Genomic DNA, 72,089 nt, shown 5'->3' with positions numbered 1-72,089 from the left:
TCAGCTCGGGCTCTTCTTCGGACTCCTGATATGCCTCTATCTCTATAGCACTCGTTTTCTTCCTCGAGTAGAAGATCTATGGGAATAGTTCCGGCTATCACGTAGACTGCTTCTGACGAAATTGTACGGTACGCACTGCATACTCGCATGGCCATCAACCTGAACGTACTGTTCAGCCGAGATCTGTTCCTCCTTATCTGTAGTGCCGTCACCCACACAGGCGCTGCGTATCGGAGCACCGATGTGGACACACTTGCCAGTAGTCGCTTCTTGCTACTGCTGATCGCTGAGTTGTTGGGCATGATCCGAGATAGTGCCGAAATCACCTTTGCAGCCCTTTCACACGCGTAGTCGACGTGACTATTAAAGTTTAGCCTATCGTCTAACATAACTCCCAGGTGTCTCACATTCCGCTTCGATTCGATGATGCACTCTCCGACCGAAATTCTCGCCTGTTGTACCGCCTTTCGGTTGCTTATCAAAACCATCTCGGTCTTGTGATGAGCTAGGGCCAGCTTTTTCCCCCGCATCCAGTTTTCGACAACATCTATCGCCTCCGTGGCGAGCACTTCTACTTCCTCCAATGATTCACCGATCACTAGGAGCGCCACGTCGTCCGCGAAACCGATAATCTTCACGTCCCTGGGGAGGCGCAGCTTCAGTACTTCGTCATACATAGCATTCCAGAGGGTCGGACCGAGAATGGATCCCTGGGGAACTCCCGCTGTTATGGTTTTACTTCTTCTCCCGTTGTCAGTATCGTAGATCAATGTCCGATTCTGAAAATAGCTGCTCATAATGCTACAGAGGTACTCGGGAACTCTCAGTTTGTGCAGCGCATCGGCGATTGCAACCCAACTAGCACTGTTGAACGCATTTTTCACGTCCAGCGTGATCACTCCGCAGTAGCGGTTACCTCTTCTCTTTTGATTTTGCGCCGTCTGCATTGCTTCCACGACCGTTCGGATGGCATCGACAGTGGATCTACCCCTCCGGAAGCCAAATTGCATATCGGACAGGCCGTGCTCTCCTTCCGTGTATTTTGTGAGCCTGTTGAGGATCACTCTTTCCAGCACTGAGGTGATGTCTGTGTGTGTGTGTGTGTGTGTGTGTGTGTGTGTGTGTGTGTGTGTGTGTGTGTGTGTGTGTGTGTGTGTGTGTGTGTGTGTGTGTGTGTGTGTGTGTGTGTGTGTGTGTGTGTGTGTGTGTGTGTGTGTGTGTGTGTGTGTGTGTGTGTGTGTGTGTGTGTGTGTGTGTGTGTGTGTGTGTGTGTGTGTGTGTGTGTGTGTGTGTGTGTGTGTGTGTGTGTGTGTGTGTGTGTGTGTGTGTGTGTGTGTGTGTGTGTGTGTGTGTGTGTGTGTGTGTGTGTGTGTGTGTGTGTGTGTGTGTGTGTGTGTGTGTGTGTGTGTGTGTGTGTGTGTGTGTGTGTGTGTGTGTGTGTGTGTGTGTGTGTGTGTGTGTGTGTGTGTGTGTGTGTGTGTGTGTGTGTGTGTGTGTGTGTGTGTGTGTGTGTGTGTGTGTGTGTGTGTGTGTGTGTGTGTGTGTGTGTGTATGTAGTCAATATTAACTCACATCACTTTTTTGAACTAAACCTGAACCGATTTTAATGACCGACGGTTCATTTGACGCGGAATCTGGTCCCATTGTTTCCTATTGAAAATGGTTCGGATCGGTCCAGCCGTTCCGGAGTTATGGCCATTTAGGTGTTCCGGACCGGTACCCCAGGAAGGGGCCAGATATGGAAACGCTACAAACCCATCCATGCGGCATATTAAACTACGGCATTTTCGATAACTTGATGAATGGTAAGCAGAAAAATAGTCTCAGACCATATCTGAACCGGTAGTGTCCCGGAACCGGTTCCGGGTGTCCCGCCGGAAGTGACTAAACATAACAGTGAACTAAACCCATGCATGTGATATATCAAATCGCGGCTTTTTCGATAACGTGATGAACGGTAAACAGGAAAACATTCTCAGATCATATCGGAACCAGTAGTGTTCCGGAACCGGTTCCAAATGTCCCGCTGGAGGTGGCCAAGTATAAAAGTTAATCATACCCATGCATGTGTCATATCAAATAGTGGCTTTTTTGATATCCTGATGCACAGTTAGCAGGGAAATATTCTCAGACCATATCTGAACCGGTTGTGTTCCGGAACCGATTACGGTTGCCCCATCGGAAGTTGTCAAATGTAAAGGAGAACAAAACCATACATTCGACATATTAAATGACATTTCAGGTAACCTGATTAACGGTTAACAAGAAAAAAAAATCATAGACCATACTTTGGAAAACCAATAGTGTGCCGAAACCGGTTCCAGGTGCCCCGACGGAAGTGGTCAAATGTAGAACGGAAAATAACGGCACATAAAATAACGGCTTCTTCGATAACGCAAAGAATGGCCAGCAAGAAAATAGTGCCAGGCTACATTTACCGGTAGTGTTCCGGAACCAGTTTCGAGTGCCGCGCCGGAACTGGCGAAATGCACCAATTAACGAAACCCATGCATGCATTACACCAATTTGCGACTTTTTGGGAAAACTAATTAATAATTTGCATGAAACTAGTCTAAGGCCATATCAGGGACAATCGGTAAGTGGTAAAATGTGAACCGAAAGTGGTAAAATGTGAAATTGAACCAAACCCATGCGTGTGGTACCATAAAACCACGCTAATTCGACAATGATTGCTGTCAAATTATCTGGATAAACTTTAAATTCGATGAACTAACTCTATTTTAGTTTTGTTTAGATTGTAGGATTTGTTTTTGAACACAAATTTTACAGATATTGTGGTGGTACGAATTGATAGCTTGTTCATTTTACGATTGTTGGCTTCCGAAGTTCACTGCGGTTGATCACCAAACGGATCAGGTGTTGGAAAGCACCAAATTTGAACTTCTGGAAGTAGCAGCTGCACGAGGAGCCGCTGCGGGGGGGGGGCAGTAACATCACAATATCGGTTCATTCGTATTTACAGTGTATTACACTGTGACATTTGATCATTGTTTAATTCGACAAATGTCGAATGAGCGGGGTACGAATTAAAAAGTGTCGTATTAAAGAGTGATGAATACGCAGGGTTTGACAGTACATCAGATAGCAGCTTTTTTGATAACTTCTTCTTCACTACTTACGTTCGTGTTTTCAACGGTCAATAAAATATAACCAAAAATGTGCAGAAAAAAAACTTTGTCGAAGACCGCAAAGTGATCTGTGATTGTGTAAAAAGTTATATCTTAGCTTGTCAGTATCGTCTTGATATTGGTCAGCCTCCAGTGTTAGTGAAGGTGCTCAAGCAGTTGACCGAGACTTCTGATATTATTCAGCTCTGCATATACGTTGAACATAACGCCGGACTATGTGCCATCAATAAGTTTTAAGGATCTGTTCCAATTGGAGAATCGAAATTAATTTTCACTTAAGTTCGATATATATTTCGTTATGAGAACTGTCAAGTTTAAGTGTCGAACTGTCAAATTTAAGTAAAAATTAATTTTAATTTACCAATTGGAACAAAAAAAGTCAATTCAATGATGGCTTTGATAAAATGCTTGCTTTTCCTAACCCTTATGTGGCCGACAGGGTACCCGGGTACCCAGCGCCCATTTAAAAAGCACGGTGTAGAAAAAAGCAAAAAATTTGCCGGACACATAACGGTTAAAAAAAATATCAGGATTCAGGAACACTTTGACATACATCGACGAAAGATCGCGAAAACATATACGACGAGAAAGGCACTATCACCACTAGGTGGATTAATTTGGGTTTTTATTTTGACATTGCCTAATGGCAAAGAATAACACCGCTAGCCATCATGGTTTCCCATAGCGGAAATCATCATGGTTACAGGTCGCAAGCCCTGGCAAAGTGTGGAACGTTTTGATGGCTGTGATCCCTGACCATCATGTAATCAAAATCCCAGGGATACTCAAGTGACCATACTGTTGGGTTGTAGGGGTTGCGTGTGTGGGGTGCATATATTGACAAGCATTGCTATGGATCGTTAGGGCTGAGTAGGAGCGGGGAATGGATCTACGATTGCTTAATTGCGATTATACCTACTGGTATAGCCGTTGTTCAACAGTGGTGGCGCCGCTTTTTGCTTGTGATCGGCCTAGGTGGTTTGTTTAGGCGGTGCGGGTAGGTCTGTATGTACTTCGTACGTGCAGTGCGAACGGCTTCAGCATTGTGGTACTTGGGTAGTGTAGGATAATTAGGTTTGGGACTGAGGGGGTCGTCATTGATTCTGCCGACACCATTGAGTGCTCATTGTTGGCGGTTGTGTTGGTGACGATTTCTTCAGCTTTATAATCTCATTTATACCACGCACAAACTTTGGGAAGAGGTACTGCTTTGTAATGCAAGAGAGGGATTTAAACTCTGCGTTACGGGTTGGGTGAGGTCATGCAGATAGGAGCAACCCAGGTGACCGTGCGGCTCGGGTCGTGATGGATGCATGAGTGCAGTGTGTGTGGGGTGCGCTACCCTGTGGATGCAGTTGAGTCCGGGTTGGAGTGGAAAGAGACCCTTCTCTACTCTAGATCGGTTTCGGTTGTACGGGCGGGGTAGTGTTTGTCTTATGTGTGACGTGTTGTTCGTGATTTGCGGCCTGAGCTGCGTGGTTATTTGGGAAGTACAGTAAAACCTCCATGAGTCGATATTGAAGGGACCATCGACTCAAGGAAATATCGAGAAGGGGAACAAAAATCCTTTGGGAAGCTTTTTGAAGGGACCATCATAGTAACCCAGAAATTATTTTTCAGTATGGAACAATTTACCTCCATGAGTCGATATCGAGTCAAGGAACATCGACTCATGGAGGTTCGACTGTATTGTGCTCTGCAATCTACATTTTGGTTTTAAGGTGAAGCTATGGCTGGGCTGTGCCTCGGATCTGTTGGGCGCAGGTCGGAAGAGCTGGTGGTGGTTTGTGCTGGAGGGTTTGCTCGATTGGTTATTCACTGGTGATGGCTAGTCGATCGACTGTTCGCGCAGCCTGTTATTTGGTTCTTGGGGTTTGTGCTCTCGAGGTCCAGGCGTTGCTTCATTGCATCTTCACTTTAATACTAATATTCCTTGTTTGATTAATTGACTATTATGTACAGGCGCTTAACTCATTCTATTTCATAGATTGCCAGATTTAAGGGTAATGGTTCAATAGGGTGATAGCAATCAGAGTGGATTAGAACGAGTTGGCCCCTACAATACACCAACACTAACACACATACACCAATACTTACACGCACACATGCACCTACAACTAGCTGTAAAAGACCAGTGGGCGGGACAATGGTGCCTACCCAACAGGTACCGTCGTGCGGGGCTACTTTTGAAATGCGGGGCTACTTTGGACACTTTTGAACATGGATTTTTTGAATTAAAAATATGGTTCATTTCTGTTTGATGTCTTAGGGACTATTATGAAGCAATAGTTTTCCCTTCATTTGGTTAAAATTATTTTTCAAACAGACCGTTTATTGCTTGTCAGGACGCAAAAAAAATCGAATAAACCAAAACAATATATATAACGTATCAGAACATTTGGTTTGTAAACATTGTTTCTACAGTTCATAAATTTCAAAGGGTTGATCAATTCATTCAAAATGTATCAACGTTGCATATACAATCGAATATTTGTATCCTTATACGTTATAAATGACCGTTTGACCCAAATTAAAGATTGATGGACCCTTTTTCCAGGCTATCTATATAGCAATATCACGCTGCTCATAATACCAAAGGTAGCACAAAACCATCATAAAACGCATATTTTTATTGAAATTATGTATGATATAGTATACTACAGCATTGGTACAACGTAGTTTTCTAAATAACCCTGGAATTTTAAATGCAGTTTTGTTATAGATAAAAATGTCCAAAGTAGCCCCATCCGGCTCTATATGAGATGTGTCCGATTGGTGTATGAACAACTTTTTTGTTTATTGATGGATTAAGCTTAAATTTTGCATACATCCTACATACATACTCACAATTATTGTGTATAAAAATTGCGGAAATTCATTCACTAGTCTCGGAGTTATAATGTCATAAAATTGAAAAACCATGAAAAAGTGTATAAAGAAGCCCCGCACGACGGTAGGTGGGGTGTTTGGCTTAGCTACATGACTTGGTCCGGCAAGCCCATAAACATCAATTGGTAGACGTATTGCCTAGTGAAAAGACAACGCAGATGGGCGAAAGCCAGGGGATGCGTTGATAATAGCAGAATAGAATAGCAGAATAGCAGAATAGACATTGCCTAATGGCAAAGAATAAAAATAGAAAGAATGCCCTCTCTTGCCTTTTTCTATGTAAACGTCAAGCGACAAGACAAGTGGCGCTCTCTAAGCGTATCAAGGTGAAAGCTCTCTGTAACAGTGTCCGTGGTTTGTCAAAAAAGAAGGTGGTGCGCGTATGTTGAACTTTCATCCGCAGATAGCGCTGTAGTAGTGTCCCCCGAGCATTAGCGGAGTGGGCATTCTTGATAAGGGTATGCGGTATGGGATTTTTTCAAAGCGATACGAAACGAAACGGTATGAAATTTTTTTGCGATACGAAACGAAACGAAATTTAAAAAAAGTTTCGTTAGTTCGATACGAAATTCGGATTCATTCGGTATTTTTCGAAACGAAACGAAATTTCCGTAAAAATTTCGCGGAATATTGTAGGTGTAATCTTTTTTTTTTTTGAAAATTGGTACTGTGTGCTTACATTTTTCTTTACCGTAAGATTGATGCTTTCTAAAGCATGATTGATTACAGAAAAGGAGCAATATGGTATTCATGGAGCAATTACTTTTATATCTTTTTATTCATGAATTTTAACTGAAGCGAATTCTCCATACTTCATGGAGCAAAGTGTACTCAGCTGTGTTATATAGCCATTCCTTTTGGTATCACTCGTTAATCTACCGTCATCTCACTGTAGCCTATAACTGACCGACTTTTTAACCTACTTTACGATCAACTTACGATTCCAGTAGGTTTGTCGACGTTTGCCATTTAATCTTACTAAAATACACATAAAATATTCCTGAAAGTCCACTGAACATTTTTTTTTGGCATTTGGTTCGAGCTTCCTGTCAAAATATACACTATAACCTCTTTTTATGCACTTTTGATTTATGCACCTTTTTTATGCCCTGGGGAAAGCTACTCAGAAACAATATAATTATTGTTTGTGCATAGGAATATTTAATAATGACGGGAACTATTGCAAAGGTTACTATGGGGTGTTTTTGGGGAAGAGCAAAGGAAGGTTACAGGGGCGTTTCAAGGGGCCCAAGGGGTTTCAACGAACTACCAGGAGTTTTCAGTTGCGTATTTAGGGGTCTGAAGGGGGTTTTCGAAAGAATTGCAGAGAGTTTCAGACGGGTTTTGTATGCGTTATTGGTTTAGAGGGTTTCCGAAGGTCTCGCGTGCGTTACATCCCGAACAGGAGAAAATAGCCGAAGAATAACTAACTCAGGTATGGAAAACCGAATACCTACAACCTGAATGAGGTATTAAATAGCCCTGCGTAAGAGGTAAAATAGGTACCTAAAATAATAACTGGTGTGCATTCTGTGCATAACGCGTGAATAATGACATCAGGTATGGCAATACCCAAATAATAATCGGCGATTTTTCCATACAAATAACGATTTTTCCATAATTGAATAATATCTCAAGCAGTCTTCAACACCAAACCAATAACTCGTTGAGGTATTTCAGCAATACCTACAAAATACCTAAATAAGTTATTTTCAATACCTGGGTAACCGACCAATACCTTGTCTTGGTATGATACCTGACTTTGGTATACTCCTGTTATTTGGCAGCTATTCATTCCTGCTCGGGATGGGGTCCGAGTGGGTCTTAAGGGGGTTTCGGTGGCATTTCAAGAAGTCTCAGATCATTTTAGGCTGGTTTCAGAGGCGTTGCGAAGGCGTTTTTGGGGGTTTCGGAGCCTCTCAGGTGCGTCACATGGAGCCCATGGGGGTCCGAGTTGGTTTCACGGGAATTTTAGAGGCATTTTACGATGTTTCAGAGCATTTTCAGCTCCTGTGTCCAAAAAAAATCGTTAAATTCGCAAAAAAAAAAATGTACGGCAATCTAGCTAGGCTTACTAATGACCTTGGGAAACAGAAAAAATATCAAGATTTCGCATCTAGACGAGTGTACAAGTTGTTTTTGAGAATGTGTAAGTGTTACACATTTTTGTGTGGTCTGGAAATTATGCACTTATGAGTAGGGCTTACACATTTTAGTGCTGAGCGGTTTTACTGTGAGGGGGTTTCAAGGGGATCTTGGAGGTATTTCAGGAAATTTTTTAGGACCCCATCTCAAAATCTTTTGAAACGCCCCTGAAATACCCTTTGATTTAAAGGTGTTCTTGAAACCCCCCTAACTCTGACCTTAAATGCATCGAAACGCCCCTGAAATGCAATCAAACCTCTAATAACGACCTTAAAATTATCCTGAAACACCCTGAAACTCTCTTAAATGACTCTGAAATACCTTGAAGCGCCCCTCAAACCCCTTGCTGCGCCCTTTGAAGGCTCCTGAGATCCCTTGAATTGCCCTTTAAGCCCCTTAATTATATTCCCCATAATCCCATTAAAACGCTAACAAATCTTGACAGAACGCCCTTAAAAGGCTACTCAAATCCTCTAAAATGATCCCTTAAAACGTTACTGAAACCGCTTGGGACCCACATTTTCGGACTCTCAGGGAACTTTCTGGAAACTCCCTTAGCCCCACCTCAAATTCCCAGGAGTAAGACCTGTTCTCGCGAACTTGATTCCCTCTTATGCCCATACTTAATTTATGCATAAATTTCCCTCTTTCATGCCTTTTTCAATTTATGCAGCCCCCCATGTGTAAAAAAGAGATTCCAGTGTACCTTAAATCGTCCTACATTTCCAGTGCCCGTTGAAGTCAAATACGTTAATTGCTTGTTTGTGCCGAAATTGACTGAAAAAAATCTGTTCTGGTGGAGTCTTCGTCAAAACAATAGCCATCATTATCATCGTTGTTATTTGCATCGGACTTTGTATGTGTAAATAGTTGCTACACGCCATCTACCATTGAATAGCGAAGTCTCGTTCAGAAATAGGGTGCGACAGAATGGAACCGAAATGCTGTGAATGCCGAAACGTTTTATCTGCTGGAGATATCTTGGTTGTGTGCGAAGGCTTCTGCGAAAGTATCCGTCGATTTCATGCAAAATGTGTCGGACTATCGGAAAGTGAAGCTGATTCATGCCTGAATAGAAGCATTATGTGGATGTGCGAAGACTGCCAAACCTTGATGGAAAATATGCGTTTCCGATCTACCGTTAATGCAGCGAGGGCGTTGGAGACTCCAGATGCTAAAGTGATTGATAGCATTCGAAGTGAAATTGCAAACTTGAGTGAAATGGTAAATCAGTTGAATGGAACGATCGGTACATTGAAAACTTCATTTCATGTTCCATCGAATGCTGCCTCGTGTGATGCATTATTATCACCTCCGAAAGATGTTTCACCACTATCATCGACGAAAATTGCACCCGATGTGTCAATGTCTACGGCTGATCGTATCGAGGATCGTGTTGAGGTTCCTGATGGACGTAACGAAACATTCAAACTCTACCTTTCGAACATTGCGGTTGACGTTAGCGAGGATGAAGTAAAACGAATGGTCAGCGATGCTCTTTGTGTGAATGAAATCTATGCGATCAACTGCCTCAAACCTACCTGGAAAGATGCTTCTTCACTGGACTTTATATCTTTTAAAGTTGAAATCGATAAAAGGTGTCGAGATAAAGCTTTGAACTCATTTAGGGGCATCTGGGGTAATACGCACTGTCGAGGCAAAACGCACCCCCTTTGTTTTTCAGGGATTATCGGTATTAGAGCTTTGAAACCTTATCAGTCTAATAGAACGTCTTAATAAATGAGCATCTGGAAAAATTTACATATCTGCGTTACGTAATTAGTGAGAAAAATGAATAAAATTGAAAAGCACGATTCTGATGTAATTTTTCCGATCGTTTGTCGAATGATTTGATGGTGAAAACCGACCAAACATCCAAGGCTGTTGTGTTTATTCAGTTAATTGAGGGCGATGCTCAGCATAGGAAGAATAACTTAAACAGTAATCTACGTAAATTATATGTTTTAAACTATTTTATTTTTTGCTATTGATTGGGGCAATATGCACTCCATTGGTTGGGGCAAAACGCACCTATAGAAAACAAGCTGTAATAATATCTATCAGTGCTCTGTAAATAATCGCAAACAAAATTGAGCTATTGTTTGTCTTAAAGCCTTATAAAACATGCATTTTGTCTAAGAAGTAAAAAGATTTCTAAACTCGACGGTGCATCTTGCCTCAATGTTGTGGTGCGTCTTGCCCCTTTGGTTGAGTGCATCCTGCCCCATTGTTGTAGTGCATTTTACCCCGAGCAAGGGTGCATACTGCCCCGCATAAACATACGAAGCCGTAATGTTAGTCTTTACAAAAAACGTTATTTTCAAGAGCTGAACTGTATTAAGGCAGAAATTTTGTTTGTTTTCTCTTAGAATGAAAGTATATGCAATGAATGCATGCATTAAACCAATAAATTATTGCCTTTTTATATGCATTTGGACGCATCTTCCTTAAGTGGTGCGTATTACCCCAGAATCCCCTACCTGGCCAAAAGGAATACGCTGCCGTGAGTTCAAAGAGCACACCGAAACAACATGGCGTCCGGACCGTTCTATTCGATCTGGTTAAAATGATTTTGAACGATTTTAATTTCCAATTTAAAATACGGCTTTCCACTTGTTTGAAATTGTGAATTGTATTGTGTTTGTACTATTTTGTTATAATGTTTTGTCAGTTATATTGAAATGTTGAATAATATGTAGCGTTCAGTGGAGATTACAAGCGATAGTAATCAATTTAGATAAAGCATTGTCCAGTTAGAATCCGGACGCAGATAATCACTTATATCTCAGAGGTGGAATAACAAACAGAAAAGGTGAAGCCCTCAAAACAAAGATAATTTACTGTAGTTTCATGGAAAAATATCATTAAAATTATTTAATTTAATTTTTAATACATTTTCTCATTTTTTCCGTGATTACTTCTTTAAAAATCTGCACAATGGTAGTAAATTTTAACATCAACCCCTTCGGCGGATTTGTTTAACAATCAGGTCATCTCTGTAGTGTCCTGAGACCCTCTACCAATCTGATCAGGATTCCAAAGAAACTTTGCCAAATATTTCTCTTCTTGCGAAATTAAGGGCTATTCAGTGGATTCCAAAGAAGCGAAATTTGAGTGTTTTTTCGTTAATAAACACTATCCAACAGTGATGACACCACTACACATCTCAGGCTGTCGTGATAGCTCACCAAATTAGATCAAACCTCTACAGACCCCTTGTGTGCATTTTTGAAAAGCAGCACGCGATTCCTGAGGTTATCATCTTTGTACACATTTGGTGTCAAAATCGTGATGTGAGAAAACGATGTCCAGAGCTCGAACTTCCTGGCAAATCTTGGAATTCCAAGCAGACTTATCCATGAACATAAACTTCAATCTTCCTTGGGCACTTCCTCATGGCATGGTTAACAACATCTGTGCACATCACACATAATGGTTATGGAGACATTAACATTTTTCGCGACTGTTGTACCTGACCACGCTTAATTTTCAGCGTGTTTGTGCAAGATTTTTTTCCTTCACTTGTCTTCAATCTGAAATAACTTTTCACTCGTAGCAAGAAAATCGATGAAATTTTCACCATCAATAGAGGACTTGTTTATGATCAGACTGCTGTAAAAAAAATATGATTATGATCATTGAGAGCGTCACAATTAATTATCCTTTGCGTCCGGATTCTAACTGGACAATGCTTTAGTAAGTAGGTATATTAATCAGTCTGTACAGTATCCTTACTGAAGATGTAGATAAATAAATAATAAATAATAATAATTCACCCAAATCTTCTTTTTGGTGGCAGCGGTAGCCTACTTAATCCATTAAAACCTTGGACGACCAGTGGGCACCTTCGGGAATAGTTGCCCTTGCTTTTTCGGTCTAAGACCGTTTTACAGTCCACCTAAACACCCCTGAAATGTCTTTTTTATCATTTGTGCGTGGACTATTCCCGACTACCGCTGCCACCTCTTCATGGTGAAGAGTGTAGAATTAGCATAAGTTAAAATACACAAAAATAAAAACGAAAAAAAAAAATCATGGTGCAAACTTTAAACTTAGGAAATCGGATTATTTTTACCCGCAACTTACTATGATATAAGTTAGAGCTTACGTACATTGTAGCCTTTGCTCCATGGTAAACATGAAACGAAAATCGATTAAATCAAAGGATCACCATCCAAACTGATCTAATCCAAAACACGCCTTAAAGTAGACCGACTTAAACACATAATTTGCCGACATTGTCGGATTCAAGCGTTATTCATTAACTCAATCGGCCCTGAAAACTATCTCCGAAGGTCAAGTTTCATTCGGAATCTTCGGAGAAAGTAGAGAGAGAAATGGTTGCGATCGAACGCGAAACCTAAGCGATCGGCCAGGGTATTCTTTTAGATTACCGAACTGTTTCGAAAAAGATCGCGGGACAATTCGAGTATCCGCTGGACTCGGCCGAGGTCACTTTCCCTGATCTGAGGGTCACGGCTTCAATTCAATTTCGTCCGAACCGTCAACCAGAGTAGAAGTCTCGCGATTGTGCGTGTGTCGTGTCCTTGACCTTGTAAGATAGATTGTGAAAAACGTGGTGATCGTTTCTTATCTTTAATTTTATTGTCCTAGTTCCTAGTTAAGAGATGAAGTCGTAGGCTGTGCGTAGTGAGTTTGTGCGTTTTCTCACCAGGAATACAGGTATGTGCTCAGTGTGTCCCGTCTCGTCTTATAATTTTGTGAAATGTGCTAATTAACTGTTGAAACAGTGAACGACCTCGTGGACTATGGCAGCGACCCTCTGAACTCCACCATCGTGACGAAGCTCCCGACCCACGTAACCTAGTCGGAAGGAAGCGATTCGTCACCACATCGCTTCAGGCTCAACACGGTTACCAAGTGCCGTCTCTAGAAGACCAGAGTCATCCCCAACGCCACTGCAGACCACCCACCACGTGGATCCGCGATCCCACGTTCCAAATTCGCGATCTACTACCGTGGAGTCTCAACTGGGCAAATTAAACTTGTCGTGCGGTCTCCTGACGGAGTGGCGCTTAAGCCGCATGATTTCGTCCCGGATCGGCCAGTGACGGCTACAACATGCGAAGAAAACCAAGACATTGTGTGTGCAGGTGATATGGGAACCTTATTTGTACCATGGTGCAAACATTATCACGCATACGGTACGTGGGATAAGAAGTGGGATATTCGTAACACTTTCGTGACCAATTTTCTAATTCTTCCAATAAAACTAATTCATACATCAAAACCTCCTCATAACCATTAGATAAAGTTCAAGTATGAACTTAAATTAAAAAATTAATTCTCATAACCTCTTTAAGAGCACATTCTGACTTAATGGACCACCACGGAAAACTTTGTAAACGCACAGAAACAGACGAAAAAAACAGAAAAATTCTAACTAGTTCGAAAAATTAGTAAAGTTTCTCAATTTACTCAGTGAAAAATACCTTTTTTTAATGAAAGGTAAGTCTAACAAATGTAATTATACATTATTCCTACAACTAGTTTGTATTCGTTTATACACTTATATACTAGTTTTTCCGTTTTTTTTTCGTTCACACAAGTAATGCAATGAATCATCAAAAATTAAATGTTCGAGAAAGATTGTGATTGAAGTCTGCATTGTTTTCATTAACATTTACATAAAAACATAAACACAAAATATCTCAATTATTTTTAGATGTCTCAAAGTGTTGTTTAAGCACTGGTTTCAAGTTGACTCAGTTGTATCAGAAATGTTAGCACTGTGTAGGCAATGTTCAAAATGCGGAGAAAGGCGAATGTCGAAATGTCAAATAGCCCTACGCAGCTCATGGACAGTCCATGGCGGGTATTAATCCATGCTATCATTAAATCAGTTTTAAATCCCTGGTACTGTGAGTGATGCGATTTGTTGTAGGGCAAAAGGGCACAAATTTCGAAAATGTGATCACCGATACAGTCCGCCTGTGGGAGAATATTTAATTAGGTAACATAAAAGAAAACGAAATGTTTAGACTTACAACATCCTGAAGCGAATCAACGAAGTGGCAAAACAAATAGTATTCCAACATAAACATTGCCATCGTTGCAATAATTACGAAGGCTAAAAAGTTTACTCCTATTCCGTGACAGACGTAGCACAGAGCACCTATGCTGAGGACAGAGAAGAAATGGACTAGAAAAAAGCTTATTCCGACCAAGTTCTTCAATACTTTCAGATGTCTGCAAAAGAGGCGTGGTCAGAATACTTTTAAAGACACATTTTCAATATTACCGCCAAAACTCCACATGTTGAGCTAGTGTTTCTTTCAATTCGCGATCCATCTTCCTCCAATCAGTTCCATCGATCACAAATGGTTGCTTTAGGGTCGAGCGGTATCGATGAGCCAGCATTGTAAATTTGCTTCGCATCCCCATCAGCAGCGTCCCAATGGTTGCCATACAGCAGAAAAATTTCGGCACAAAGTCCAACGGCAAAAGGCTTATGAAAAAGAGCCGAAAAGCAAAACTTATGTACGGATTGGTGGGTTGTAAATGAGATGGCAGTCGGAAAACCATTTCCGTAGCGGGATTCGGTATGGAAAGGAAAACGATGTCGATGACAGTTAGGCCTAAAATGCAAAAGATCAGAACCCGAAACTTCTCATTGAACTTCCTTAGTTCAAGCTTGTCGCGGCATTCGTCTCCGGAGGAAATGTTGCCGTTGGTGATGTAATGTGTAAGATTCTCGATCGGTTTCTGGTAGAATTTTATCAGTAACAGTTTCAGGTTTGAAACGATGAACGCTGCGGTTTTCGTAATCGCAATAACCACTGCATACACATCTTCTCTTTGATGTTTTAAAGCGTAAATCGTTTGTATTAGAATCATGGCAACGTGGTACGTGGATAGCAGATTTACAAAATATCGAACGAGGCGCTCTGCGCTCCACTTTGATGTCAAGTCAGTTCGTATTCCTGTTTGGTAAAATAACATGACACATAAATCAATTATTGTGGGATTAGTTTACAAGTTAGTATTATAAATCTTAGCGTTAACCTGGCAATAGGAATGAACGTAATCAATTCACAAACCGACCTACCTACAAGGAGCAATAAGACATCCTGCCACCAGAAACAGTTACTACCCGGTCCGTTATCAGACCAAAAGTACTGCACTTTGGCTCTCAACGCAGACCACCAGTTGCTAGCTCGACCTAGAGCGGACCGAATTCCAACCGACATTGCCATTCGCAGGTCAAATACAAACTGACAACCGTCAAGGGACTTAGGCCAGTTGTGCACCAAGACTTAAAATACCAGGTGCATATTGTCCCGTGCGTTTCCGGCCGTCTACACACAGAGGTTCACAGTTAAGACATTTTCCGCAATTGTCACACGTAGAAAAAGTAAAACAATATACTGAAGAATAAACCTTTTTGCACCAGGTGAAGCTGAAGGCTGCTGGTTCTCAGGCAATCAATAGCAGTTGATCACGCCGGGAGAATTACTTAATTTTTAATAGCGTGTCATGCTACTGCATTCAAGCATGCATAAATAAATAAAAAACAGTACTGGGCATAAGAAAGTCAGAATTAATCAAAGGTACATTAAGACATATGCTTGGAAAGCTGCTTTCGCTTCCTAATAGATGTTTTACAATGATTACTGAAAAAAATAGTCCTTTGTCAACAATATGAGGTATGTTAGCATACAGGTCCGTGTATAATGTCGCTGAAGGTCATCGTTGTCTTTCTGCCGATATCCATGATATCCTGCAACACAAGCAACACTCGTGGCTACAAAACAGTCACGGCAGCGCATGTAAGAGTTGCACAGAAGTCCCTGTGACTTACTGCGCAACCCTAACCTAACCTTAGTTGTCTTCCAGTCGTATTTTAGTCGCCTTTTAATTGTCTTTCAGTCGTCTTTCAGTCGTTTTTCAGTCGTCTTTCAGTCGTCTTTCAGTCGTCTTTCAGTCGTCTTTCAGTCGTCTTTCAGTCGTCTTTCAGTCGTCTTTCAGTCGTCTTTCGGTCGTCTTTCAGTCTTCTTTCAGTCGTCTTTCAGTCGTCTTTCAGTTGTCTTTCAGTCGTCTTTCGGTCGTAATTCAGTCGACTTTCAGTCATCTTTCAGTCGCCTTCCAGTCGTCTTTCAGTCGTCTTTATGTCGTCTATCATCGTCTTTCACTCGTCTTTCAAACATTTTTTAGTTGTCATTTTGTCTGTTTTGGTCGTCTTAAACTAGTTTTTCAGTCGTTTCAGTATTTTAGTCGTCTTTCAGTTGTAATTCCTACGTCTTTTAGTAGTTTTTAGTCGTCTTTTGGTCGTCTTTCAGTCGTCTTTCAGTCGTTTTTTAGACGTCTTTCAGTCGTCTTTTAGACTTTTGGTCGCCATTTAGACGTCTTTCATTCGTCTTTTGGTTGTCATTTACTCGTCTTTTAATTGTCTTCCAATGATTTTTTTGTTTGAGAATTAGTCGGCTTTTAGCCGTCTTTAAGTCGTCTTGGTAGTTGTCTCATAAAGCAGTTATCATTTGATGATGAAAAATGCATAGCTTCTTGTGCAACGATTCAACATTTATAATAAATGGCACAATCACACACAAGTTTTAAAGTTCACGTTCATGGGAAAATTGGATAGGTTTCTATTTCTACCTTTTTATTTTATACTTAAATATTGGCTAGATACCCGGGTAGACGTGAATATCATAATCATATCTTAAAACGATACAATTTTGATGTCATATCTTAATATGATATTGATGAGATATTCAAAAAGTTGACAAATATCTGCTCAATATCTCATCGTGATATGATTTCAAAACTAGATCTTATTTTGATCTTTGAAAAGCCTAGTGCAACCCGCTGTATAAATGTTGAAATTTTCCAACATTGCGCATAAAAACTATTTTAAGTTTTCAACTTTCATTATGCGCCGTCCCCAAATAACGTAATGCTTCAGGAGATAGGGGTTAAATAAATTACGTAACGCTACAGGGGAATAGGGAATACACACACTATTTTTATTTCGCTGGAAACCAGCAATATTTTGCTGGTTTTTGACAAGCTGTAAAACCAGTAATCCAATCAGCAAAATAATTCTTGCTGAGTTTTCAGCAATGCGTTTTGACAGCTTGTTTTGCTGATCGTTCAGCAATTTTGTCCGAGGTGGAGTCCAGCCGGATTTTTTTCCTTTTTTCTTTTTAATTGAAACAAACATTGATAAAAAATGTTCTTTATAACTAGATTTCCGTGTTTCTTTACCACAAACAGAAGGAATGCTCATTGAAGAAGTGGCGCATTGAATCTTAATGGTAAATACGATGAAATTTTTAACTTTTTTGGGGGAATTCTCAGGTCCTTCTGCTTGCGAAGTGTTTCGGACAAAGGCGCGCAAAAAGTGATCATGTATATGTTAAGTGTTTGACAGCACTTTTGCTGGTGTTTCAGTTATGATTGCTGCATTTACGGCAACCTATAGTTTGCTGATACCCTTCCAGCAATTTATTTTGCTGGATGGAAAAATCGAAATTTGGTGTGCAGCCTAGCGTAGCCTAGCGCTACGGTCCATACAAAAAAGTTGAAGTTATCAAACAAACACATTATGGTGGCCGCCAGACCCTAATGAATCACCCACCGAGTTCAAAAATGTCGAATTTAGCGTTACATAATAAATGGATATCGATGGATATGGATCGATATTTGCTTTTCTTTAAAAACGGCATAAAAGTTTCTGCAACGAAATTATGCAGGAGGCGTGACTTCTTGCCTTATTTGGTACTCTTGGAATAAAACTTAGGAAAAGACATGGAGAAAACAATAACACAGTTACTCAAAGTTTTGCTCAAACACCATGAGGTTAGGCAAGGAATCATAATAGCCAGGCTTTTTGCGTCATTTCGTTGCGGAGATTGATAATTTACCTTCTCACCAGACAAAAATTCAGCTCATTACTACAATCTAGTACTTTACTGATTGCGTCCTATTGGTGGAAATTCGTCCTGTTTTAGGCGCAAAATAAACCAAACATGTTTCTACACATGTTGTTTTTGAAGTTTGGATCACTAGCTTTGTTAACAATTCGTAGCATAGGCATAAAATGTGAAATCATCTAGAGAAAAGTGCTCTTTTAGTTCAGGAAAATACACAACTCTCAATTGAGCTTTAATTCATTTTTATTTTCCATGCTATTGCCTCAGTTTACAAATTTTGGGTCGAAACTGTGCTAATATTCTACAACAGAACATTTATCATTGCAAAATCTGAAAAATACTGCTTAAGATCAAAATTAGCTCTTCACTCTTCCATCTGCAACATCCAGAAATCGAAAGATCTGAAAATTACTGCTCAAGATCAAAATCAGTTCTTTCACACATTCATCTATAACATCCGAAAATTGTAAGATATGAAAACTACTATTCAAGATCATAATTAGTTCTTTCACACACTCATCTACAACATGGCGGAACCAAACCAACACAACTACCATGACTCGCAAACACCTTGGAAAACGTAGAACTTGATGCTCTTGTTACCTCCTATTTTCAAATATGAGTCGTAGTGCAGTGGTAATGTCACTGCTTATAAATCACAAGGTCATAAGTTCGATTCTGGTCGCGGCCATTTTTCTATTTTTTTACTCTAATCCATCTGTCAGATCATTTTATGATATTGGTTAGATGTGCTACAGCCCAGATCTCCCCAGATATTAGTCTGATCTTATAACATCAAAATGAGATATTATTATGTTCCTCCCCATACTAATTTTTGATCTTATTTTTGATCTTTTATCTCTTATGTCAAACAAACCAACAGCTAGTTTTGATATTGAGTACTTCACTGAGGAATATCAAATGATGATATTGTTTTGATTTTTACTTCTACTCGGGTATCGTGACATGGCGAGGATTTTCATAAGTGGACATCGTTTCTCACTAATTTTGGGGTCTCCAGGTAGCCTAGTGAACGAGGCGTGGCATTGCCAGGTATCAGAAGGGCGGCTCCAGAGGCACGTTATCCTCCATTTGGGACATTTGTGCCATCATTGCCCACCCGCCGTCTCTGGGATCAACTCTCGTTCCGGTCTGGAAATTTTCGCAATGTCTGAGCTCATGCTCAGCTCATATTATATCAGCTCATATTATGCTTACCACGCAATAGCCTAGCAATACAATCATGCTAGGCAGGCAAAGAATGCATTTTTTATCTGTATTAGCGAGATTTTTGGCCCTAGGCTAGTTCATCTCGGGACCCACGCTCTACTTCCCTTCCGAAGGAAGAACTCACATTTTGCGAGTTTGTCGGGAGTGAGATTCAATCCCAGGTCCTCGGCGTGATAGTCAAGTGTTCTAACCATCACACCAGGTCCGCTCCTTGAAGAATGAAATTAATTAATAGCTGTGTAAGTACTCAAAACTGAAGGACGACTAAAAGACGACTAAAATACTAAAACGACTGAAAAACGACTGATATACGACCAAAAACGACAACATGACAACTAAAAAACGATTGAAAGACGACTAGAAGACGATGACAGACGACTTAAAGACTACTAAAAGACAATGAAAACACGACTGAAAGACGACTGAAAAACGTTAAAAAGACGACTAAAAACTACTGAAAGACGTTGGAATGACAAACTGGAATACAACCAAAAGGCGACTAAAAACGACTAGAAGACGTTGGAAAGACGGCTTAATACGACTGAAAACGACTGAAAGACGACTCAAAGGCGACTAAAAAACGACTGAAAGATGACTGAAAGACGACTGGAGAACGACTGGAAGGCGACTGAAAGGCGACTGAAATACGGCCTAAAGACGACTAAAAACGACTGAAAGACGTTGGGATGACGACTTAAAGACGGCTTAAAGCCGACTAATTGTCAACTAAAAAATCACTGAAAGACGACTGGAAGACAACTAAAAGACGAGTAAATGACAACCAAAAGACGCATAAAAGACGTGTAAATGGCGACCAAAAGAATAAAAGACGACTGAAAGACGATTGAAAAACGACTGTAAAATGACTGAAAGAATGACGACCAAAAGACGATTGAGAGGCAACTGAAAGACGACAAGAAATTTACTAAAAGACGACTGGAAAACAACCAAAACACCACTGAAAGACAACTAAAAGATGACTAAAAGAAGACTGAAAGAAAACTGAAGACGATGTAAAGACGAAAAAAATGACTAGAAGATGACTAAAGATGAATAGAACACGATTAAAATACGATTAGAGAAAGACTGCAAGACGACTAGAGGATGCACATCTAATCAAAATCCAATCCAAATCCAATCTAAATCCAATCCAAATCCAATCCAAATCCAATCCAAATCCAATCCAAATCCAATCCAAATCCAATCCAAATCCAATCCAAATCCAATCCAAATCCAATCCAAATCCAATCCAAATCCAATCCAAATCCAATCCAAATCCAATCCAAATCCAATCCAAATCCAATCCAAATCCAATCCAAATCCAATCCAAATCCAATCCAAATCCAATCCAAATCCAATCCAAATCCAATCCAAATCCAATCCAAATCCAATCCAAATCCAATCCAAATCCAATCCAAATCCAATCCAAATCCAATCCAAATCCAATCCAAATCCAATCCAAATCCAATCCAAATCCAATCCAAATCCAATCCAAATCCAATCCAAATCCAATCCAAATCCAATCCAAATCCAATCCAAATCCAATCCAAATCCAATCCAAATCCAATCCAAATCCAATCCAAATCCAATAAAAATCCAATCCAAATCCAATCCAAATCCAATCCAAATCCAATCCAAATCCAATCCAAATCCAATCCAAATCCAATCCAAATCCAATCCAAATCCAATCCAAATCCAATCCAAATCCAATCCAAATCCAATCCAAATCCAATCCAAATCCAATCCAAATCCAATCCAAATCCAATCCAAATCCAATCCAAATCCAATCCAAATCCAATCCAAATCCAATCCAAATCCAATCCAAATCCAATCCAAATCCAATCCAAATCCAATCCAAATCCAATCCAAATCCAATCCAAATCCAATCCAAATCCAATCCAAATCCAATCCAAATCCAATCCAAATCCAATCCAAATCCAATCCAAATCCAATCCAAATCCAATCCAAATCCAATCCAAATCCAATCCAAATCCAATCCAAATCCAATCCAAATCCAATCCAAATCCAATCCAAATCCAATCCAAATCCAATCCAAATCCAATCCAAATCCAATCCAAATCCAATCCAAATCCAATCCAAATCCAATCCAAATCCAATCCAAATCCAATCCAAATCCAATCCAAATCCAATCCAAATCCAATCCAAATCCAATCCAAATCCAATCCAAATCCAATCCAAATCCAATCCAAATCCAATCCAAATCCAATCCAAATCCAATCCAAATCCAATCCAAATCCAATCCAAATCCAATCCAAATCCAATCCAAATCCAATCCAAATCCAATCCAAATCCAATCCAAATCCAATCCAAATCCAATCCAAATCCAATCCAAATCCAATCCAAATCCAATCCAAATCCAATCCAAATCCAAATCCAATCCAAATCCAATCCAAATCCAATCCAAATCCAATCCAAATCCAATCCAAATCCAATCCAAATCCAATCCAAATCCAATCCAAATCCAATCCAAATCCAATCCAAATCCAATCCAAATCCAATCCAAATCCAATCCAACGCAAATTCAATCCAAAATTTGAAAGAATTCATGCAGGATGCATTGTTGCAGGATCATGCAGGATAGTTTCCTGGGATATAAAATAGTTACGAAATTTCATCGACATTTGACTACGTGCTAAATACGAACTGGTTTTACTGCAAAAATTCAGCACACACGTGTTGCTTAGGACCCTTAAATCATATCGGCACAAAAATGACTAGGTATGGGATATATTCATTGTTTAGCCTGTACTTAGTACTATTCAAAGCACCAACACCTATTGAGCTCACGTTCTGCAATAGTGTTTCCATGAGACGCTTTGTTGAAATTTCTCTGTCTGCCATCGACAACGAATGCTGTAACAATGAGCAACTTTCAACAATTCAACCAGATCCTGCCAAATTACCGCCCCCTACCAACCTGGTAGGGCAACACCAACAACAGCAAGGAAACCAGGCACCCCAACGTCATCGACAGTAGTGGGGAACAACCTAAATTTACACCTACCGTATACTCCACAATCAGCCACGGTGGTGGTAGTAGTATCCCACCAAAGGAAAACGCCAACCTTCTTGGGTCCTGGTCCTGGCTGGCAAACTTCCGAAGAGTAGAAAACTTTGCCCTTTTGTTCCAGCAGCGTGTCTGGCGTTGTTGCTGCGTCCTAACTACGTTACGTATGTGAACTGCCATTCTCCTAGTATGGTGGCGGGAAAACTTTTGGATATAATAGCTGCTTAAACAATTTCACGATCCCCGTTGTAAGCGTTTCTCGAAGACGTGCCTGGTCTCGACGTGTAATACCCACCGTGTACCTAATACGTGGGAGATGGCTCAATAGCTTGATGGTTTCTTCGCTAAAGAATGTGCTTTTTATGGGGCGCGGCTGGCGACTGACAAACGGATCTCGGTGAAGGTGATTCGACGGGAAACGAGCAAAGCCAGGCAGGTATTTCACAAATCTGGCGAAATGATTACCATCTGTGATAGGCTTAAATTGGGTGTGAAATTTAAAGGATGCTTTGAAGTTGTTTTCTTCATACCGACATTTTTGTCATTTTTTCCCCTTCAGAAAGATTGTAATTTTTGAACTTATCCTTCAATATATTATATGTATATGTTATTCCTATTAAAGTTTTGATGGATCTCTGACCAACATGCAAAATTGTTTTCAGAAACAACTTTCTGGACTCTTCATTACAAAAGAATCAAGTTAGTTAGCAGTTGGGAAACCGAATTAATTTATTTTATTCATTGTGTACATATACATGTATGTACGTATGTGCAGTTCCGACCTTCTCAGGAATTGGCAATATTCGTAACAGCATCCCCACATACGGTTGTGGAAAAAAACTTTTTCCATAAATGTAAACTATTTTGCATTTACTATTAGAAAACCGGCAGCAGATGCTCAACTTGACCCCACGAATCCCACACAATGAGGATTGCATGCACCTACCTACACCCAGCACTCAAAGAGTATGCCTCCTACCACCTAACAATCGCTTTTAATTTGCAACTTTTCTGGCAGATGTACCGCGTCTCGATGAGTTATACTATACTGTACTGACTAAGGCTGCACTTTTCCGAGAATCATTTGTAGGAGGTCTCGGCAGTGATGTCGGATATGTTTTTTTCAGTTTGTGGGCCTTAAAACTTCTGGAACGTGGTATCTCGGTGGGACTCTCTAAATCACAACACAATTCGTCATGATGAGCTTGAAACCATTAAAGGTTATTGAAGTTAGAGCCAATTGAACAAACTATCCATCCGGCAACACTTGCCACATTGTGCAGCGACATACAAGATGAATATAATTGCAAACAAATTTTACCCCCAGATATGCATGGTGAATCTCATATCATTTTGAAATTGCTCATTTAATTGTGTGGCCTCCGGATCATGGGTTACGGCTACCATATTACACCACCAAGTGTACGGAAAAGTTGGTTCCACCCAGAGCCAGAAGAACAATGCAATGAGAATGCTGCTTAAGGTTGATAAATTTAACACACACTCGGCATAAGCGGTGCGGTCTCTGCCTCAACACGATTTTTATTATTTTTGAATTCGTTTATGAAGAGGGATTAGAATAATGACCAAAATTTGTACTTTCTCGTTTCAAATGGTATTATCACTCTTCAGTGATTTGATATACATACAATAGGAAGACAATATAGAAAACCATACTGAATGATATGATAATGAATCACGATGGTTGATTGTCTTTGTCAAAGATGATTGGTAACACACTAGGAAAACGTGAAAATTAGACGACACATTAAAAAGAGCACGATCTGTGAAGTACTAGATTTGTAGGAATGAGCTGCCAATTCAATACTGCGTTGCCGTTCTTAACAATAGTTGTAACGATAAAGCCGATCCTTCACTAGAATATAATTGATAATAAAAGTCACATCTAACATTTCCTTGATTCCGGATCAATTGACCGAATACTGTTCGATCGAAAAAAGAATGATGAACTTGAAATTAACGCCTTTAAATTCTATTGATATAATTCGGCCAAAAGACCCTATCAACTTTGCCGAATAATTGGGTTTTATATCTCATCAGGATCACGAGATAGAACTAGTTAAAAATGCGCATTTTTTCATGCTAACTAGCTTCACCTAGCGGCAGAACTGTGAACAAAACTGCTTCTCATTATGATGTCCACGACATTCTGAACAACTTTGCTGAAGACTTGAACTTTCTTTCTTATCAGGGTTACGAGATAGAACTATGTAGTTAGAAATGCGCATTTTTTCATGCTCACTTGCGTCACCTAGTGGCAGAATTGCGAACCTAACTGTTTGTCATTATGATGTCCATATCCTCACGAACATCTTTGCTGAAGACTTGAACTTTCTATCTCATCAGAATAACGAGATAGAACTAGTTAAAAATGCGCATTTTTCCATGCTCACTAGCGTCACCTAGCGGCAGAACTGCGAATTAAGCTGCTTGTTATTGTGATGCCCATTACCTTACGAACACCTTTGCCGAAGACTTGAGCTTTCTATCTCATCAGGGTTACGAGATAGAACTAGTTAAAAATGCGTATTTTTTCATGCTCACTTGCGTCACCTAGTGGCAGAATTGCGAACCTAACTGCTTGCCATTATGATGTCCATAACCTCACAAACATCTTTGCAGAAGACTTGAACTTTCTATCTCATCAGGATCACGAGATAGAACTAGTTAAAAATGCGCATTTTTCCATGCTCACTGGTGTCACCTAGTGGCAGAATTGCGAACCGAACTGCTACTCATTATGATGCCCATGACCTTCTGAACAACTTTGCTCAAGACTTCAACTTTCTATCTCATCAGGATCACGAGATAGAACTAGTTAGAAATGTTTATTTTTCCATGCTCACTGGCGTCACCTAGTGGCAGAATTGCGAACCAAACTGCTTGTCATTGTGATGCCCATTATCTCACGAACATCTTTGCTGAAGACTTGAACTTTCTATCTCATCAGGATCACGAGATAGAACTAGTTAGAAATGTTTATTTTCCATGCTCACTGGCGTTACCTATCGGCAGAATTGGGAACCAAACTGCTTCTCATTATGATGTCCATGACTTGCTGAACATCTTTGTAAAAAGCATGTAATTAACCTTAGCATCCACATTTTCAAGATTGTGAGTTTTTTTTTAAATAACAATTTTTGGATGACGCATGGAGAGAAATACACACAATTCATAGGAATAAACTTTCAAGTTATTTTTAGCTGCAATGAAAATTTCACGGCAATCAGTGCTCTGGGGATCCCTATCTCCACGCGGTACCGGCCGGAAACTATGAGCAACCTTAGGGAAGTTCGGGTAACCAACCCCGGTGGGAACTTTGGTCGTAGGCTGACAGGGAAGGGGGGGTTTGCTTCGGCAAACCTGAGCGTCTGTTCTCCAGGAGGAGCGGCTCACAACAGCGTCTGATCCCCATGTTACGGGCGGCTGATCTACGTCCGAGTGCCAGGGAAGGACTCTAAGCTCAACTGTGCACTATGGTCCTCCGGAAAGTAGGGGGTTGGTGTCAGGCCCTACGAGCCAGCCGTAAAAAACCATTGTAACGGAAAATCAGCAACAGAATAATACGAACCGAGACCAACGGCAACGACCCCAGCGAACAAAAAGGACTTGCGATTGGAAACTCGGTACGTGGAACTGCCGATCTCTCAACTTCATTGGGAGCACCCGCATACTCACCGATCTACTGAAGGACCGCGGGTTCGGCATCGTAGCGCTGCAGGAGGTGTGTTGGACAGGATCTATGATGCGAACGTTTAGAGGTAATCATACCATCTACCAGAGTTGCGGCAACACACGTGAGCTGGGAACAGCTTTTATAGTGATGGGCGACATGCAGAGGCGCGTGATCGGTTGGTGGCCGATCGACGAAAGAATGTGCAGGTTGAGGATCAAGGGCCGATTCTTCAACTTCAGCATAATAAACGTGTACAGCCCACACTCCGGAAGTACTGATGATGACAAGGACGCATTTTACGCGCAGCTCGAACGCGAGTACGATCGCTGCCCAAGCCACGACGTCAAGATCATCATAGGAGATTTGAACGCTCAGATAGGCCAGGAGGAGGAATTCAGACCGACGATTGGTAAGTTCAGTGCCCACCAGCAAACGAACGAAAACGGCCTACGACTCATTGATTTCGCCGTCTCCAAAAATATGGCCATACGTAGCACCTTTTTCCAACACAGCCTCCCTTATCGTTACACCTGGAGATCACCACAGCAGACGGAATCTCAAATCGACCACGTTCTGATTGACGGACAGCACTTCTACGACATTATCGACGTCAGGACCTATCGTGGCGCCAACATCGACTCCGACCACTATCTGGTGATGGTCAAACTGCGCCCAAAACTCTTCGTCATCAATAATGCACGGTACCGGCGACCGCCACGGTACAACCTAGAGCGACTGAAGCAACCGAAGAAGCGGAGTGTGAAGAAATGGAACTGCTGTGCCGTTCCCAAGAAACACGGAAGTTCTATCAGAAGCTCAACGCATCCCGCAACGGCTTCGTGCCGCGAGCCGAAATATGCAGGGATAAAGACGGAGGCCTCTTGACGGACGGACGTGAGGTGATCGAAAGGTGGAAGCAGCACTTCGATCAGCACCTGAACGGCGTGGAGAACGTAGGCACGGGAGCCCACGGCAACGGAAGGAACGACGACGCCAGTGCAGCGGAGGACGGAAATGAACCAACTCCCACGCTGAGGGAAGTTAAGGATGCCATTCACCAGTTCAAAACCAACAAAGCAGCTGGTAAGGATGGTATCGCAGCTGAACTCATCAAGATGGGCCCAGAAAAGTTGGCCATCTGTCTGCATCGGCTGATAGTCAGGATCTGGGAACCGAACAGCTACCGGAGGAGTGGAAGGAAGGGGTAATCTGCCCCATTCACAAGAAAGGCGACCATTTGGAATGTGAGAACTTCAGGGCGATCACTATTTTGATTGCCACCTACAAAGTGCTATCCCAGATCATCTTCCGTCGTCTGTCACCTAAAACAAATGAGTTCGTGGAAAGTTATCAAGCTGGCTTCATCGACGGACGGTCGACAACCGACCAGATCTTCACCGTACGGCAAATCCTCCAGAAATGCCGTGAATACCAGGTCCCAACGCACCACCTGTTCATAGACTTCAAAGCGGCATACGACAGTATCGACCGCGCAGAGCTATGGAGAATCATGGACGAAAACGGCTTTCCTGGGAAGCTGACTAGACTGATTAAAGCAACGATGGACGGTGTGCAAAACTGCGTAAGGGTTTCGGGTGAACTATCCAGTTCATTCGTATCTCGCCGGGGACTGCGACAAGGTGACAGACTCTCATGTCTACTCTTCAACATCGCGCTGGAAGGTGTGATGCGACGAGCCGGGCTCAACAGCCGGGGAACGATTTTCACAAAATCCGGTCAATTTGTGTGCTTTGCGGACGACATGGACATTATCGCTAGAACATTTCGAACGGTGGCAGAGCTGTACACCCGCCTGAAACGCGAAGCAGCAAAGGTCGGACTGGTGGTGAATGCCTCAAAAACAAAGTACATGCTGGTAGGCGGAACCAAACACGACCGGATCCATGTGGGTAGTAATGTTACGATAGACGGAGATACTTTCGAGGTGGTGGAGGAATTCGTCTATCTTGGATCCTTACTGACGGCTGACAACAACGTGAGCCGTGAAATTCGAAGGCGCATCATTAGCGGAAGTCGTGCCTATTACGGGCTCCAGAAGAAACTGCGATCGAAAAAGATTCACCCACGCACCAAATGCACCATGTACAAAACGCTAATAAGACCGGTGATCCTCTACGGGCACGAGACATGGACCATGCTCGAGGAGGACCTACAAGCACTCGGAGTTTTCGAGCGACGCGTGCTAAGAACGATCTTCGGCGGTGTGCAGGAGAACGGTGTGTGGCGGAGAAGGATGAACCACGAGCTCGCTGCACTTTACGGCGAACCCAGCATCCAGAAGGTGGCCAAAGCCGGAAGGATACGTTGGGCAGGGCATGTTGCAAGAATGCCGGACAACAACCTTGCAAAGCTGGTGTTTGCAACGGATCCGGTTGGCACAAGAAGGCGTGGAGCGCAGAGAGCACGATGGGCGGACCAGGTGGAGCGTGACTTGGCGAGCATTGGGCGCGACCGAGGATGGAGAACGGCAGCCACAAACCGAGTATTGCTGCGTACTATTGTTGATTATGTCTTGTCTTAATGATGTTGAACAAAAAAATGTATGTATGTAATTATTCTTTTGACCAAATCCAAACTTTTGACTCATTTCTTGCGTTTATGCACTTTCAGCTTTTTTTGTTTTCAGCCTTTTGTGGTTTCAGCCTTATGTTACTATTATATAGTTTCAGCCTTTCGTGTTCAGCATTTTGTGCATTTAGCCTTTTGTAATTCAGCCTTATGTTATCATCCCGTCTGAAATTAAGATACCGTAACATAAGGCTGAATTCACAAAAGGCTGAAAATTGAAAAGGCTGTAAAAACAAAAATGCATGTATAAATTATAGCACTTCATCCTTTTCTTGGAGTTACGCCCATCTGAGATAAAGCCTGCTTCTCAGCTTGGTATATCGTGTAACAGGCACGAAGATACTCAATGCCAAAGGAAGTCAAGGAAATTTCCATAATAGAAAATTCATGGCCCGATCACGAATCGAACGTGTAACCCTTAGCATATGGCATATGGCACAAATTTTCCAAATAAAGGAGAACGTGCCTCTGGAGCTGACCTACTGATACCTGATCCCTTTGAATGGGCTTTAATTGTGGATATGAGCTTAGTGAAGAAGCTAATGATACATACCAAAATTTTTATATCGTTAATTGTTCTTTCGAGTCATGTTGCTTTGGAGATTGATGTCATCACAATTACTAACAATATCATCAGAGATAGTCCCTTCTGCGAAATATATAATATTATTTTGAGAACTACTGTCCTAGTAATGCAGCCGTTCAATAATGCATAACATTATGGCCAGCCATGAAACTTTTCGTTTCAGAACATAGTAACTGAAGCATGTTCCCCAAAAATGACTTCAGTAGGTCGGCTCCAGAGGCACGTTCTCCTCCATTTGGGAAATTTGTGCCAATTATGAACTATTAGACGGTAGAAGCTCAAGCTATCACCTGAGCTCAAGTAAAACTAATACGATTGCCATGGCTTTGTAATCGACCAATCAGCAAATTCTGAAATAGACCGTAAAAGCAGTGTATGAATGAAATTATTCCCAATTAGAGTAAAATATCTGTATGTTTGAGTTGTTAGTGTTGAGGTTAATCTTTTGGTTGTTGCCGTTTGAAAACTAGTTGAATCACTATTTCAGTAACAAATTTTGAAAACGACGTATAATCAATGGTGTAGCATTGATTATACGTCGTTTTCAAAATTTGTTACTGATTTCAGCCTTATGTTATTTCAGCTTTTTGATGCACTCAGCCTTTTACTATTTCCACCTTTCGTGTTTCAGAATTTTGTTATTTAAGCCATTCGTAATTCAGCCTTTTGTACGTAATCCGTGCTCTGGTAGCCAAGGGCTATGCTTAACCATTTTGTATAAAAAATCACCAGTATAGGGTAACGGTTGAATTTTGGACCCCTAGAGGACATTAGTTTGAATTTAAGTCAAAATCAAACAGATTCAGAGGGTATTTACACATTATGATGATGTTAGCATGATCGTATAAGCCTCCACTGTCCGTTAAAAATACCCACAAGGTCATTTCTGGCTGAAAATTTGATGAAAATAATCGATTTGTGAAGCATCAGTTTTCACTGTTTTGTGGTAGTTGGACATTCCGTAAAATACAAATGACCTCCAAAATACCAGGAATTAATCCAAGAAATACTCCAGGAATTCCTCCAAGATTTATTCCAGGAAGTACTCCAGGAATTCCTACAAGGAATATTCCAGGAATTTTTCCAGGAAATAAAAGTTACAAAAAAAGTTTTTCAAAAATTCCTCCAGGAGTTCCTTCAGGACTTCTTTAAGTAAATCCTCCAGGAATTCCTCTAAGAATACCCCCAGGATGTTTTACAACATTCCTTCACGCTACATGGATTCTTCCAGAAAAACTCCAGGAATTCCCACAGGACTTTATACATACAAACATTTCGTCAAGAAACTCTTGGACAAACTCCTGGTAGAATTCTTGTAGGAATTCTTGGAGGAATTCCTGAAAAAAATTTTCAAGGATTTTTTGGAGAAATTTCTGGAGAAGTCTTGGAGCAGTTCCTCGGAAGAATGCCTGCAGTTGTCCCAGGAGTATTTTCTTGAGGAATTTCTTAAGGTTTCCAGAAGAATCTTGGAGGTATCCATGAAGAAATTGGTGGGGCTTTTTTGGATGAATTCTTGAAGGAGTATCTTGAAAAAATCCTCTGAGGTATTTGTGGAGGAATTCTTGAAGGCATTCTTGGCAGAAGTCATAGAGCAGTGGTGCTCATCCTGCGGCCCTTCAAGCCTTCAGATGCGGCCCGCGGAGTACTTTAAGAAGAATCGAAATTTTTGAACAATTATTTGAAATAACTCGTTAAATTTATTAAGAAACGAAACAAAAAAAATTGCTGATCAATTTTCACAGTGTTGAACACAAATTAAATGATAAATAAACAAAAAGAACTATCCGTTCTGCTAAGTCATGAAGCCATCTTATAGTTATTTTATAACATTTGGATACATTTTGGAGAAACTCCAGGAAACATTATTGGATAAAATTTTTAAGTAACTCTAAGCGAAGGCCCTTTTTAGGGCCTGCTGACATATGGACCTTATCTCCCAAGGACGTGGTTGGCTTCATAAAGCTAGTCTCGCCAGAATGGGGGAGTCACATACTGTAACTCAGGATCTCTATTCATCAATAATAGATCGTCTTGAGTTCAGTCGATACCAAGGTATCTCAGTGACAAATATGTTACTGAGATAACTTGCGTACCTCACAGCAAAAGGGTATATTACAATAGTTCTAAAATCTGGACGCAGTGATCTTCACCCGACAAACGAGAGAAATAAACCTAAAGAAACTCAATGAGAAAGTTGTGGCGATACTGCATGGAAATTATAGGAGTATCTCCTAGAAAAATGTTCTGGTACCACTGTAACACAAATTTCTTAAACATCTTTAGAATAAATTCCTCGAGCAACAAAAAGATAATTTTCAGGAGTAACTAAAGACTGCCCCAGAAAGTATGGACGCACTTAGTCTTCAGTTGTCTGGATCTGATCAATGGTTCTTGTTTCGGGCTTCGTTTTTGCTGTTTCTGCTTACTATAGGATCGAAAATTCAAACGTTCTTTGCCACGATGAACATTGGAATTCGAAATGGTAACTTTATTGGTCATACCCCGATCTGTGTTAGTTAGAAGGTTTTTTCTTGTGCTCAAACACCTTCATTGGATAAACAACGAGGGTTAGCAGGGTTAGCAGGATATTTATTTTTTACCCAATTTTTGCCTATGCTTAAACGTCTTATCCCCACCGTGGTTACTGATTGCTGCTTGCACGATTTTCTCACTTACTCCCATCATAGTTTGTTCATTTCCTAAGTGACCTTTCAAACTCTGTACATCGTTTGTGCACATTTTTTCAACGATGCTCCGCTGAAAGTTCTTGTATTTTGAAACACACAGTTAGAATCGCAAAAACCGCTATACAAATGCTGAGAAAATAGGTTGACCAACAGGATATAGCTTTCAAAAAGAACTAGTCATCAATAGTTTGAAAATGCCAGTATTTTCTTACTGCGTCCATACTTTCTGGACCGGTCTTTACAAACAAGATTCCAGGACCAACTGCATCAAGACACAAAAGATGCCTAGAACGCCTGAGGAAAATTTGAACAATAAATTTAAAGCAACTTATGCAGCAACTTTAGAAGATAATTTAAAAGAAACTTCCAGAAACATTTTTTAAAAATCTATTTTTTGAAGAAATTTAATGATGCAGCATTTCATCAACTTTAGAAGAGACTTATGGAAAGAATTTACTAAAATTTTCAAGAAACTCCTGGAAAATTTTCGGAAAAATCCGGAAGCTATTCTAGGAGAAATTCTTGGAAACGATAAGAGAGGCATTCCTGAAGACGAATTTCGCGCCAACTCGACCAGTGGTTGGCAACACCCTCTCAGAATCGAATGAAACTTGGTGGGCATAAAGACTAGGTTTTTATAAGCAACTTTGCATACTTAAATTTTCGAAAATTTTCAAGAGTAACATTTGAAGAGGGCCTAACTTTTTTTCGAAGATTTTTTTAAAATCGGTGTAACTCAAAAATGACAAGACCTATAGAAAAGTGTTGTATGGGGGACTTTTAGAGAATTGTCCAAGCTTTCATGAAAAAATATTTTAAAAATTCTAAATACATTTTTACACGCTAAAAAATATATTTTTAAAATTAAAAGTCAATTTACAGAAAATGCCCACATTTTTATGTTTTGAAATTTTTTTCCAAGAAAGTCAATATTGTTGCCTAACTTTCCTCCATACATCACAAGATGGGCACTTTTAAGGAAAAAAAGTTTTTCTATCAAAAACTTTTTCATGTTATTTTTTTAGCGTGTTGCGCATTAACTCGTACAGGATGTATCAAGAATCCTTATACCCATTTAATAACAATCAATGGGCATTACAACTTTGTTTGATTGGGTGCCTTCTTTTTCTTGGCGTTACATCCCAACTGGAATAGAACCTGTTTCTCAGCTTGTTTTGATATCTGAATGCTTAAAACAGCATTCTGTTTGCTGAAATTGTATTATTGTGTGCCTAGAACCAGTGAACTAACATCATTATTAGAAGCGAATGATAAAGAATCGGTTTTATTTCAACAATGGCTAACCACTGATCGATGCAATTTGGAAACTATTACTAAGACTATAGACGAGTTTGTTCCGTATTTTGTAGAAAAAGTTGATAAGCTTATAACTCATGATTACACTAGTTTACAGCATTTTTGAACTCGGTAAGCTGATGATAATTTTTAGTGTAGAATCATGCCCTGAGTTCGAAAACGTGAAAGAAAAAAATTACAGTAGAGCGGAAATTTTTTCGACTTTCCATACAAGGTTCATGATTTGAAATCGATTTTTGTTCTATTTTCAAGCAAAGTCGCCCACTTCAAACATCTCATTCTCCGTAATCAATGCTCCGATTGAGCTGAAATTTTTACTGTAACTCGCCTACATATGGTATGTCAAATAAACTTCGAGAAAGAATTTTTAAATTGTTTTTTTCTTATTGGAAAAAATGCATTTCTTCAAAAAATTTTGAGAATTTTGCTAAAATTGAAGGAGATCGTCCCTAAAACTTGCCAATATCTTGAATTTCATCAATCTGACGCAAAACCTGTATTCAAATGATCGAATGGTATTGTATTCAGCTTTCATTTATGGAAAAAGATTTAAAATTGGTTGAACAAAACGCAGGATATTTGAATTTTAGTCAATTTCATATTTTGAAAAGTTGTAAAGCTCGATATTGAGCTAATTATGAAAAACTGTTCTACTTAAAGTTTTTTGAAGGTCGGTTTCGAAATCAGCGCTAAATTGTGCTTCAAGAATTTTGGTCGTTGACAGAAGTTCACGACTTTCATTTTATTTTGTAAACTTGTGTTATTATTATTCATTTATCATTCAAAATTCAGCTCAAGGTTACCATTGGAATAATTCTCAAGCTACCATTCACCCCTTTGAAGTGTACTACAGAAAAGAAAATAAGTTGGAAAACTTGAGCTTTATAATAATATCTGTAGTACTTACACACGATACAACAGCAGTTCAGTTATTTATATCAAAACTGCTGGATTTCATTAAACAATCGATTGATTTCTCAAAAATTACTTTCATGTCAGATGGAGAAGCAGCTCATTATAAGAACAAAAAAAATTTGCCAGTTTGTGCAGTTTTCGGTCCAATTATGGATTGGAAGCAGAATGGCACTTCTTCGCAACTTCACATGGCAAAGGTCCATGTGACGCTGTTGGAGGTACTCTTAAGCGAATGGCAAAACGTGCAAGTCTTGCTCGAGATTATGGAAACACAATCACAACTCCTCGAGAACTGTATGACTGGGCAGTTAAACAGTCAGATATACATATAACAAAATTGAATTTCTGCTTTATTTCAAATGAACAATATGCAAAAATGACGGATGAACTTGAAGAACTATACACATACAGTCACGTAAAAACAATACCTGGTACACAAAAATTTCATTCATTTGTGCCAATTTCTGAAAATCAAATTGAAGCGAAGAAGTTTTCGAATTCAAAAGATAATCCAAAAAAGTTTACTTTGTTTCAGATAGACTAAAGATCTAATATTCAAAAAACGTTACAATAGAATGTATAAAAGAAGGATGTATATATTGTAGAAAAGAAAATAATTGAATACACATATACGTATGTACATATTTCATCAATACACAAGCGTTTTCATTGATATAAAACCCTAAAAGCAAATTTGTCTTGAGCCCTTTCCAATATCAAGCACGTTTTCAATGTCAAGCACGTTAAGATATTAAAAAAGTAGTTAAGCCCATTAAGTTTTAATGGATTGTCATTAGGATTCTGGATACATTACTGTACGAGTTAATGCACAACACGAAAAAAAAAAATAAAATGAAAAAGTTTTTTTTAGAAAAAAATGTTTTCCCTAAAAGTGCCCATCTTGTGATGTATGGAGGAAAGTTAGGCAAATATTGTCTTTCTTGGAAAAAAAAAATTCAAAACATAAAAAAGTGGGCTTTTTCTGTAAATTGACTTTTAATTTTGAAAAGATATTTTTTAGCGTGTAAAACATTTTTTTATATTTTTTAAATATGTTTTCTTGAAAGCTTGGACAATTCCTTAACAGTCCCCCATACATCACTTTTTTGTACAACTTATCATATTCGAGTTATATGTTTTGTGAAAAAAAACGGCTAATGCGCAACACGCTAAAAAAACTAACATGAAAAAGTTTTTGTTAGAAAAACGTTTTTTCCTTAAAAGTGCCCATCTTGTGATGTATGGAGGAAAGTTAGGCAACAATATTGACTTTCTTGGAAAAAAATTTCAAAACATAAAAAAGTGGGCATTTTCTGTAAATTGACTTTTAATTTTAAAAATATATTTTTTAGCGTGTAAAAATGTATTTAGAATTTTTAAAATATTTTTTCATGAAAGCTTGGACAATTCTCTAAATGTCACCCATACATCACTTTTTTGTACATCTTATCATATTCGAGTTATTTTTTTGTGAAAAAAAACGGTTAAAGAACTTTGACTCTTTTTAAATGTTAGTCTAGGTTAATTTTGAAAAAACAAAATACGCAAAGTTGCTTGAAAAGGTAAAGTCTTGAAACCTACAAAATTTCATAACATTCTGAGGGAGTGCTGCCAACCCCGAAGACGAGTTGGTGCGAAATTCGTCTGAAGTAACTTCAGGGCAGTTCCAAAGGCGAATCTAAGAGGAGTTCTTGGAGGTGTTCCAAGAGAATTCCAGAAAAATTAAAAGAAACCAATGCCAATTTAATCGTTTGGATTCCCTAGACTGAGAAAGCCAAAATCTCCAAAACATTAAACTTCCAGTCGAAAATCTTACGCAAATTAAAAGAAACTTCAAGAAATTTCTCGAAAACCTTCTGGAGCAACTCCACAAGAAATTTCAGGAGAAAATCCTGCAAATCTTTTTGGAGCGATTCAAAAGAAATTCTTGTAAAAGCTGCTTGATAAGTTCTTGAAGTGGCTTCAAGGCTATTCTAGGGGCAACTTCTAAATTGTTTATTTGAATTTCAATTTGAAGCTCAAACGGTTTTCTCAACCAAACTTATGAATCTAAATTGAACAGTTCAGATTTTTAAAATAAATATGCTTTAGAATTGTTATTTTTGTTGTTTTTGTGCATCGATGTTTTATGCGGTCCGCAGGTCGATCCCGAATTGCAAATTTGGCCCGCGATATCCTCCAGCCTGAGCACCACTGTCATAGAGGGACCCTTGTTAGATTCTTGGGAAAGGTAGCGTTTTATGGAGGAATTCCGGAAAGAATTCTTGCAAGAGTTCTAGGAAGATGTCTTGGAGGATTTCCTGGATGAATTCCTGGGGGGGAATTCCTGAAGATATTATAAAAGGGATTCCTGAAGAACTTCCTGGTGGAATTCCAGGAAGAATTTATCAAGGAATTCCTGACAGAGTTCCTGGAGTAATTCCTGAAGGAGTAGCTTGAGTAATTTTGGGAGGAAATATGCCGTAGTTCCTTAAGAACTCCTGGTAGAATTTCTGAGGATATCTCTGAAGAAATTCTCGTACGAATTCTTAGAGTAATCTCAGGAGTATTTTCTTGTGGAAATACTAAATGTTTCCTGAAGGATCCTGGAGGTGTTCATGAAGGAATTCAGAAGGAACTCTTGAAATTTCTGAAAAAAAAACCATTGAGGAATTCCTGGAGGATTTCTTGAAGTAGTTTCTGTTGCAATTCCTTGAAACACTTTTTCATGAATTCCTGGTGGTATTTCTGGAGAAATACCTGAAAGTAATCTCGGATGAATCTCTGGAGTGATTTTTTTTAAGAATTTCTGGACAATTACCTGCAGATTACTGGAGACATTCTTTGAGGAATTCCTGGAGAAACTCTTGGAGGAATTCCTGGAGGAATGTTTGGAGAAAAACTTGGCCGAAGTCTATGAGGAATTCCTGGAGAAATTGTTGGAAGAATACCTAGAGGGATTCTTTGAAGAATTCTTAGAAGAATTTTTGGAGAGAAATTCGGAGAAATTCTTGAAGAAATTTCTGGTGGAATTCTTGATTAATTGAGATAATCTTGTAGGAATTTCTGGTAGAATACTTGGAGAAACTCCTGGAAGAATTTTCGAGGATTTTTTTTGAAAAATTCCTGGAAGAATCTTTCCAGGATTTCTTGGAGGAGTACCTGGGAAGAATATTTAAAAAAATTCTTTGCGAAAGTCTTGGAAGAACTCCTGAAGGATTTTTTGGAGGAGATTTATCGATAAAGTAAAGAGATTCAGTAGAGCTTGTTGAGCTTGAAGGTCTTAATTCCAGAATAATTTGGATGACCTAGATCATGGTTTCCCAAACTGTGGGTCGCGACCCCCCAGGGGGGTCGCCAGCTTTCATCCAGGGGGTTGCGAGGGACAGATTTTTTTTACTGTAACAGACAACAAATGAGGGAATTTCTAAGGGGAGTCGCGAAAACTATGTGCTAGATGACCTAGATCACCACCCAGACAACCAGTAATCGTATAAGATGTTGCATAAGTTGATAAAGTGGAGGCCTTATGCGTGCACGCCTCCATTTAGGCGTATGTAAAATGTAGGCATATCGCCTCCACTTTATCATCTTAGTCAACATCTTATACGATCACTGGTTGACTGGGCCAGTGAATGTTGCTAAGTTATCAGAATTGCACTCCGAGGCACTAAGAGTAGTGACGGTTATATTCGGCGAACATTCGCTACAATAAAATTATCATAAAATTTACAGATATTGCGACCCATACTTCAAAATACATTGGGTCTATTTGAATACCAGTGGACACCCAACATAGAAAGAGATACTCGCAATATCAGGTGCAACAGACACAATCGTGAAAAAATTATGCCGATAGAGTGAACAGAAACAAGAATAGAGCCTGTTGAACTTGAAGGTTCTTCTTCTTCTTCTTCTTCTTCTTCTTCTTCTTCTTCTTCTTCTTCTTCTTCTTCTTCTTTACTGCTTCTTCGTCCTCACTGGGACTTGGGCTGTCTCACTTCAACTTAGTGTTCTTTGAGCACTTCCACAGTTATTAATTGGATGGTTTCTTTGCTTGCCATTGCATGAATTTGTATATTGTGAGGGAAGTACAATGATACACTATGCCCAGGGAGTCGAGAAAATTTTCTCGACCGGAACGGGAATCGAACCCGCCGTCTCCGGATTGGCGATCCATAGCCTTACCCACTAGGCTAACTGGAGAACTTGAAGGTCCTAATTCCAAATAATATGGAACGCCTGGAATACCCCATGAGTATACCAAAACATTATAGTTGTGCACTGAGGCTCCATCAGCAGTATAGACTACATCCCACGATTTTTTTACAATTAAAGCAGATGTAGATGTCGTTACCCAAACTTCATAGTGTTTAAGAGGTCATTTGTATTTCACGGAATGTCCAACTACCACAATATCGAGTTGCTCGAGTTGCAATAACGAGCATTGCGAGGTCTAAGGACATCAACGTGACTAAATTTCATGAACAAAGTGAACACAAATGATGGTAGGTGTTGTAGATCTTAAGAAAATGAATTCCAGAGTAATTTGGATGACCTAGATCACCCATTTTATGTACCATGAGCGATTTTTCGCGCATAGAAGCTAGCGCCTCATTGGTCGATGCGGAGAGTAGGAAAACAGCCAAAGCATTTAATCCATTGAGAATGCATTTAATAATGTGTATACAGCATAACATACAGCATACATAATGTGTATACAGCATAATTTCAGTTCAGCTATTATTCCTATTATAAAGCAACAAATCAGCACCCATGCTTGTTTGTGACTTGCGATTGTTAGTTGGGTGCATGCATATCTCGGTGTAAATTAAGCAAGCATTACTCTCTATGTACAATTGAAATCGAATTAAAGCTGGATAGGGCCATATGTCCCCAATACCATGAAATGGTCAAATGAGTGTTTTGAGGCTTTATGAGTACCGTAGACTATGTTCTGTGAGGATTCATCGTGTATAAAATTTGGTATAGGATGTTGAATTTGTGACACAAACTGCGGAGTACTTTGGAGGCCTTAGAATAGCTCTGGGATCAAAACTTCAACAGACTATGATGGGTAGTAATACATTGCATGCCAAGGATCAGGGAAAACTATTGATGATTAGCAAAAAGATGAAATTTGAGTAAAAACATGTGGAAGTTATAAAAAAAAAAACAAAAAAAGCCACTTGTTTTCGGCTTCCAGCAAAAGGGAGGAGGGTGCAAAGGGGGAGGTACCAGGCATTTCTTAGCACAACTGTTCCCCTTGACTATAAAAAAGTTCCAGGGAAAAATGTTTAAAAACAAAGAAGATATTGCATTTCTGCCTAAAGTAGATCGTCCCGGGTGTTTACGGGTTAACCATCCTTCTAGATGCCAGGCCGCCAAACCCACGGGTAATGTTTTGATTTCCCAATGAAAGTTGACAACTTCCGGTTCGTCGTGCTTGCAATTAGTTTTTCGGGTGATTTTACTACCATACCAGCCATGTGTTTCCAAGGAAAATGAGGCACACATGGAGGTGCATGGTTGTTGATATCTACGCTATCCATGTTAGGGGTCATTCAAATATGACGACCGTCGTTTAGCGGGGAGAGGGTGACACTTCATGTATTGAGTGTACGAAAAAATCGTGACAGAGAGGTGTAAGTGAATCGAAAATGTCATTTTTTAATGTTTTCATGAAGTGGCATCTTACCCCATGGCAAATGGGCTTTTTGCACCACTTCCGTTTTACGAACCAGTTTTGCAAAATCGCTGAAAATCGATGAAAAGACAATAGTTTAGTGAATATTTTTGCGTAAGCATAAGCAATATTATCTTGTTGTTGTTACCACTTTGAAAGCCTAACAAATGAGTTTGAAAAATGGCATCCTACCCCACTTTCCCCAATCGCCGACATATGGGTCGTGACGAGATGTAAGTTGGAGCAGTAGATGGTTTGAATGAATTATGTCGTCACCGAAGATTTAAAAACAATAGTTATAACCTCAAATTTTACCAGGATGAACTGAAAAGCAGGCTTTATCCATATTAGAACTACAAGTCAGAAAGAAGCAGAAAGAAGAGGAATTAAACTATTCAATGGAGTGTCATCTATTGATCGGCAGTAGTTCCTTTCCATACGAGTTTTTTTTTCCATTTTGTGTTGTTTTCTATTTTTTAGACAATTTGGAAATGGATTTCGATGAGCTTTAACCCTTTGGAGACGGCATTTCCGCCCTTCTGGACGCAACCTCGCTGGTCTAGAACACGTTTGTGATGGTCGATTTTCTCGGCTGGGCACATATGACCCATCCGTCCCCAAAGGGTTAAATTAAATATCTAAAAGATGTATATTTCTATAACATGTTGATTATCACCAGGATTTCATTCCTACCAAAGATTGAATCCTTTTATCGTCGCTTTGCCATCACCTATTCACAAACGTCATGCACAACGACATGGAATATTCTCCGATGAAACGGCCATTGCATTGGTGGGGTATTTGTTTGGTAATTAAGACAATTAGCCACGTTTTGCAAATACTGTACACTGTACGAGGGTGGGGGTGGGGTGTTGGATAGGTTCAGTCTGTTGAATTGGCATTCTGCCACATTCTGATCCTGTTGTTGTGCCATCACATCGTTTGGTGGTAACTAATCGATTGGATCGATGTGGCGCGTTTGTTTACCGTCAATTTCAATTAGGGGCCCTAATTAATGGATGGTCATTTTTGATGCGATGACCCACCGTGACTGATGTTGGTGCCAAAAACGGACCTGTGACGGATTTGACTGGAAAATGTTTGATTCGTCAATGTCATCTTGACTAAACGCGGAGACTTGGAAGTTGTTAATGATTGAAATGTACATTTTAGTTCCAATGCAATGTCGGCGACTTTACGCCGTGATCTTCGGTTTGTGCTGAGTTCGTTAATGCTGATGAAGGCTACAAAAGGTACACCCAAGGGTACGTCTAAGGTAAAAGAGTTACTTGAGCAGAAGTATCCCTGAAGAATTTTAAGAGCATTTCAGTGGGTTCCAGTAGTGGGCTTCAAGCGGTGTCAGAGGCGTAAAAAGGAGATTCAGACAGGTTCCAGTTGGGTTTCGAGTTTTTTGAGAGGCGATCAGAGCTAATACAAGGCGCTTAGGGATATCAAAAGATTTCTGGCGTTTACGGGCGTTTCGAAACTTGTAACCTACTCACTACCAGCAGCCTCGCGAGGGCATCAAAGTTTCTCTTAGTGTCCTGTATGAAATGGAAGCTTAGATCATTTTCTTATCATGTGAAATGTACTACACGCACAACACACCACAACACAACACAAGATTGTTTAGTTGGATGAGAGTACCATCCATTCTCCATCGATACACCCATTTTCCAGCCTGCAAGTAAGATCTCAACAATCACAAATGAGGACAGAGTTGCGGGGAGCAAAATCTATCCATAATCCCATATCAGCAACCCTCTTACCAACGTCTCCTCTCAAAGCATCCAAGATCTCATGCTCTGCAAACAGTTTACTCTTATCAGCATTTGCTGAAGAGATGTGAGATACCACCGCCGATCCGTACCTACACGATACAGGTTGGGTTGGATTGGAACCCAAATCAGTCATCGGTTGATCGTAAAGCAGATCAGATATTTGTGCGTGGATGTTGCTAGCAGACAAGTCTGACCGATAGTGGACGTTATAAATAAAACCACAGAGAACAGACATCCAAGTCCAGTTCCGAAACTGTGTAAGGAATTTAACGGCCATTTAAAATCGGCAACACAAGTGGCAATAGCGTGGCGCTGCAATCGGTTAATTTCCCATACTAATTTAATTCACCACTTGAAATGTTTCAATTCACCACTGACTGTAACAATATGGTGTTTGGTGGCGTTAGTGTTGTCATCGTGTATTGGTTTGCAACCTTACTCAAGTAAAAATTCAAATCCTTACACAAATTTTCGAATGAAATTTGTTCTAGCCTGGATGTCTGTTCTCTGTGATAAAACCTATAGAGTAGATGTGTAGAGTGAGCGTGGTGATGATTGCTTGCCTAGGGCGAGATGCCGTCTTGAAGTGCCTTGAGACACCTAAGAAAACTCTTCAACCCTTTATAAGGCATAGAAAACTAGAAGAGTTGTCAACGCATACTATTATGGAAATGATTATATACATGATTACATGTACAAAACAATTTTCGTTTGAAAGAAACTCTCAAAAATCTAGGTGGCAATATACTTGCCACTGCCCGTTTAGGGTACGTTTCTTCTTTTGACTTCAACAAAAAGCCGGAAAAGAGATTTTAAAGTGGATTGGGGCTCACCCATAATATAAATTGTGTAGTTCAGCTCATGTCAACCCAGAATTTGATTATTTCTTAAAATATTTACCAAATCTATAATTTTACATTAAGTTTGAGCTGATTTTCTTCACGCGGTCAAATTTAGCCATTTTTGAGACTACAAATGGCTTCTAAATTGTTGTTAAAGCTTTGTTTAGCACCAAAAAAATACCAGGCGTTGTTAGTAATCCCAATTTTGCGTAAACCAAAAAAAAAAAAGTTCGTAATAAATTGTTATAAAACATAAAAAAAATACAAACAGTAGGTGGCAATATAGTTGCCACTGCCTTATAAAGGGTTAAATCTATCCTGAGAGTCTGCTAAACGTGAACACCCTGAAATGCCTTGGAACTCCTTCGAAAACCTTTTAAAACTTCCCTGAAAGCTCCCTCTCCCCTTATCAAACGAAAATCCTTCTGATATTTCCTGAATCTTAGAGAAATCATTTGAAAACTGATAAAATTTCTGACCAAAACGAGTAAACTTCCACATAAAACGAGATTGGCCGTCGACTGATAAACTTGTAACGATCGACGCGACGTTCTTTCATATATTGGAGGCTACAGATTAAAACTTTTCGAACATATTTGCCTGCAAATTATAGGGGGATTAGGGGCATAATGGACACCCGGGGCGAAATGGACACCCCTGGGTTTGCCGAAACCGTTGACTTTTATGTTAAACTTTCTTTGTATAAGTGTAAAGGAGCAAGTCATGGTTCAATTTTTCAAAAGTACGATTTATATTGCTCCAAAATAACCAAAATATCATTGAAATTGAGATATGCTTTTCATATGGTGAAATTCTTATAATTTCGAAGCAACAGCAAATACCTTACGAGTGTTTGAGTGTGTACACTATAAAAACAAGTGAATTGCTACCGTATCTACATGTACACGCAGATTTAGCAATGGATGAATTACATATTTAAGTTTTCATCAGAATTTACTTAAAATAGCAATTTGATGTTGTAATCGATTCGGGGCGAAACGAACATGGCAATTACGAATGGATATATGCGCATTTCATACTGTTAGGCGTTTTAAAGAGTTTGGAAAAAATCAATCCGAGTATTTTAGCCTAAAGTTTATTTAATTAACTTTGATGTTATGTAAACTCTCGAAGATGGAGTATTATATCTGTGGAATTGATCTCCGTAGGCAAATTACTTAACTGATCGATGTAACCAAATGATTAGCATAACATATGGGTAATTCTCGCTGAGACCGGCCCACTATTTACACCTTGTCTTCAAAAATGTTTAAGGTGCCGATTTTCTGAAAGCCCTCGCCTAAAAAGTAAGAAAAATGCATTTGGTTACTCAAATTGATGGACCCCCCGTTTGTTAGAGCCACAACAATTTTTGCAGACCCCTCGATTTTGGTCAAATGATGGCTCACTAAAACCGTTATAACTCGAAAGTTTCACCGAAAACCACCTCAAAACGAAATGTTGTTGAAAAGAGGAGAGATAGAGCTACTATTTACAATAATAAAAAGTTGGGTCGGCCATATTGATTTTGACCGCCATCTTGGATTTTTATACAAAAACATTTTTTTCACCATGAGGGCAACCACCGATTTTCAAAATTTTTGCATTAATTGAAAGCTGGGACATTTTCATTCATTTTTCATTTATTTAGTTCACATCAAATTCATGATAATACTGAATCAACAATTTGCCGCCATAATACTCGATTTGCAACTGCAGCTCTCCATCCTCGGTCACGCCCAACACTCGCCAGATCACGCTCTACCTGGTCCGCCCATCGTGCTCTCTGCGCTCCACGCCTTCTTGTGCCAACCGGATCAGTTGCAAACACCAGCTTTGCAGGGTTGTTGTCCGGCATTCTTGCAACATGCCCTGCCCACCGTATCCTTCCGGCTTTGGCCACCTTCTGGATGCTGGGTTCGCCGTAAAGTGCAGCGAGCTCGTGGTTCATTCTTCTCCGCCACACACCGTTCTCCTGCACACCGCCGAAGATCGTCCTTAGCACCCGTCGCTCGAAAACTCCGAGTGCTTGCAAGTCCTCCTCGAGCATCGTCCATGTCTCGTGTCCGTAGAGAACCACCGGTCTTATTAACGTCTTGTACATGGTACATTTGGTGCGGGGGTGAATCTTTTTTGACCGCAGTTTCTTCTGGAGCCCATAGTAGGCACGACTTCCACTGATGATGCGCCTTCGTATTTCACGGCTCACGTTATTGTCAGCCGTTAGCAAGGAACCGAGGTAGACGGATTCTTCTACCACCTCGAAAGTATCCCCGTCTATCGTAACATTGCTGCCAAGGCTTGTCCTGTCTCGCTCAGTCCCACCTACCAGCATGTACTTTGTCTTAGCCGCATTCACCACCAGTCCGACCTTTGCTGCTTCACGTTTCAGGCGGGTGTACAGTTCTGCCACCGTTCCAAATGTTCTGGCAATAATATCCATGTCATCCGCAAAACAGACAAATTGGCTGGATTTCGTGAAGATCGTACCCCGGCTGTTGAGCTCATCTCGTCACATAACACCTTCCAGGGCGATGTTGTATAGTAGGCAGGAAAGTCCATCACCTTGTCGTAGTCCCCGTCGAGATTCAAATGAACTGGATAGCTCACCCGAAATCCTTACGCTGTTCTGCACACCGTCCATCGTTGCTCTTATCAGTCTAGTCAGCTTCCCGGGAAAGCTGTTCTCGTCCATAATTTTCCATAGCTCTGTGCGGTCGATACTGTCGTATGCCGCTTTGAAGTCGATGAACAGGTGGTGCGTTGGGACCTGGTATTCACGGCATTTCTGGAGGATTTGCCGTACGGTGAAGATCTGGTCCGTTGTCGACCGGCCGTCGATGAAACCGGCTTGGTAACTTCCCACGAACTCATTTACTTTAGGTGAAAGACGACGGAAGATGATCTGGGATAGCACTTTGTAGGCGGCATTCAAAACGGTGATCGCTCGAAAGTTCTCACACATTAACTTGTCGCCTTTCTTGTGGATGGGACAGATTATCCCTTCCTTCCACTCCTCCGGTAGCTGTTCGGTTTCCCAGATCTTGACTACTAACTGGTGCAGACAGGTGGCCAACTTTTCCGGGCCCATCTTGATGAGTTCTGCTGCGATACCGTCCTTACCAGCTGCTTTGTTGTTTTTGAGCTGGTGGATGGCATCCTTAACTTCCCTCAGCGTGGGAGTTGGTTCGTTCCCGTCCTCTGCTGCACCAACATAGTCATTTCCTCCGCTGCCTTGGTCCTCCGTGCCTACATTCTCTTCGCCATTCAGGTGCTCGTCGAAGTGCTGCTTCCACCTTTCGATCACCTCACGTTTGTCCGTCAGGAGGCTCCCTTCCTTATCCCTGCATATTTCGGCTTGCGGCACGTAGCCTTTGCGGGATGCGTTGAGCTTCTGGTAGAACTTGCGTGTTTCCTGTGAACGGCACAGCAGTTCCATTTCCTCGCACTCCGCTTCGTCCAGGCGGCGCTTTTTCTCCCGGAAGAGACGGGTCTGCTGCTTCCGCTTCTGTCTGTATCGCTCCACATTCTGTCGGGTTCCATGCTGCAGCATTACCGCCCGCGCTGCATCCTTCTCCTCCAGAACCGCTCTGCACTCCTCGTCGAACCAATCGTTTCGTCGACTCCGTTCTACGTACCCGATTGTGCTCTCGGCTGCGTTATTGATGGCTGCTTTCACTGTACTCCAGCAGTCCTCTAGAGGGGCCACATCGAGCACACCCTCGTCCGGCAACGCTGCCTCGAGATTCTGCGCGTATGCGGTGGCGACATCCGGTTGCTTCAGTCGCTCTAGATCGTACCGGGGCGGCCGCCGGTAATGTACGTTGTTAATAACGGAGAGTTTTGGGCGCAGTTTAACCATCACCAGGTAGTGATCGGAGTCGATATTAGCGCCACGATAGGTCCTGACGTCGATAATGTCGGAGAAGTGCCGTCCATCAATCAGAACGTGGTCGATTTGCGATTCCGTTTGTTGTGGTGATCTCCAGGTGTAACGATACGGGAGGCTGTGCTGGAAGACGGTGCTACGAATGGCCATGTTCTTGGAGGCGGCGAAATCGATGAGGCGTAGGCCATTTTCGTTCGTCAGCTGGTGAGCGCTGAACTTTCCAATCGTCGGTCTGAATTCCTCCTCCTGGCCTACCTGAGCGTTTAGATCCCCTATGATGATCTTGACGTCGTGGTTTGGGCAGCGATCGTACTCGCGTTCGAGCTGCGCGTAAAATGCGTCTTTGTCATCATCAGTGCTTCCGGAGTGAGGGCTGTGCACGTTTATTATGCTAATGTTGAAGAATCGGCCCTTGATTCTCATCCTGCACATTCTTTCGTCGATCGGCCACCAACCGATCACGCGCCTCTGCATGTCGCCCATCACTATAAAAGCTGTTCCCAGCTCACGTGTGTTGCCGCAACTCTGGTAGATGGTATGATTACCTCTAAACGTTCGCACCATAGATCCTGTCCAACACACCTCCTGCAGCGCTACGATTCCGAACCCGCGGTCCTTCAGTATATCGGCGAGTATGCGGGTGCTCCCGATGAAGTTGAGAGATCTGCAGTTCCACGTACCGAGCTTCCAATCGCAAGTCCCTTTTCGTCGCTGTGGTCGTCGCCATTGGTATCGGTTCGCATTCTTCTCTTGTTGATTTTCCGGTGCTAGTCTTTTTTACGGCTGGCTCGCAGGGCCTGACACCAACCCACTAACCCAGGGAGCTGGGCTTACCTTCCCGGAAGCTACGGGTTCTGCATTGGCATTTCCTCCAACTACAGTGCTAAATAGCTAGGCTCGAGCGCCAGTCTTCGCCGGGGGTGGTGTTTTTAATGGGCGCCCAGGAGATAATATTTTACCTGAGCTTCCACCCCCCTGGGACATTTATACATAACATATCAAAAAATTAGAGATGTCTTTTCTTCTTTCAAAAGTTATCTACAGTTTTGTAAATTGAGCCACGTTTTCTCCATACATTTCCATGCGCACCGGCAAAGACATGCAACAGCATCCGAGTTTACGCCTGCATGTATACACAAAGGCGCGTGTCGCAAAATTTGGCCAAATCGGAGGTTCGTTTCCGTTTTTGACTGTTTCTCAATGATGCGGGCATTGTTTTTATAACTTTTTTAGTGTTTTGAAAAGCTTAAACCTTCAACTTTCCATTAGTGGGTTCAGAATTTTAATTCTTGTTCGTTAACACTGCGAAAAAACGCTGCATTTATGTAAACGGTCGGCACCGGGCCCAGTGCGCAAAAGTGGCAAGATTTACGAAACGGCAGATAACTTTTGAAAGAAGAAAAAGACATCTCTAATTTTTTGATATGTTATGTATAAATGTCCTAGCTTTCAATTGATGCAAAAATTTCGAAAATCGGTGGTTGCCCTCATGGTGAAAAAAATGTTTTTGTATAAAAATCCAAAATGGCGGCCAAAATCAATATGGCCGACCCAACTTTTTATTATTGTAAATAGTAGCTCTATCTCTCCTCTTTTCAACAACATTTCGTTTTGAGGTGGTTTTCGGTGAAACTTTCGAGTTGTAACGGTTTTAGTGAGCCACCATTTGACCAAAATCGAGGGGTCTGCAAAAATTGTTGTGGCTCTAACAAACGGGGGGTCCATCAATTTGAGTAACCAAATGCATTTTTCTTACTTTTTAGGCGAGGGCTTTCAGAAAATCGGCACCTTAAACATTTTTGAAGACAAGGTGTAAATAGTGGGCCGGTCTCAGCGAGAATTACCCATATGCAGGGGTGTCCGTTTCGCCCCGTATCTTTCCTGCCAGCCCCGAAAAACACACGTTTACAATTCATTATTTCTGCCTGCTGTAAATGATTGAAAGACGTAGGAAACAAGTTAAAGTTGCAAGTCAACTGATAATATGTTAAGTTTTACTCTGTTATACAGGCCTAACGTACTCATTTGCTTTGGGTGTCCATTATGTCCCTAATCCCCCTAGGCGCTGTCCATAAACTACGTAGACTCAATTTTGGCAATCTCAGAACCCCCCCTCCCCCCTCGTAGACTTTTGTCCATACAAAATTTTAGAAATTTGTATGGACCGTAGACTTTGGCCAGACCCCCCCGTCCCCCCCCTCTGAGTCTACGTAGTTTATGGACAGGCCCCTACCACTAGAGTGCCTTTAACTTCAGTTACCACAAAACACTAGCTGTCTACGCTGAAAGCGACAGTAAAAAAAGTAAATTCTCCCGATATGAGTCGATCACCCCGATGTCAGTCGTTCGCTGCTGATCGCTGAATGCTTGATCCTTTTTTAGAGAACAGACTTGCATACAAGGCAACTGTACTAACGGTATACTGGTTCGCCTAAATGTAGGCAACTTTCCCTTTTCGAAGACGGTAAATCAAAAAGAAACAGATAGACTGCCTGGTAGAATGAAGCATATGCAAGCATTCGTTTACGCAGATCCTGCCTTTGGCAGCATGTTCTCATCGATTATCTTTAGTTTTGACATTTGACAATTTTATTAGTTTGATAAAGAAAATTCGCAATAATTCTGGAGGAATACCTATACAAATTTTACAAGTCAGTCTAATTCCTGCTGGAATTTCTAGAAGAATGTTTAAAGAAATCTATAGAAGAATAATTATTTTCCAACATATTTGTGGGGAAATTTCTTCATGAGTTCCTAAGAGAACTCATGGAGAAATTCATTGAGGAATTTTCGAGAAAAAACAGGATGGAATACCTGAACTAATCTGTGAATGAATTTCTACAGAAGTCTCAAGAGAAGTTCCTGCTAAAATCACAGCAGGAAGTCATGCGAGCGTTTGTAGAAGAATTTATAATAACATTATAATTTCTTAAAAAAAATCATGAAGCAATTCCAGCGTGACTTACCTGTGGAACGTTTGTAGGCATTCCCGAAAGGATCGCTGAATGAGCTTCTGAAGGACCTGTAGGATTAAGTGAAGGAATCTCTTGGCGAGTTCAATTTCTGATGGATTCCATTTCTGAAGGAATTCTTTTAAAGTAGCCCAGAAGATTTTTTGAAGGAATCCCTGGGAGAATTTTCAAAAGACAACTTAGAAGATTCTGGTAGAAATTTTAAAAAATGGGTTTTATTTGAAGAATATCTAAAAAAAACTCCGTGGAACGATTAAGGGAGCGTTCATAAATTACATCACGCAAAGATTGCCCATTTTCAACTTATTTTAGGAGTTTCAAAAGAGCTTTCCAAAGAGATCCGTGGAAAAGAATCTGAAAGAATTCCTCAAGGAATTTCTGAATGAATCCATCAAGCAAGTTTTTGAAATGAATGTATTGAAGATTTTCTGAAGGAATCCTTAAAAAAAATCTGAATAAATCACTAGAAGAATTTTTGGAGAAATTTATTGATCAATCGTATGAAAATTTCTTAAAGAGATCTCAGCATGATGTTATAGAGGAGTATTGTAATGATGTTATAGAGGAGTATTGTATTGAAATAGAGAAACATACATGGAAGAAAAGTTCAAGAAAAAAATATCAATATCTTGAAGAATTTCTAAACGAATCCCCAGAATCCAAGTAACACACTTGTCACAGAAGAGTTACGGTGGCGCAGGTTTTGTTAATCAGAACAGTGACTTCTGACTAACTTTTAGCAAGTGAGTTTTTATTTGGTAAAAGTAAGTCACAGTGACTATTGCACCGCCGTGACTCTTCTGTGACGATTGTGTTACTTGGAAATATTTCAGAATGAATGCCTGAAGGAGTTTCTCGAGATATTCCGGGAGAATTCTCTTGTGGAATCTAAGGAAGAGTTTCTGAAGAAAGCCTTCAAAAAGGTTTTAAAATAATCTGAAGGAATTGAAGAGAGAATTTTTGAAGGAAGAAATTTCTGTAGGACTCCATGGACGAATTTCTTAAAGTATTTCTGAACGATTTTCTGAAGGAACTGCTGCAAGAATTTTCCAATTATTATGTGAAAGATTCTCCAAAACATTTCTTGAAGTATCTCAGAAACATTTTCTGAAAAAATACTGTGAAACTGTTTGAATAACTTTCTAAAGGAATCCTTTTGAAATTCGGGAAGAATTTCCAAGAGGAATTTCTGATGGAGCTCTGGTGGAATTTTTGATGAATCCATGGAAGTTTTTCCTAAAGAAGACCTTGAGAAATTTTTGAAGGAATCTTTGGAGTAATTTCTAAAATATTAAACAAACTTTCTTAAAAAACTCTTGAAGAAATATCTGGAAATATTCTTTGAAGAATATCTAATGAGCTCCTTGAAACAGTTTATTAGAGTATCTCTGGGAGAACCAATCTATGGAAGATTTTTTTAAGGATTCCTGGAGAAATTTCTGAAGGAATCAGTTTGGGAATTTATAGTAGAAAACTCTGAATAAATTTCGTAAAAATAAGTCATGAAGGAGTTTATTAAACAGTTTAAGGAAGATTTTTGTGAAAGGGATCTCAGAAGGATGTTGTGAAGAAGTAATTGTATTTCACGGTGCTCCCCAGACCGTTATTATAAAATAAAAATCTCCATCCAATCGGTGCCCACCATTCATTTTCTATGGCTATCCTGCATGTCTGGACAAAATTTGAAAAAATCGTAGGGCCCATTTTTGAGTTACGCCCTTTTATAGGGCGTAAAGCCCAATATTCAAAGAAAAAATCGAAATATTTAGTACTCAACCATTTTTTAACGATTTTGATGAAATATTTTCTTGAAGAAATGTATTGCATTGAGTATTAGATTTGTTTAGCATAGTTTTTGTTGAAATAATTGAAGAAAATATGACGTTGACATAAATAAAAGTGTATTTATATGAAAATATTTCAATAATATTTGTAACTTATCAGGTTCAAATACGGTAAGAAAAACGTGAATGTATATAAACAAAAAAATAAAGTAAATGAGAGGAAAGCTCTTATAAAGAGAAATTTAGCATAACATGTGAAAAGGGCCTAAGTACTTTTTGTAAACAAAGACGTTTCGATCGCTCTAGGGCCCAACTGTACCCACGAATATCTGCACCCTTCACCGATAGCCCGAAGATTTCACTTTCTGAAACATGTTTGTTTACAAAAAGCAATTAGGTCCTTTTCACATGTTATGCTAGAAACAATATTATGTATGTTTGAATAAATGAACGAAGAGCTGTTGTTTCAAGGTGAAACATCAAGAAATACTATTGCAATTCTGCATACAAACTTTAGAGGCACACATCTGACGAACGAAGCAACGAACCCAGCCGCACTTGTTTATCCTGGCTTTGCTCACTTGCAAAAAGAGACAGCTTTTCCAAATCGAGAGCATTTGTTTACGAATTTCCAAAATTGGTACTCTTGAAAACATGAGTAGGGGACCAAGTCGGCCATTGTGGAAGCCATGCTTGTGTTCTCTGAAGTTTCTCCTCAAGCCCTTTACAAACTAGTTTTATTCGCACAAAACAAAAAAAAGACGAATCAGTTCTGTATGAAATCATGAACACCAATATGTGTTGATTTATAAATTTTTAATGATAATTACATTTATTCGTAATATTTTGAATAAGAATGTAGTGTATTATAAATAATAATACCTAAACTGAATGCCGCTTTACGGTGATAAAGACCACAAAAAATGTGTTTAAATTTACTATCGGTGCCGCGCTATTCGTACGAGCGGTTGCACAGGTGCTGCGGTGGAGAGAGACTTTTCGCTCACTGTTGAAAACGACTCAAGGCTACTCGCCTATTTTTTTCACAAAATAGCAAGGTTGGTTTTAGGTACTATGAAAAATAGAGCATTTATGCATAGTAAGTGAACTGATACCTCACGTAGATTATGGACAGCGCCCAAGTTGAAATGAACCGCGAAAACATATAGATATTTCTTTTAAAGAAATGAGATATAAACAGACTTGCTTCAGCATTATCGTTTTACTAAGTCTCTTCAATTACATCTCATGTCCACATAGTTTTAAAAGATAAGACAACACGCTGCCAGGCGGCGTTTGTGGTGTGATAATCATGTTTTACAATAGTAAATTTAAACACATTTTTGTGGTCTTTATCACCGTAAAGCGGCATTCAGTGTAGGTATTATTATTGCGGAGATTCCACCTGTTTAGACTCCTGTGCGAACATTAGTTGCGTGTTTTTTTCTTGCGTGGGCCCACAGATATAAAAACAGACCGCGTCGTGGTGAATATTTTACGCTGCGTTGTTAGGTACACAGTTGGTGATAGTTTTGCATTGTATACAAACATTTATAATGCACCTACGCTGAAAATGAGCCTAATCATTTATTTGCGTCGGAATCTATAAATCTTCGCAACGGGCAATATTTATATTACACTACATTCTTAATCAAAATAATACGATTAGATGTAATTATCATTAAAAATTTATAAATCATCACATATTGGTGTTTATGATTTCATACAGAATTGATTCGTTTTTTTTTGTCTTGTGCGAATAAAACTAGTATGTAAAGGGCTTAAAACAACAACTCTTATTTCATTTATTCAAACACACATAATATCGTTTCTAGCATAACATGTGAAAAGGTGAAAAGTGCTTATTGTAAACAAATCTTCGGGCTATCGGTAAACGGTTCAGATATACGTGGGTACAGTTGGGCCTTACAGCGATCGAAACGTGTTTGTTTACAAAAAGCACTTTGGCCCTTTTCACATGTTATGCTAAATTTCTCCTTTTAAGAGGTCTCCTTTCATTTACTTTATTTTTTTTTGTTTATATACATTCACGTTTTCCTTACCGTATTTGAACCTGAGAAGTTACAAATATTATTGAAATATTTTCATATAAATACACTTTTATTTATGTCAACTCACAAAAACGTCATATTTTCTTCAATTATTTCAACAAAAACTATGCTAAACAAATCTAATACTCAATGCAATACAATTCTTCAGGAAAATATTTCATCAAAATCGTTAAAAAATGGTTGAGTACTAAATATTTCGATTTTTTCTTTGAATATTGGGCTTTACGCCCTTTAAAAGGGCGTAACTCAAAAATGGGAATTTCTGATGAATTCATGGAAGATTTTCTTAAAGAATGTATTGAGAAATTGCTGAAAGAATGCCTGAATAAATTTCTGGAAAAAAATCAAGGAGAAATCAGGCCAAACATTTCAATAGGTCCTATCTGCATTTGAGAGGCTCTCTTTGTTCACTTTCTCTTTCAATTATTGCAAAGTAATGGTACACTTTTCAACTACTTTTGCAGTACAAATCAAGAGACGATTGTTTTGACCATCGTTCAATGCAAGGAGACAATCATAATACAAATAAACAGCTGAGATATTAACGAAAGAGAGGGAAACTAAAGAGAGCCTCTCTTCTGCAGATAGGACCTTTAGACATGTTCGGCCTGAAATATTTTAGAACTTAATCACTGTTGGATGGATACCTGACTCGACTCGTCCGACTAGTCGATTGGAAACTAGGTGGTTCGCTGGGCAGGATGGGTTGGCTGGATTTGCCTCCAATTGGTATCCAATGGCTATCCAAATCCCTAGTGGGTCTTCTTGGACTCAGGAATCACACAACACATAACATTTTCACAGAAACACAGCTCTTTAATTAAAACGGAATTCGTACACACTACATTTATTCGACTAACACTAACACATTCTCTTAAAACTAAACGATGGTCACGCAGGACCGATTCTGACCGTGTGCTACTTAATACTAAACTCTGCTCAATATTCTCCGAAACCTGAGCCTAGATTGGTACTCGATCTACCGGTGGTGAGTTTCTATTTGCTACCTGAAACAACGATGACCAATCTTCTCTCGCTCAGCATCCCCATTCTATAATCTCTTCTTGACTGACCACGCTGCATCGATGACGTCACAACCTCTCAACAGAAAGCGAAAGTGATCTCTGTTTATCCATATCACTCCGGCGATCGAGCGATCGGTTGAACAAAGCAATACAAGCTCTAATCGTCTGCCGTACTGCCACTGTTCAGATTGGATGATCGCGTTAGGGTGAGCCACAGACATTCTCACCCACCCAGAAATCTTGATTTATGTACCTGAAAATAGACAAATCCTCTTCGATTGGGACGGGAAAGGAAGGGTCACTGCCTTAAATTTCACTGGTCTCTAATTCTGGAACTGGTAACAGGCAAATATTCTCGACCGCTCGTTTCAATTCTCCAACGGCGGTTTTCAGCGTGACGACTCTCACGACCCCGTCAGTGCCAGGGTGTACAGCTACAATGCGACCCATACGCCAACGCATCGGCGGCTGGTTTTTGTCCTGAACTACCACTAGCCTTCCTAATTCAAATTGAACAGGTGGTTTCCAACGCTTTGATCTCCCTTGAAGCTGGCAAAGGTATTCCCGCTTCCACCTATCCCAAAAGTGCTGGAGCTGTTGCTGAACCAACTGATAACACTTCAAACGATTTGTAGGTGTCCTTCGCAGGTCCGTTTCTGGGAACGATTGCAAGGAACTACCAACCAAAAAGTGTGCGGGGGTAAGCGGTTCAAGGTCATTTGGGTCCTCTGACATTTGAGTCAGCGGCCTGGAGTTTAAACAGCCTTCCACTTGCACCAGCAACGTGAACATATCCTCGTGAGTCACCGGGTTTACACCAACAACGCGGAGTATATGGTGTTTTGCCGAGCGTACTGCAGCTTCCCACAATCCTCCGAAATGTGGAGAGCCGGGAGGGTTAAAATGCCAAGTAATTTCCTCATTGGCACAAAATCTAGCGAGGTCTTGCCGATACTCCGAATGTCTCCATAGATGGAACAGCTCCTGCAGTTGATTTCGAGCTCCAACGAAATTCGTACCGTTGTCCGAATACAGATCTGTGCACCTTCCTCTGCGCGCGACGAATCGCCGGAGAGCCTGCAAGAATCTCTCCGTGGACAAATCGGAGACCAACTCCATGTGTACCGCCTTAGTGCACATGCATACGAAAATGGCTACGTAGGCCTTCACGGCAGCTCTACGTGGTGCTGGTCGTAGATAGACTGGGCCAAAATAATCCACGCCGGCTTTGGAAAACGGACGGGAGATCGAGACCCGCGAGGACGGTAGCTCTCCCATGAACTGTTGTATTTGCCTTGGTTTCGACCTGAAGCACGTGATGCATTGATGAACGACCTGCCTTGCAACATTCCTTCCTCCTAGAGGCCAGTAGCGCTGCCGAACCGTTGCCAACAAAAGTTGCGGACCAGCGTGTGTAACCTGTGGTTACAATTTTCCACTAAATTTGTGAACACCACTGTGTTTTGGAACATTTTAATTTGTTATTTTGTCATTTTTATTTAATTTGTGAAATTAGTATAGGGAAAATAAAATCGTATTATATTGTATCGGTGAGGCATTTGACCCCCAATCTCCCCACCACATGGCACACATCGAGCAGCAACAAGCAGCAGAACAATCGTTTGCGGTGTGTGGCTGTTTTGTTTTGGATTGAACGAAGAGAAGTATCGAAACCGTGTAGTGCGACGGACGCGTTTTTTAACCCGTTTTAATTACGCCCGGAAAAGTGGTGTTTCGCGTCAAAAGCTGGAGGATTGTTCCCAGCAACGTCGGGAGTGATTCCACGAGTGGTTCACTAGTGAAATAGTGCCGGCCCACGGTTTCGGGTACGAAAAAAAGTGCTGTGGAAGTGCAGTGCAAAAGGGTACTGGACCACCGCCATAGTGGGAAGCTAATTGTAAAGGAATTTTCGCTTCCCGGCGGTCTAGTAAAGTGTCCGAAAACCCACCGTCCTCGCTACACGGGCTCAGCCAGTAGAGCCAGTCTCGCCCGTGTAGCTAAACGTCAAGGAGGACGAAGACAGGTAGGTGTAAAGGGGCTCACCACCTGTGGTAGTACTTTGCGGAGACTACCAGGGCTAGTCACGGCGAGTGACTTGCCCGGCGTATTATCGCCACCGTCGCTAGGGGGGATCCGACAAAGGAGCCCGCTCTTCCCCCTAGCTAACTGCCAAGGACGGTTGCTTCGGCAGCCCCAGTGCCCAAAGAAGAAGAAGGAGAAGAAGAAAGAAGAAGAAGGAAGGTGCTCCGCATAATCCGTGCGGAAGCGGAGCCAACGACGACCACCACCACCACTGCAGCAAGGGCCCCAACGAGTCGACCGAAGCCAAATTGCCTTGGGGAGAACGGGGCAAAACAAAGGTTAGATAGTATTAAAAGAATATTGCAAAATTTATTATTATTATTTTCACAATTAATTCCATCCGAAATTCAAATATTAGTGGAGGTACCCTGCTTTAGGCCGCCCTGCCGGGTAACAGCGGGTAAAGGCGGAAAGCCGCTCCTTACACGTGGAGTAAACGCAGATGATGTTGCTCAAATACCATCCTGGTTAAGGGGTGTCTTCCTGGGAGAATCATAGGGTGCTTGGTGTCTTCTGCCTCGTCCGAATGACGCAAACGCCCGCCGACTCTAAGAATGCCATTTTGGCAAATGTAAGGGTGATACCAGCGCAGCGGTGACGTTCTGCTGACTGGTTCCTTCTTCCGGATAGCTCGAAGTTCATCCGGGAATACTTCTTCCTGCACCTTCCGTATCAGCGTAAATTCTGCCATCCGTAATTCTTCCGCCTTGAGGAACCCTTTCGGACGATCTTCTGGCACCTGTAGTGATCGTATCAAACGCTGCCAGATGGCAACACGACGAATCAACGTTGTGTAGGATTTTGTTGTGGAGATTAACCTGTCGTTGAATTCTGCTATTGCTGATGCTGTCACGACAACTGCAGTACGCCTTCTTTCCTCTTCGCCAACTTCTAACGGAGCTGGTTCTGAAACTGGCCAGTTCCTCCGTGCTTCGGTTAACCAACTAGGCCCGCGCCACCAGAAATCATTGTTAATGATCTCCTTCGGTCCTACTCCCCTCGAAATCAAGTCGGCCGGGTTGTCCGTACCTGCCACATGTCTCCACTCGCAGCCTTCCGTGATCGCTTGGACCTTCGCAACTCGGTTAGCGACGAAAACTGACCATGTCGATGGAGTAGCCTGGATCCACCGTAGAGCACACGTAGAATCCACCCAGAACGTCGTGCGAACTTGAAGATTGGTTGCCTGACGAACCTTATCGTAGAGTTGGGCCGATAGTAATGCACCGCTGAGCTCCAGCCTCGGTATGGATTGGGTTTTCAGCGGAGCGACCTTCGATTTCGATGACAGTAGTTGAACTCTCACATTGCCAGCCTCGTCTAGACTGCGGACGTAGAGACATGCCCCATATGCCTTCATCGACGCATCCGAAAAACAGTGTAGCTCCACCTCTACTGCATTTGGAAGGATTACGCAACGATCTATACGAATCTCGTTGAGAATCGGTAACTGGACGTGCAGTTTTCTCCAGGACTCACCCACCGTCGAAGGTAACGGTTGATCCCAGTCCAACTTCTTGCCCTTTTCATCCTCTAAAGTCCATAAAAGCTGCATGAATACCTTTGCAGCTGTCGTTGTAGCGCCGATGAAACCCAGCGGGTCGAACAACGTAGCGATTATCGACAAAACCTTGCGTTTGGTGAGAACTTCATCGGGATCGACAGGTGGGACATGGAATTGGAAGCGGAAAACATCCCTTCCGGGTAGCCAGGTCAAACCTAGAGCCTTGACAGACGGATCAGGATCTAGATTAATGCCATCCGCCGGACGAATCGCCAAATTATCATCGGAAACACCGTGCAGGACCGCTGCACAGTTGGATGCCCATTTTCTGAGCCGAAAACCTCCACTAGTCGTCATTTCGTCCAGCTGATTTTGTAGTTTCCTGGCCTCCTCCAAGTTACTGCAACCTGTGATGACATCGTCCATGTACGTGTCTTCTGTAATCGCCTTCACTGCCAGCGGATATCGTTCTCCTTCGTCCATGGCTAATTGGTTAAGTGTACGAGTCGCCAAGAACGGAGCCGGTTTGGTTCCATAGGTAACCGTGTTCAACTCGTACACACCTATCTCCTCCACCGGAGATGAACGCCAGAGAATCGATTGGAATGGCCTATCCTCTGGATGAATGAAAATCTGCCGGAACATCTTTTCCACGTCAGCCACCAGCATAATCTGCTTAGTACAGCAGCGAAGGATAATGGAGCGGAGATCCTGTTGTATCACAGGCCCTACCAGCAACGCATCGTTCAACGACAATCCTGAAGCCGTTTTGCAGGATGCGTCAAACACCACGCGGACCTTGGTGGTGGTGCTGGCCTCCTTGACCACCGGATGATGAGGAAGGAAACACCGTTTGGTGGGTTCTGAATCCTCTTCGATTCTCCGCATGTGACCCAACTGCAGATATTCCTCCATAAAGGTGACGTATTGTTTCCGGAGGTTTGCGTCCCTGGTAAGCCTCCGTTCGGTGCCTAGAAAACGTCGGAATGCGATCTCCTTAGATTCGCCCAACCGAGAGATGACGTCTTCATCTTTGGGAAGTGCTACGGAATAGCGACCGTCCGCCCCTCGCTGTACGGAACTCATAAAGATAGCTTCACAGCGAGTTTCTTCAGGAGAATAGTTCGTAGAATCCACCTCCTCCATGGACCAGAACCGGGTGAGTAGATCCTCCAAACGATCCGAAGTAGAGACATTACAGTTGATCTGCAAGCCTTGAAGCCCTTCGTCGAATCCTCCACTAATGATCCAACCAAAAACGGAGTCGTGTAAGGACGGAAGTCGCTCTCCAAGCGAAATCTTCCTACCAGAGTCGAAAAAGTCGAAAAACGATTCTATACCAAGAACGAGATCAACTCCTGACGAAACGCAGAACGACGGATCAGCAAGTTCGATTCCTTTCGGTATGGTCCAGCCGGAGATGTCGATGTTAGCCGTGGGGAGATCGGCTGTTACCTTCGGAAGCACCAGGAAACCCATCTGGCGCGAGAACTCTGACAGCCGGGAACGGATCGTGACTACAATCCTTTGGTTGACCTTGATTGCTGCCTGCCCAATGCCAAGAACCGAAATATCCACCTTGCTACGAGAAACCTTCATGCGCTGGCTGAGGCGCTCGGTGATGAAGTTACTCTCCGACCCAGAATCGAGAAGAGCACGAGCTGGGACCCTATTGCCGTTGTTATCCTCAACAACGACAACTGCGGTTGCTAACAAAACCTTTGACGAACATTGGTGCACGGTGTGTCTGGTAGAACAAAATTATTTTAAAAAAATCGGTATCGCTAAGACACCCACCAAACGAAAGCAGAAGGTCCCACCTTTCATTTGAGGCTAAAACAAGAAAGTTCTATCGGCGGTCCTAGAACAATTTTTTTTTTTTCAAAAATTCATTACTATAAGGACACATTCCACGCACTTCTACACCGCGGTTTTTTAACTTCATTGAACGATATTTCCGGGCTCCTGCTGTCGATTTTGATTCTTTTTGCACCAAAATGAAGATAATTACCTATATTCTTCTAATAGTACCTGAAACTTTAAAAACTGCTTTTAGAAAGTAGCAAATTTCTTGGCGTTCGGTCAAAATTCGTCATTTTTTGCGATGGTGTCCCGTTACGCTGTATTTCTTGTTTTCTTTCGAAGTACAAAGGTCCAATTCCCAATTAGAAAGCATAAACTGAATCTTCTATCTAAATCTGATCGTTTGATATGCTGGTTGGTATGTATATGACAACATATCAATTTTTGGAAGCAAAAGTTTGATTCTCGCTCGAAACGTACCGCGTGGAATGTGTCTAAGACTTGCATTTTCTTCCTTTCAACCTTGAGTGTAACCTAATGGGCTCGTATGAGGTCGCTCATTAGTAACGTATCATATTAATAGAGTAAACGGGAAAAACATATTCAAAATTTTCCATACAAAATGTTGTCTAGACAAGTGTTAAAAAATATTTAAGGGAGTTGTAATAGAATTTTACCAATATTTAGGTATATGTGTTAACCATCTTCTTCTTATTGACATGAAGAAGAAGTTATTTCGACTGCCATTCTCCTCGTTTTTATCGACAGTGCCAAATGTTCGAAAATTTTTACAGTCGTAATAGGCCATGACTTGGATGTCAATAAAAATATAACGATCAACAAAGTAGCTCGGATAAAACGACCACGTTCCATTATAGGCCGGTATACGTTCATTTTGTGCCCCTTTCTGGTACTTGTAAAAGCAATTAACATTTTTCGCTAATTTGAAGGATTGCTGTGTAGTATAGCATTAGGTATTGAATCATAAAAAATTAAGGAATCCAATTTCAACATAAGTTCCAAACTTTTAGAGAAACAACTATGACATGAAATCATAAAGTCACGATGAAAACCGTACCAAGGTGTGCGTGATGTGTTCAAAGAAGCTTTTTCTGCAACCATCAATATCATCGAAGGTAGTTGATATTCACAGATTTAGATATTTTAGATGACTGAGCAAACAAATAAAAGACAGAATAAAATAGAAAAGTCCGAATTTGTTTTTATTTGTATTAGCAGGTTATTGAGATTATTGATCAACTTTTTCTGAAATATACCAGATATAGAAGTTGGTATTATCCCACGATAATATATCGCAATTACTCATTTAAAGTTTATTCGTTCAATGATGAGATCATACCCTTTAGAATTACTCTCTTTATGTATAAATATAATTTGAGTCTTCTACGCAGAGTATTGATATTTGCTGTAATTGCGAAATATGTAGTGCTGCAAGAACTACAGTTTCTTCTTTATTTAAGAGCAAACGCGGCAGACCTAGCACTACTACCGATGATGCAAAAAGATAGTGCTCGTTGCAGTTCTGCTAAAGATGCAAAAGGGAGATTTCATGTTTGCATTGAAAATGTAATCACTGTACTACATTCTCCTGCAGCAGTACAGTAAATACATTTTTGATACGAAAATATCAGTATTGGACGAGAAAACCACTTTAGATTTTTCAATGATTATGTTAATGACGGCCTTGAGAACAAAAAAATCTCGGATAACAATTCGATATTATGAAAAAGTACCTATTTTACCAAAAAACTAAAATAAATCAATACAATTTTTATTTAAGTTTTGCTCCATTATTGTAGGACCGCCTTTCTCAAATTATGTGTCGTGACCCACCTGCCCCATTAGAAATAGACGCGTTTTAAAGATTTGACTCCAGAAAATATCGAGTTGCGGCCATCTTAGGATTCTGGAAAGAGTATGTCGTCTTGTAATTAATTGTAGTATCTTAGCATCTAACATCGTGGCCTAAAGGATGTTTTTCACTTAAAACAGCTCAGTCAAATAAATTGGCAATGTTTTGTGCCTAGAGATTTGTAGAACTTGTTTATAAAGTAAAAGTATCAATAACATGCTCAGTTTACAGTTTTAGCTTATTCATGGTATTTAGAACACACAGCCATTCCCTTATATCACAGACAAGAAGACGCGTAACTCTTAGAGAAAATTCATTAATTTTTTTTGCTGTCTTTTTCATGAACATGCATCCACCTATTGCTGGAACCACGCGAGACACTGTCGGCCATGATGGGATGCGATTTGACGTTTGCCTAACACGCACACTTTTATACATGTCTCCTGTAAGTTTCATTTGTATCATTCAGCAACGTGTACACTTGCAAACATCAAAGCGATCGAACATTAGCTCCTATGGTGAAAGAATCGCGGAAATCAAACGAAATTTAAATTCATCGTTAAATGCATGTGCCAAGCCCTATTGAAGAGTGTTACGTCTGTTTGTCTGTGCTTATATCGTACATTGCTCAATAGAGAAAATAATAAAATTCTTTAAATAATTGAAAGTTTTGTCAAATGCATTCTATAAGGATGAACACGGTGATTTAATAAAAATTACGAGTATTAGAGCATGATGTAAATTGTAAATTGAAATTTGAACTCATCATGTCCATCTACTTGAAACTATTACATTTTTTAAGCATAGGGGAGACTGAGGAGACTTGATCCCTGGGGAGACTTGTTCCCCCCATATTTGCTCGGAATCAAAAACATTTTTCTTCTAGCATAATTTTTTCAAAACTACTCCTGGACAAACGACTATGTTTTGGCTACAAGTGATTTTGATTGTACATTGCATTATTTTTTAACGGTTGATGGTTTGTTTTCAGTCCTTCAGAAATCTTTTAGGCGATTCCGAAAAATCTCAATAACTTTGTGAAAATTAAAACAAAACATGTCAAAATTTCACAGCACATAGTTTAAATAGAATACTTTCAAACTTATTTATCCAAATAAGGCTGTTGTTAGCATATTTTAATTAATTCAGCTTAGTATACACAACAGTGACATGGGGAGACTTGATCCCTCGAGGATTACACACACATTATACATGAGAAAAATAAAATTCTATTCGGAAGCCTCTATTTACTTGGAATTCTAGTCTATTCAACGATAAAATGTGTCAGATAATTAGAACTTTAGTACAAACCAAGAAAAGGGGGATCAAGTCTCCCCATTTTGAAAATACGGCATATCCTTAAAAATTTAAGGAAATCTTACAATTTCAAACACTCCAAATTCATCGAAAATACAAGAAAACTCGAAAAGAAAATGAATAGGAAGACTCTGGAATTATTTTCCATTCAAATAAACCATGTGCTCTAAGGGGGATCAAGTGTCACCCATTTTTGAAAAATACATCATAAGACATGCCTCCATAAAAACACAGTTTTGAAAACATTAACAAAAATTTAAAGGTCTTCTGTTGTGTATTTACTTGCAATAGATGTTTACCTGCCATTTTGTACGGAAATCGGATCTAGTTTTGTGTTTTTTCTTAAAGTTTCAGGTAAATTAAGAAAAAGGGATCAAGTCTCCCCAGTCTCCCCTAACTGCCCAGAACTACGAAACTGACTACTGTTTACTGTTTTTTTATTAACATGGGACTATTATGCTTTTGTGGGAAGTGTACTTATTGCGGATTTTTTGAAAAATTTCCACTCTGCGGTAGCCGCCGACTTCTACCGCAGCTGTCAAAGTCCTACCGCAGCCCTGAAAATCATCATATCATTGAAACAGACGGTTTTATCAAAGTATGCTTGCAATGTGAATTGAGGGGGTTAGAAGCAAAGAGGTGTAAGTGACAAAAACGCACTTTCGAGTAAATGAGGTTTAAAGTTTTTGACCAATTTTTCATCCCATACAAAATGTATGGAGCTTCAAAATCAACCTAATTTTCTCTGATTTATTGTAATTTTTCCAATCATCGTAGAAACAATCTCAAAAAAGTTCCTGAAAGCTTGAAATCTGAAGAATTTTATGCTATGCTCAGCTCAAAATCGACAAAATGGTCACTTACACCCCTTTGATTCTGGGCCCTTCAATTGCTCTGGGAAGGAACAACAAACAATGATCATCGGCGTCGTATCCAAGGCATCTTTGACCCGATTGATGATAACTTAGTGAAAATCAGTAGTCTGACAGCTGCGGTAGCTTTCTCAATCTTCCGTAAAACGGAAATTTTTCTCTAAATTAGCAATAACATCATATAAAAAATCTTCCGTCGGAAAGCCATGTTGGCAATTTATTACTTTTTCGTTATTACTAAGTACTTCGAGAAAATACAAAAAATATCACACTATTTCAAAAAAAAAAAAATTGTTCTAGACCCGCCGATAGAACTTTCTCATTTAAGTCTCAAATGAAAGGTGGGACCCTTAGCTTTCGTTTGGTGGGTATTTTAGCGATACCGATTTTTTTTAAAATAATGTTGTCCACCAGACACACCGTGGGTGAACTGTGCCTGCCACCAAGCTGTCGGTAGCTGCCAAGTTAGCTACTTGTGGACAGGGAATGAAATTATCAGCAAATTGAGACGAAAATCGGCGTTTTTCGAGCAACCGATTTTTTCTGTTTTTACTTTTCCTGTGAGAAATGTTTATCGGTCGTTGCTGTTTGTCCCCGATCAAAGATAGCCGAAAACTGGAAATCTCTCCTTTCATTTTCGCTATCCAACTTTATCCGCCTGCAAAGTTATCGCGATAATTATCAGAATGCAAATAACAAAAATTTGCCGCTAACGGGATTCGAACCTAGACCCTCCACAAAAATGTGTATGAGCGCGAACCAAAACCACTCAACCACACAAGCTGCTCGAGAGTGGATAGAAATTTTGTACATAAAAGCTACAGCCGATGACGACGGGACTACGGAAAGGCGAACAAAGAGCAGAAAGCAAACCAGTCAACTTTTCATTGCAGATGATAATCGATTTTCGGCGCTGCGGAACGAGCGAAAACACATTCTCGGGAGAAACCCGGGTCTGAAATTATCGCACGTCTTTTTTCGCCGATAATGCGTGTGGGGGAGTTTTCTACTATCGCGATCGTGATCGATAATTTCATTCCCTGCTTGTGGAGTGGGATTGGATGCCGATTGAGTGGGATTACTCGAGGACTGTGGCGCTTCCTTGGTCATGTTGCTGGTTTTAGCTGGTGCCTTCGGATTAGAGCTCCTTTCCGGTTTGAAGCAAACCAACGAGTGATGACGACCCTTGCAATTCCTGCAGGAATACTTCGACTGACATTCCTTGGCTTGATGACCCGGTCTGAAGCAGTTCCTGCACAACGAATGAGACCGCAGCAACGAATCCTTATCCGTCACTGACATTCGTTGAAAGGTGCTGCACTGGAAAAGCCTAGGGAAAAGCGGATGATTACCACTACAAGCAAAGCAGCTTCCTCCAGAAGACTGAACGGTGTTGAAGCTGTTCTTCACTGCAGGGTTCCGTTGCCTGGACGGAGGTTGGTTGGATGATCTGGTAGCTTCTGCAGCCTTGGGTGGTAAGGATTCCAAAATGCGAACCCGGCGCTGGAGAAATTCGATGAGTTCCTTCAACGTGTCCTGGTCCTTGGTGGAGGAGAACTCTTCCCAGCTACGACGAGTGGATGGATCCAAACGAGACGTCAACAAATTCACGAGTAGTAGGTCCTTGTAGTCCCCCGGTTGTACAACCTGGTCTAACGTTTGCACGATCTTCTCAAAGCCCTCTACTAAACCGTGCAACTCAGAGGCGGATTCCTTGGGAAGAGCAGGCAACTTGAGTAGGGATTGGATTTGCCGCTTCTTCAACACCTTGCTGTTGTTGTACCGTTTGGTCAGCATTCCCCAAGCGACATGATAGTTGGCAGCCGTGATTTGGAGCGAATCGATCATTGTTTTTGGTTCCCCTTGTAGACAACCCTTTAAATAGTGGAATTTTTCTACATCGGGCAGATCTGTTTTCCAATGGATCAAGGAAGTGAACAGATCTCGAAAACTCAACCATTCGTCAATTTCCCCGTTGAAAGTTTGCAGCTTAATCTGCGGAAGGCGAACGTGATCAAGTGAGGCTGGCACTGGAGGATCCCCACGAATGGATTGGTTTAAACTAGCTGGTTCCTGTCTACTCCTAACTTGATCTGTTAAAACTGATTTAACCTCATAATAACGGTCACTAAACTCCTGCCTCTGCTTATCGAGTGTGTCACCATCCTCATCTTCATCGTCGAAGTCCTCGTGGGATTGAACTTCCACTAGCGCAGCTCCATACCTTTCCCATAGGTCGTCGATTTTTTCCAACCGAAGGAGAATTTGGGTCGCGGACGTAGCTTCCTGGATTTTCTCGGAAAATCGACGGATGTCGTTGAAGGCTGCTTCAATTTGCTTGAGTTTGGCCATCAGCAACTTCAAGCTCGACGTCTTCTTCACGGATGGCCTTTTGGATGGAGCCATCGTCCCTTGGTACAGCAGTAGAGATGCGAGACGAAAGAGAGGTGATGTAATATTCCGCGGAGTCCGTTTGCTTCGGCGGACACACACTATTCCAAATTAACTGACCTTCACAACAGAAGACTTCGCCAAATAACGAAAATGCGCAGAAATACCAGTGGGTCAGCTATGGAGGCACAGTACTCGTCACTCGATGTGGATGCGATTGTCGTTCATAGATGGGACGAACGAAGAGGATAGGAAACCAGCATGTAGTAATCAAAAAAGTGTCCAGCCTCGACTGGACATATACTGTGGCGCTCACCTGGAAGAACCAACAGCGTGGCTAATGTCCAATCGGTTGAATAAGTACCCAAATCCTTTAATTATCAAGAGCCACTATAGGTGTGACGTTACGTTGTCAAAACTCCAAATTGTTTGCGGTAATAGGTTGGGGAAGAGGGGAAATCCAAATGTAATATCAAAAGTTTTCGGCTTCGGCCGGGCATATACTGCGGTCAACTCACCAAGAGAAACCAGCAGTGGCACGAACCCAGCAAATCCAGTAGCGTGGTAAAAAACGCCAAAAATTGTGCAAATTCACCAAAATTCTCGGTAAGCAATCGGGGGTCCGTCCACAATTATCGAAGAGGATATTATAATGGATTAAAATCGTGTAATTCTGCTGCCTAGGCTTCGGCAGACATATACCTTGCTCTAGCACTAACCTGGACAAAACTACGATGGCGCTCCCTCTTCTTGTGGAATCCCTCACTCCTACGCGTTGATTCGGTTGCTCAAACTGTCCAAATGGGGCCGGCCGATACACTCGACGTTGGTAGTTCACTCAGAGTAGATGACTGTTCCTAGCAATGGCTGCCCGCAGTTTGTTGACCGTTGATTGTTCCGACGGTAGATGCAATGAAGCCGATGAAATGGTGGTGGAACGGTGGGCACTGCAGGGGCACGTAAATGAAACGTATTCGGTCCTCACTCACATACAGGGTGCCGACGGTTGTCGGTAATCGTTACAATGCAGCACAGTAGCACGAAAATTCCGGTTAGGGTCCTCACCGGGACCAGCTGGTCATCAACGGTCCAAATTCCGTGGTCGAAGAGCGTGTAGTCCAGAAAGGGTTCGAAAAGTGGTGTTAGAATCACGAATGCCTAAGCTTCGGTAGGACATACACTACATGTATAATTACCTGGAGAAACAGGAATCCGTTCCGAATGTAGTGTCCAGTCCAGACCGAGAGCGATCCCGGAATGTGTCCAACAATGGCCAGAAGTCCGCAGGCAGTGTCTGGAATCCAAATAGCGCTAATCCTTGCGACGCGCCAAATCCTTGACAAAGAATCCCTTGATTACTTTGCCTCCACTAATGATGGCGATGATGCAATTATCCTCCCTTCGCTAATTGTCCCGCGGGATGATGGCGACACTCCTTTCTTCCACGAAGCACAATGGTGTAATTGTTGGATGGTGTGTGGCTGTTTCCGAAGTCCTGTGGCGCCAATCGAGTCCTAGTTCCTGGCTTGGCACGGTCCTCAGGCATCCGGCTCGAAGGACCAATTATGTTGGATGGATACCTGACTCGACTCGTCCGACTAGTCGATTGGAAACTAGGTGGTTCGCTGGGCAGGATGGGTTGGCTGGATTTGCCTCCAATTGGTATCCAATGGCTATCCAAATCCCTAGTGGGTCTTCTTGGACTCAGGAATCACACAACACATAACATTTTCACAGAAACACAGCTCTTTAATTAAAACGGAATTCGTACACACTACATTTATTCGACTAACACTAACAAATTCTCTTAAAACTAAACGATGGTCACGCAGGACCGATTCTGACCGTGTGCTACTTAATACTAAACTCTGCTCAATATTCTCCGAAACCTGAGCCTAGATTGGTACTCGATCTACCGGTGGTGAGTTTCTATTTGCTACCTGAAACAACGATGACCAATCTTCTCTCGCTCAGCATCCCCATTCTATAATCTCTTCTTGACTGACCACGCTGCATCGATGACGTCACAACCTCTCAACAGAAAGCGAAAGTGATCTCTGTTTATCCATATCACTCCGGCGATCGAGCGATCGGTTGAACAAAGCAATACAAGCTCTAATCGTCTGCCGTACTGCCACTGTTCAGATTGGATGATCGCGTTAGAGTGAGCCACAGACAATCACGATGTTTACGTTAGAAATCGCTATTTCGGATTTATTTTCAATACTTTTAATACACTCAAACCTCCATTTAAGTAATGAGTCGGGGATACTTAAATAGATCCATTACGTAAATTGATTCATTACGTAAATGGGTTCTGTTTTTGGCTTAAATAGAGTTCATGCTCTTCCATGGCAGTTTCGTCAAAATATTTACAGAATTATCGAAATAAGCCAATAGACCGTTAGGTCGAAAACGTTATTAGGTCTAAAGGGCCATTAGCATGAGCATGAGCATGAGCATGAGCATAGATGACCGCACAATTCGTAGTTGCTACTCCGTGATTGACCAGAGCAATCGAAATTGCACAAGGAACCAAATGAATAGGGCTTGGGACTAGCTTACTATTCTCAATGTACACAGTTTGAGAGCTCTTAACTTTCATAAGGTCAATAACGGCGCCGGCCACGTCCTTACGGTCATCAAGGATGGGAGTAAGACAAACGTTGTTATAAAGACCGCGAATCGCTGCATCTTCACGTTTGTCTCAGGAAGGAATTTTTTGTTAGTAGGGTAAGGTACTTTGTCAGTTCGGGAGTCACCTATGGTTGGTGATATGATTTGACAATGGATCAATATACACAAACCGCCGCTAACAACCGACCACTGTTCGACGCAAAAACTAGCCAAAAAGAAAATTCTATTGCGCGTCTCCATTCCACTAGGGAGCAAAAACCACACAGAAATACACTGAACGCGACTTACTTACGGCGCCCGGATTTTTGCTCGACCGGCGAGCCCGAACTAACATTTTTCACTCTTTTGTGTAAATGGAAAAATGAAAGAAAATATTTATTATCAACTAAAAGTGTATTGGGAACTAGCGCCGACGGGAAGCGAAAACTTCAATAAGCGAGTAATGAAACAGAAAAATCATCCATTCATAAGTTGCGACTTATTGAGTTCCTAGCACGACGACGACGACGTGCACGCGGACGATCCGAATAAAAAAGCGGCCTGTACACTTTGCCTCTAAAAACTCACTCGCTATTAGGTCGAAAGAGCCATTAGGCCGAAAAAGTTGTTAGATCGAAGAGGTCATCAGGCCGATATATCGTTTGGTCGGAAAAAGGTCGTGTGGCCGAACAATATTGTTACATCAAAGTGTAACGGATAGGTCATTTGGTGGAGTTGGTGTTTGGGCCGAACAAATCATCAAGCTGAATAGATCATTAGGCCGAATAGGTCATTTGGCCGAATAGATCATTAGGCCGAATAGGTCATTAGGCCGAATAGGTCATTAGGCCGAATAGGTCATTAGGCCGAATAGGTCATTAGGCCGAATAGGTCATTAGGCCGAATAGGTTATTAGGCCGAATAGGTCATTAGTCATTAGGCCGAATATGTCATTAGGCCGAATAGGTCATTAGGCCGAATAGGTCATTAGGCCGAATGGGTCATCAAGAAGTATGTACAAGAAATCGTGCTCGTCGTATTTAGACCTTTTCGGCCTAAAGACCTTTTTGGCCTAAAAACCTTTTTGCGGTAAGGACCTTTTCAGCATAAAGACCGTTTCGGCCTAAAGCCCTTTGCAGCCTAATGACTTTTTCGGTCTAATGATTTTTGCGGCCCAATGACGTATTCAGCCTAATGACCTATTCGGCCTATTGACCTGTTTGGCCTAATGAAGTGTTCAGCCTCATGACTGGGCCGAAAATGTCCCTATTCGGTCTATTCATCTTAATGAACTTTTCAAAGAACAGATGTTTCCGAAACCGTAGCATATTTGCATTTGTTTTGCAAATGCGTTACTTAAATGGAGGGATTTTAATAGAATTTACTTTAAAGGATTCGACTTAAATGGAGGTTTGAGTGTACACTTCAAATAACAGCTAATCAACATCAGTGCCAAGAAACACTGAGCTGCAATCTGCTTAGTGCAGCTCATCCATCCGGCTTTCGTACTCCAACAGCCTCACTGTTTTGTATTTGGCAAGGGCAGAGATGGCATGCTCCTCAGTGCGAAACGTGAGAAGAGAAAACATACACACTACACACGCAGAACTCGATGTACACAGCGCAACGAGTAACTTTCACGCAGCGACCGAAAAGACAAAAGAATTTTCACGCAGATTTGTGTAACACTGGATCAACACACAAAATGTGCTGATCCGGTGTTACACAAATCTGCGTGAAAATTCTTTTGTCTTTTCGGTCGCTGTGTGAAAGTTACTCGTGTGCTGTGTTATTTCATTTAAGGGTGCACACGACCTTCAACGAGAGCGAGGGTGAACAACGCAACTTTTTTCACACACAAACCAGCCGCTCACTCTCTGGCATCCGTCAGCGGCACACTCAAAATGAGTGCTCAAACAAATGATAGAACAAGCATGTTTTTCAGTTTCTGCGTGCACATTTTGTGCGCACAGAAAATGTGCACACAAAAATTCATTGAGTGCGCACTCAGTCGTGCTTCCAGTGCAATACTGTGTGTACCACAGGGAGTATGAAAGTACTATAGGGCACTGCATGGAATTCATTTCTTCTCTTTCATTCTTACAGAAATTTTGTAAACAACAAGGCCAGGAAACATCAAAATCCCATACAAAATCAAAACAATACAGTGCCCTATTACGCCGTCTAGTAGCAAATGCATCTGCTAGTCCAAGATATCACATAAATCAAAGACAAATAGATGTGACACTAACGAAATTTCAATCTCATATATCTCATGATCCTGATTACTTAGAGAGTTGGTGTCTTCGACAAAGTTGTTTGGCTGGTTAAGGACTAAGCGATAATAAAACTTAAGATTCAAAATTCCACCGCTAGGTGGTGCTAGTGAGTTAACAAATTTTGTTTTTCATATATATCAGGAAAATTTGCAAAAACTTGCAACTAGCGCCGCCTAGCTGCAGAAACTTGAACCAAACGGTAATTATTCTGAAAGCCCATGATCAACCAAACAATATTGCCGAAGACACCATCTTTCTACAAAATCAGGATGCTGAGATATGCGAAATTTAAAATTTGTTTGCTTTCTAGCGCCGCCTAGCGGTGGAATTTTGAATCTCAAGCCTTATTATCGGTTAGTCCTTGACCAGCCAAACAAGTTTGCCGAAGACACCAACTCTCTAAGTAATCAGGATCATGAGATATATGAGATTGAAATTTCGTTAGTGTCACATATCTATTTGTCTATGATTTATGTGATATCTTAGACAAGCAGATGCAACACTGACAAAATTTCCATCCCATATATCTCAGGATCCTGATTACTTAGAGAGCTGGTTTCTTCGGCAAAGTAGTTCAGCTGGTCAAGGGCTTTCAGAATATGGGCCGTATGATTCGTGATTTCACCGCTAGGCGGCGCAAGAGAGCGAACAAATTTTACATTTCACATATCTCAGCATTCTGATTCTTTAGAAAGATGGTGTCTTCGGCAAAATTGTTTGGTAGATCAAGGGCTTTCAGAATAATTACCGTTTGGTTCAAGTTTCTGCAGCTAGGCGGCGCTAGTTGCAAGTTTTTGCAAATTTTCCTGATAAATATGAAAAACAAAATTTGCTAACTCACTAGCACCGCCTACCGGTGGAATTTTAAATTTTAAGTTTTATTATCGGTTAGTCCTTGACCAGCCAAACAACTTTGCCGAAGACACCAACTCTCTAAGTAATCAGGATCATGAGATATATGAGATTGAAATTTCGTTGCAATTTTTTTGCAAATTTTTCTGATATATTTGAAAAACAAAATTTGTTAGCTCACTAGCACAGCCTTTTGGTGGAATTTGGAACCAAAATATCCATCAACTGTAAGTTCTTGACCAGCTTAAGACGTCTGCTTGTCTCTGATATCACAGGATTTGATACCCCTTAGCGGGTTGTGGACTCACTGGCATGCTTTCGGTTCACCAAATGCTCAAACAA

General features: G+C 41.0%; 2 protein-coding genes across 2 annotated transcripts; both read right to left on the bottom strand.

Moving 5' to 3' along the window:
• Positions 1–44,050: 44,050 nt before the first annotated feature.
• LOC134291831 (uncharacterized) lies at positions 44,051–47,278 on the bottom strand. The gene is made up of 2 exons (XM_062860084.1): positions 46,757–47,278; positions 44,051–46,646 (listed from the first exon to the last, which is right to left on the bottom strand). Exon 2 carries the CDS (start codon positions 46,453–46,455, stop codon positions 44,929–44,931), a length of 1,527 nt encoding a protein of 508 aa, XP_062716068.1. The 5' UTR covers positions 46,456–46,646; positions 46,757–47,278; the 3' UTR covers positions 44,051–44,928.
• Positions 47,279–56,958: 9,680 nt separating this feature from the next.
• LOC134290953 (uncharacterized) lies at positions 56,959–66,015 on the bottom strand. The gene is made up of 3 exons (XM_062858186.1): positions 65,036–66,015; positions 57,182–59,491; positions 56,959–57,117 (listed from the first exon to the last, which is right to left on the bottom strand). The coding sequence occupies exons 1-3, from the start codon at positions 66,013–66,015 to the stop codon at positions 57,090–57,092; spliced, it is 3,318 nt and encodes a 1,105-aa protein (XP_062714170.1). The 3' UTR covers positions 56,959–57,089.
• Between the last annotated feature and the right edge of the window lie 6,074 nt (positions 66,016–72,089).

Source organism: Aedes albopictus, chromosome 3 (assembly GCF_035046485.1).
Source record: "Aedes albopictus strain Foshan chromosome 3, AalbF5, whole genome shotgun sequence".
Lineage (NCBI taxonomy): Eukaryota > Metazoa > Arthropoda > Insecta > Diptera > Culicidae > Aedes > Aedes albopictus.
Note: the sequence above shows the minus strand (reverse complement) of the source record. Positions and strands in the feature narration are given on the sequence as shown.

Excerpts from the sequence above, each read along its gene's own strand:
- LOC134291831 (XM_062860084.1), bottom strand. The coding sequence starts at position 46,455 with ATGGCCATTCGTAGCACCGTCTTCCAGCACAGCCTCCCGTATCGTTAC.
- LOC134290953 (XM_062858186.1), bottom strand. The coding sequence starts at position 66,015 with ATGGCTCCATCCAAAAGGCCATCCGTGAAGAAGACGTCGAGCTTGAAG. Across the intron at positions 59,492-65,035 it reads TCCAACCAACCTCCGTCCAG|ACACACCGTGCACCAATGTT; the intron begins GCAACGGAACCC and ends TTGTTCTACCAG. Across the intron at positions 57,118-57,181 it reads TGGTGGCGCGGGCCTAGTTG|GAAAGAAGGCGTACTGCAGT; the intron begins GTTAACCGAAGC and ends GTTGGCGAAGAG.